We start from the raw sequence: 68,134 nt of genomic DNA on the forward strand, positions 1-68,134 counted from the left end.
TGGCTACAAAACGTGTACATGACTGTAGGCATGTCAGTTAGTAACACTGTCCCCATGAAGCCGACACCAGTTCCTAAACGGTAGGCGAGGATAGGTCAGAGCCAGGGACTACTCCCTGACCGTAGCTAGCCACCAGCCAAAGGACTAAATCCGAGGGGAGGAGGGAATTACCCCATCCGTTACCCTTGTGCCAGATCACAAGTTCCCAAAATAATTCCCTTTGGGTCGCAGCATGGGAAAATAGTTCAAAAATACACCCGGTTCAAAGCAGGACTTGCGTGTGTCATCCCTGGTCTTTACTTAGACAAACCCACTTCCATCTCATTATAAACGTGCACTCACACTGTTCAGAATAGAACTCATTAAAACTGCACCCACAGTGCCACACCCACAGTCCACCCACACATGGCACACCACCCTGATACCAGCAGCAGTAGCAAGCAACCCACCACTCACTGCACACACAACCCAGAAAAGCGAAGAGGTGTGACTTTCAAAAGTAGTAAAAAAAAGAGCTATATCAACCAGTAAGCTAGCCTTGAAGTACAAAAAGTCATAACAGCAGCACATCCTGCACGGAACAGAGCAGCTACATGGCATGCCGTGCATACACACCCACTTACTATACTGCAACGTTCATAAAAGAAGGCAAAATATATATAATGAGAGAGAGAGAGAGAAAAAGAGAGAGAGAGAGAGAGAGAGAGAGAGAGAGAGAGAGAGAGAGAGAGAGAGAGAGAGAGAGAGAGAGAGTGAGAGAGAGAAAGAGTGAGAGAGAGAAAGAGAGAGAGAGAGAGAGAGAGAGAGAGAGAGAGAGAGAGAGAGAGAGAGAGAGAGAGAGAGAGAGAGAGAGAGAGAGAGAGAGAGAGAGAGAGAGAGGAAAAATATGGTCAGAACGCACATGAAACTCCTAAATTCAAATGCTAAGATGTGAATAAAAAATGCAGAACAATATGCCATGCAGTGCCGCTAGAAATGCTGCTCCCTCGCTGTCATGGGACTATTATTAATTTTTTTTATCACTACATGATGTATGATGTATAAGTATTAGGTAGAGGTAAAAGAATAGAGGAAGAAACGAGGGAAATCCGAAGAGGAAAAAAAGCGAATAAATAGAAGATGTGGCGAAGGGGAGTCTGGTCGCTTACGGCAATAGAGTTACAAACGTTAAAGCTATAACTACGCAATCAGACTATGACATCATCAAAGAATAACATGCAGTCAAACGATGACATCATCATCAAAGAATAACTATGCAATCAAACAATGACATCATCAAAGGATAACTATATGCAATCAAACAATGACATCATCAAAATCACTGTCAAGAAAGAGGGTGGTCGGTACGAGGTCGGTCACAGGCCACAGCACACGAGCCTTAGTTAGATCTGCGCTTTACGTTACTCACTTGCACCATGACAGCATCATTCATCATCATCATTCATCATGTTTGCAAGGCCACCCAAAGATGCACGGTTCACTGGCTCAACGTATGAGACAAGTGCTGGATTGTCGACACAAGCGTCGGCTTGGAACAAGCGTGGAAACTATAGGAAGTGAATAGAGTAGAAATGTGGAGGGTAGGGTGTGGGGGGGCAAACTAGCGGTGGTGAATAAGTTAGTATAGGTCAAAGAGTCCAAGCAGATCAACAGCTGACAAGACGAGGGGGGGGGGGGGGGGAGGGGGAGGATAAGTAGAATAGGCACATCATTATATATGTGTGACAGTGTAACACCGGTGGTCTGATGCCTGCGAGGGCGACCAACCGGGGAGAGTAAAACACGCACACACACGCGCGCGCACACACACGCACACACACACACACGCGCACACACACGCACACACGACTAACACAAACACTTCCAATCCGGCCAACTGAAACAGACCGAGCCTATAGTAGACTATGTGTCGGCGAAAGACATGGCGAGCACTGTACGGGCATCGTTTATCAGCCGGTGCACACCCGCATGTTTCAAGGTGCGCGGAAACCAGGGCAAGACCAAACGGTACACATAACTTATGCGCAACGTGATCAGGGAGAGCGAACGATGGTGACAAGATCCAACAGTACTAATGAACAAGCACAGTTGCGTTTGGGAAAGAAGTTGGTGAAGCCCTTGAATTTGTACACGGCTGAAACAGATCTGAGGAACGATGGAGACAGACAGACAGGCACACAGACAGACAGTCAGTCAAGCAGACCGACAGACAGACGGACCAACAGACAGACATGCAGGCATCCAGTTAGGCACGGAAACATACAGACCCACAGAAAAAACGGACCGACAGAAGTTGTAGAAAAGAGAAAGGACCAAGGAACTACAAGTTACGCTATAATGTCCACTAACATCACGATTTACTAAACTATCCTTTCTCTGGAGAATGAAGTTGAGGACACCACTGCAGCTGTACTTATGGTTGAAAAATATGGTGGTAAAGACACACCCGGCAATATGGCGGTAAACACACGCCTGCCCACACACGCTTTCTAAGCTGCAAAGTAATTAGTTATCCTTTCTCTATTCTATAAATTTATCCTAGGCTCTCCATCCGAGTCCATTTGACAGAAGTTAGTTTGTGATTATGAAAGAGGGGATTTCCCCAGTGATGTTCTTACACAAGGAGATTGGAGAGTCGGCGCACTGCGGGCATGCCACTGGTGGTGGAGTTTGGCGGAAAGATGTCGCGCTGCTTGCCAAGCAATTGCAATGTCGTGTTCACAAACGACTCCATGCTGGTAACGAGATCACTGGCCTAGGGTAAGCACACAGCAAGTAAAGAAGACAACAACTGCACACGGTGAGAGATGATCACGTATCAGTCAGATGGACTACAAGTACTGGTGTATCCCTCCCTATTAATATACATGTAACCCCCCCCCCCCCCGCATAATATACATGTACCCCCCCCCCCCCCCCGCATAATATACATGTACCCCCCCCCCCCCCCCCGCATAATACATGTACCCCCCCCCCCCCCCCGCATAATATACATGTACCCCCCCCCCCCCCCGCATAATATACATGTGCCCCCCCCCCCCGCATAATATACATGTACCCCCCCCCCCCCCCCCCCGCATAATATACATGTACCCCCCCCCCCCCCCCCCCCCGCATAATTTACATGTACCCCCACCCACCCATACCCTCCCCCCTTCCAGCCACGCGCGCTCACGCACCCTATACCGTACCTTGCTCTCACTGAGGCGAATGTTTTTCGCCTCCGCTTCTGCGTATTCTGCCGAGAGTACATCGATGCACTCAATGAGTCGTGAAAACTTGACACCGTGACGCTGCTGTGCCTCTGCTAATACCTGCCATTCTCTAAACATCAAGAGAACACAGAACACAGAACACACAATGACATGACATTGGTATAAAAGGGGACAGTACAGAAAAAGGTTGGGTCGACATTGACATAATGTAGGAGACAGCAAAAGACAATGGGACGACATTGACATAGTGTAGGAGACAGCGAAAGACAATGGGACGACATTGATACAAGCAAGACAGTACAGAAAGACAAAGGGTCAACATTGACAGAAATGAGAGAGTACAGAGACACAATTGGACGAAATTGACATAAAGAAGACCCCACAGAAAGACAATGGGGACGACATTGACACAAGGAGACCGTGTAGAAAGACAGTGGCAACATCGGCACAAAGAAGATAGTTTCGTACACAATCCAGGTTGCCTACTTCGAGGGAGGTTATATTTCCGGACCATGACTTGAAGGATGTCATGCTGGCACAGAATGATCATACCACAGTATGCACAGAGAAGTAAAGACCCCCTCGCCAGCAAATAATGACACACACAATGAGAGAGGAGTTGTAAATAGTCCACAAGTACACTCGGTATGTATATGGCATGCACGCACGCACGCACGCACGCACACACACAGACACACACACACACACACAGACACACACACAAAGTGTTATTCACCTTGCCATAATTATGTTGAACAGTATTGATACCCACCTGTACTCGGAACAGTTCAAGAATATCCGTTGGAACACGCGGCAGTCTCCCTCTCCACCGGAACACATTATTCTATCAGAACAACACATCCAGTTCACAACATTACCGTAAGACCAGATATTTTAACGTCAAATAAAGTTAACGATCTCCGGAGTTTTGTGGGTTAGCGAGGTGAAATTCTAACGAATTTCGTCTCAAAACCGGCAAATGACTGTACATGTACATATTGTTGTGTACATAACGACTTCTCGTTAACATTACTGGTCTTACAGTGTCAGTATGTCAAAGTTACGTCATAGCTCTACGCAGTGACATCATTCACCTACAGATGATGTCATACTGCCTGGAGAGTGCTGAATGTCGGATAGTGCACACATCCCAGTCCACTGCCTTGTCTACTTATCATGTGTACCTGAAGTAGGCTGTATGTTCTCTCCCCCCCCATGTTCATGCTACCTGGTTTGGGCCACCAATTGCCTGATGATCACGAATAACGTGAAAACACGGTACAGTTGAACATCGATTATCCGACCACCTCTGGGCGCGCGCGCGCACACACACACATGCACCCACACATGAACACATGCATGCGTGCATGCACACAAACAATGAGTACGGGAGCAGAATTTCTCTGTTGTAGCTTCAGGACTACCAAGAGTCTGACCTCGTGGGTAAATTACTGAACAGCTGCACATTCCCTTCCCCATACATGCACTCTCACGCACGCGCACTGGCACACACGCGGGTGCGCACACTCGCACACAAGCGCACGCCCACACGTACACACACACACACACACAAACACACACACACACACAGGTTACCATTCTCATCCATGCTATCGAGGTCTTGACCAGCGACTACATTGACACGAACATGAAAGTCAGGTTTCTGCAGCAACAGACAGAATTACAAACAGACGCAAATACAGTGAAATGAGTGTTCAGCAACCAACTCAACGTAACGACCTCTTTACAACTCGGGGACAATGTTAACTTTTTCGCACGGAAACCTCTCACTGCCCTACCCGTGGGTGGTGGAATTTCGCGATACATCGGGGGCAGCAAAGATGGCCACCACTTTTTTGAGGGGCAAATTGTCCCATATTTGGAAGGTACAGCCAGTTGTAGTGCATTTGTGGGTGTGATCGTATACAGCTTATGGCCTTTCATGCAGGATTGGTATCACAGTGTGTACCGTTTTAGTGGACATGCCCCTCAAGATCAAATGCCGGACGAATTTTAGGCATAAACCCTATATAAACCCTATTAGAAGCTTGCTGTCTGCTTGTATTGCGAACATTGTGGTATTAGAGTCAATTTGCAAAAAAAAACTCGCAGATCAGCCAGGGCATATATTAAAAAAAGTTTCGAGGTTCACGTTATATTCAGTTAGACTGAGTATAAGGTTCTGTAGGAACGCCACCACCCTCAAGGATCAAAGACACAGATGCAGCAGGCATATATACAACTCGTAACCTATATCTGGAAAGGACAATTCCCTCTTTACAGCGTGCAAACCAATTCATTGCGTCATTTTTGGTGCAGTGCGATGAGTCACGCCGATGAATTCTTCTAAAATTTACAGTCAAACCAGGATGCTTCCCCAGGGTAAACTGCCTAAACTGCGATTCTAGTCTGAGTCTGAGCTTCAAGAAGCAAAAGTAAAACAAAGCACACGATCCTAAAGACAAAACTATTTATTTTTTCGATGCAATGGTGACTCTTCATCGCCTTCTTCTTTCACCAGTGCAGTCAGTCTCTTCAAGAACAATTTCTTCCCCAGGCCATCGGCATATTTCCGGTGCTTTCCTCGAAGATGATTTCAAATGGTTGAGGAACTTGAGAGAATGATGATACGTCGAAGGAGCATTTTTCGGCTGAGTTGCACAGCTATCAGAATGATTGTCCTCGACGGCAATGCAATATTTTTAACAGCGTCCTCACTTCTTCCTGTCGCGATGTCCATGGATTCTTGGAGAAAGAGTTTGTTTTTCGAGAAAGTACGACTTGGACGTAGATCTACATCCGAAACGTCTTCAAAAAAAGCTTCGAAAAGTCGAGGCTACAGACTTGAGTTAGGAGCGGATCAGGGTATAGTTTCCAGAAATCGCAAAAAACCCAAATTTACCTCGGATGACAAGCTGCGCATGACGTAACGTAGGAATTTCGCCGAGCGCTGGGTCTATGCCCGTTGCACACTCTTGGGGGTTATGAACTCTTGCTATTACTGAGAGTAGGGCTGAAACGATTATACCGATTACTCGTATATCACTCATAATGGATGAAATCGATAATCGTTATGATCGATAACGATTATGACTGTACAGTGCGAGAGCGGTCATGACGTCAGTACATGCAGATGATGCATGGCACCATGCATGCGCGTCATATCATGCACACAGGTACATGATGAACGTCGAAGTACACGTGCATGAAGCCGTAGGTCCGTACAATCATTGCGGGCTTTTTCATTCTGGGTACTCGTAGTCGTACATTCCGCGCTGAGCTGCCCACATCGTACTCCGCGCACGTTCACTGCACTAGTCAGCGTAGCCGGAAAGTGTAACAACCGGAAAGCTTCAAGTTGTAGCGAAACTGTGAATTTGTTCAGTTCTTGTCAAAAAGTGTTATTTTTCGTTGGCTGAGCGTAGCGAATGAAACGAAAAATGTATTTTTTTGCCAGCATTTTCACCATAGTTACGGCACCAGGATTGCGTGAGCTGGTTTTTTGTCAGTGTTCTCAAACTTTTCTCTTCATCGTGGTCTTTATCTTTTCGTTGTAGTTTCCCACCCGCCCTCCCCTTTATTCCCACTTCTGGATAGGTCCTGCAGGCAACGTTTTTTCATTTATCTGATGGGGATATTCTAACCGTTTTTTTCTCAGGGATGTGCCTCCGCTGGGGTCCTGGGTTTTTTTCCGCCAGCTTCGGGCTGGTTAATTATCCGGCGGCCCCATTCACCACAGTGGTTCACTTTGCATCATGTTGGTCTGGGCATCATGTTGGTCTGGTACATACGTGTACATGTATATGCGTGAGGTGGCATGCCCTTCTTCTTGCTCATGTATACACTACGCTAAGCTCTTCCATCTTCCACCGTGAGTGAACAAAGACCACACTACTACGACAACGCAAGAATGACCAGTTGAGCCAGGGCGATGTGGTCATGGTGAGCCGGCTGGAGCAGCAGGCTACTACACCATGTCCTGTGTCGGTCATAGAGGGTTTCTTGGCGAGAGCACGGCATGTGCCCACTCAACCTCTCTTTGGCAAGGTCTCCGCAGCAACCCACCAGTCATGTCTGCGGGGAAAGATGACATACGCCCGGGCGCACGAATTGATCCACACGGCTCTCGCACGCGTAGGTGAAGACCCCACAGGGTATGGCACGCACAGTCTCCGCTCGGGGGGAGCGACGGCAGCGGCCAATGCTGGCGTGCCAGAGCGCCTTCTTCAGCGGCAGGGGGGGGGGGGGGGGGGGGGGGGTTGGAAGTCATCCACATGTAAGAACATGTATGTGTAGGATTCCCTCAAGGACATGCTGTCGGTGTCTCGCGCTACACTGCACCAGTGACTATCGGGTCGGCTATCCTTTCCGTCGTGAGTGAACAAAGACCACACTACTACGGTGATCTGTATCTTTCTGTTGTGTGTGGGTGTGTCTGCGGCGTACGCAGAGGCCAGCTAGCTGGCAAAAACTTACAGTTAGTTTTGATTTGTTGGCGAGGAGAGCAGTGACACTGCTGCCGCCTGTAAAAGCGAAAGTTAGTCGAACCAAGAGATCGCCAGTTTGGGCATGCTTCGGGGAAGCTGGTAGCGAAGCGAGATGCAATCTGTGCAGCCGTGAGTTCGTCCGTCAAAGCGGCACAACCAACTTGTTCCAGCACCTGATTTCTGCTCATAAAGACCAGTACACCGCTGTGGTAGGGAAAGGACCAGCAACCCAGTCGACAGCAACGACGACTACCAGCAATGTTGAGCGCAGTGACAATGGTACGACCAGTGCTGGAACGAAGCCCGTCACGTCGTTCTTCGGCACAGGTAACTTGCGAACGTGCGACAGCAGGCGCTCAGGCATGTTGACGGAGTCGATCATCGACTGGATTGTCGATTCAAGTCGACCCTTCTCCATTGTAGAAGACAGAGGACTGATTGTTGATGCCTAATGGCAGAGGAACACTGCTCATATCACGTTGCAAATTTCATTTTGGTCTTTTTTGGGCCTGTGTACATGTGTGGATCTTTCACCCGTACGTATCTATTATCACTCTTCTATATCGACCTCCACTAATTCTCGTGATCCTTGACTGGTCCTATATTACCCATATCGCCGCAATATCGACCGCTTGTATCGACCACTTATAGTCTGTTTCAAAAAGATTTACAATCAGGTTTGGGTCTTAAAAAGTATGAAGATAAGGGAAATTTGGACAACAAAGTACATAGAATGGCTTGTTAGGACACGGCAAATTGTTCTGTGAAGGTTTCGGAACAATTGGACCAACCGTTAAGGAGTTAGAATTTCGGCCAGGTTTCCGGCCTTTTCCCATGGTTTACAATTTGCCCAGGAAGCCAGTATCGATTTTTTTATCAAAACCCACGATTTATCCTTTCCTTTTTGGCCTTGTGGTTATGAATGCTGTCTGCTGACCATGAAGTTATGAGTTCAAATCCCAACCTATCCTCAAGTCAAACTTTTTTTTCATTGTTTTGGTGATCAAGCTGGTACAAGACAAAGAAGATGGCTGCACCAAACGACTTGTTGTTGGAGGTCGCGCTTCCTGCCGAACTGACTGACACTTGACTGGCTCACGCCATGTGAACACACCCACAACACTGCAATGGTGTGAGTGAATATGCTGTCGCTTTTTGAGATTTATTTTTAGTATTTCAAGATCGCCAATTTATTTGAATTTAGCAGTCAACGCCGTCTTCTATCAGCGTTCACAAGCGTCTGTTTTGCTCAAAATGTCGTCGAAGTCACACGGATAGCTTTGCCAAGTCATGGCCTTGGGAATGAGTCCGTGTCGATGTCGTTTTCGTCACACGGTGAGTAAATTGCATCGCAGCTCAAAGAAACTATTTTGGTCACAAAACGGATTGGGACACATGCCGCTCGTCAACATTTACAACACTTTCGTTTCGACATGTCCTCTCGATCTCTCTTATCGATACGAGGAAGAACTCGTTTGTTGTAAACCAGACGTACGTCCATGACTGTGTCAACGTGAGTGAGTTGTCATTTTTCCTGCTTTCGCGCGGAATATTTCTTCGAGTTCACAGTGAGTTTTTCCAGGCAGCGCTCGAGTGCTCATACGGTAAGACGCCAAACTCCGCGGGCGATCGCCAGGGTTGTAAATCTTTTTGAAACGGACTGTAGGCATCGTAATCTTTCGACTTTGGAGGGACTTAGAATTTTTCTCTCCACTTCAAAAAGAAAAATTGAAAGAATGAAGACAAAGGAATAGAACAAGCAGGATTTGAACTCACAACAGTATGAATCTCAAGCAACCCCTTATACCACCCAGCCACTGTGCTGCAGATGCTGAACCCTGTTGTTCTTACAGTCTTGTACCCAAAATAGGCAACATCCTATGTACACTATAGTACAAATGCTATACTAAAAATGTTAAAATAGCTCCTAAAGGTTCAAATTGTGGGGTTATGGCAAAGGAATCGTGATAAATAGGATATTGATCTCGACTTCGGTCTATATGGGAAATATAGGCCTCGTAAAAGACCTCGGCGGACCTTGGTCTTTTACTCGGCCTATATTTCCCATATAGACCTCGTCTTGGTCAATATCCTCACGGCTGTCCATATGATCACGTCAGCGGACATCTAAGATGGCGTCGGCTTTGAGCATGAGTCATTTGAAAATTCTGCTCGAGATACGCATTTTACCTAAACTTATCGTAGCAAACGATGATATCTTCGGCTTCCTCCGAGCCTGTTGACCAGTAACTCGCGATTTTCCAGAAGAGAAAGGAAAGACGAATCGTTTGATACCTCGCTCGACGACGAGCGTCGTTTTGGTCCCGATCGTCGAAGAGAATTGGGCCATTTTTTGTTCGTCGTAACTATTGTTGTATGTTATTGTGTAGCCGTATTTCCTGCTCCCAGAGAAGCGTTGCTGGAGTTTTCCCGTGCTTTCAGGAAGTTTTCCTGGTTGGCCCAAGGCTTCGGCCATCCGACAAACATAAATTCGTGAGCGGAAGCTGGTACATTTTTTTGGAAGCTGGTGGAGATGTTCTTGCACTTTGTGTGATTTTTAGGGCTCGATGGCATATGGATGGTCTTCTGCATGTCCTGGCATCTGTATGCTGGATCGGTGGCCAGAAATTCGCTGATTAGCCTTGCAGTACTACGTACTTTGCATCTGAGCATGAAAAATGGCCTCAAGGGCATGGGAGTTGATATTTCGGAGGACTTACTTGAACAACATCATGCTGCTGCGATCATGATAATTGTGCACAATAGTGTTACATGACAGTCGCACTACTAAGCAGTGATAGCTGTGCCTTGTGTTGAATTGAGTACAAACATTATACATCATGACTAGAAACTACCACGCGATCAAAGGTATGCACAGCACGAGTACGCAGCAGCCGAGTCCTGGAAGACGCTCGCACCGTGATTTGGTGGTAGCGGCATAGCACAGTAGAATGCATGCAGCATACTCCTGTGTCAAGCCACAACTGACAAACGTTACGTGCCTACAAGTCATCTACAACAATGTACATGCCATCAATTATATATTCACAGCGTAACGGCATAACTTCCGAAGGCAGATGTCACAATTGGAAGAGAACATATTTACCAGGCAGACAAACTGGGTGTAACTCCAGTCAGACTGCACAGGCATAAGTCACAGCAAAAGCACACTCATAGTCATGGCTACACACAACACACGCACGATCGCATACGTGCGCGCGCACACGCACCCACCCAGACGCACACACAACATGAATACCGATGTGCGGCACTGAAAAATTTACACTGCAATAAGAACAGGAAAATGAGCACATACGTCAGTGGTGTATGACTACCACTCAATAATGGAAAAAGACACTAGATTTAAAGTTCAGCTGAGGACGGTGTTATGTCCTGGGTCAGACTCTTCGTGGAAACAACCATGCACGGAGATAACAATAACTATGGACTGTCGGGATTAAGTGGAGTGCAGCCATGCTTACACACTGCCACTGTCCAAAGAGGATGATGGATTCATCGCCTGCTGACGTGTCAGATGAGGGCAAACAGTCACACACCTTGCGGACACTCAAGGCTGATCATAGCGCTTTCGTTGCTGCTGGTTCCCAGATGTCGCTCACAACGATGTGTAGTAGCGTTGTTATCCGGTCCCGAATTCTGCTGGTCGAGATCAGCCATACCGTTGTGCCAGTTTTGCATCTTGACCTGGGGATCCATCCCTGGATCTACGCTGCATCAATGCTGGCAGAGGTCGGCCAGCTCGATAAGCACAACGCCAGCCGCATCCAACGGCAACAGCAACGAGCAGTACACAGCATTGGTCACACTACATGCCAAGCTGCAGCAATGCATAGCCGACGCGGAAGCAGCCTAGCAGAAAGCCCCACGCATTTAAGGCTGGCCCAGCTACTTAGCTCTGCAAGGCCATTAGCAGTGTGCCACCGGCAGCATTTTGGAGGTTGTGCCGGCAACTAAATCCAGCAGGAGTCGCAGGCAGCATTGCATGATCAGACTGACAATTTCAGGCGACAGTTTGTTGCTGAATCTCCTGCTCACTCCCATCATATCACTACAAGGTAGCTCATCCATACTGCCAATACTGTGCGGTGCTCTTATGTCGTTGCCGCGGAATGATATTACAGTAATACCAACTGTAAGAAGCCGTGTTGGATCCGTTTTACACTGGTTGCTGTATTCCGAGCTCCAATAGATATTCCTGGGACAAAACCACGGACTAGAAATTCAGTCTTGCACTGTTTCTTCACTTCCATTGTCTTCTGCAGGTTAATGATGATGGCTTAGCACTGAGCAACATCGAACATTTCATGAGCTCGTTCAAGACGAGATCGTGAAGAGAAACAAATGCCATGTTACCCCTAATCTGCACCTTTTAGAGATGCGCGCCGTGCCAGCTGTAACCCGACTCCATGTGGCCTTGGCTTGCTAGTTGAGCAAGGCTCAGAGAGCATCCATGCGGAATTCAACTCATTTCCACTCTTATTAGAGTGAAGCGTTCCTGCGCCAATGAAACGGCTCGAAGGAATCGCACTTGAACGCCTATCAGGAACGCTGCCCATGTCCAGGCCACTCCGTGGCCGTAGCTAAGGCATGGAGGAAAACGGCATCCACTATAATCCTTCTCTTTCGGCTAGCTTACTCCATAGTGACTAAGTCCTGCTCTTCTTCGTCCTCCTCACTGACCTCAGTTCTGTTACAATTTTTATTTTGTTGCTTTGATCTTCGCGTTTGGTCAGGTCTAACAAACCCAATTTACATAGGGTTACCTAGTTGATTCTGCTTGATTCGAAAAGGATCCACCTGAAAACACACCAAGTTCATAAATCGAACGTGCAATGTGGAAATTTGCGATTTTCCAGTGAAATCGACGCCATTTTGATAGATGGCCGCAGATGAACAGCCGTGATCCTATACTTATTGCACGATTAAAGAGGTCAATATATGAAATATAGAACGAGTAAAAGACCGAGGTCCCCCGAGGTCTTTTACGAGGTCTATATTTCATATATTGACCGAATATGAGGGCAATAATAGATTTATCACGACATAGCATACCTAAAACTGTTTTTGCTTTGCTATAGGAAGAAAGGAATACTATTGAAATAGTATAATAGTATGTACATATGCCGTTTACATTGGACATTACTTCTGTGTAAACCAAAGTTTTCAGTTGTCTCGTGTAGTATGTTCCCCAAGTTCTTTGACTGAGAATCTGACAGTTTAGGTTCAAATCCCAGCATTTGGCTTCAGATTTTTCTTCTTTCGGTTCTGATTTTTTTCAAAGTTGAGGAAAACGTTCTAAGTCCTCGGGCTAAGTGGTCAATAAGGCCATCATTTTTTATTTCTTTGTTTCTGCAATGATCGATTGGTCGAATCCGGATCCAGATCCTTCGGATTTGGATCCGAGCAACCCTGCCCCGCCCGGGAGCAGGGTTGACTGGATCCATCAGATCCAAATGTGACCTTTGTGCGTATATGGTGGGTAAAAATCATTTTTATACTCATTGTCGTACGTCTAGTGGACTTTTGTTGACTTTTCGTACGACGCGGGCGATCAGTACGACTTGTGCCTTTTTTGGGTGACCTGTCAGCGCCATTTTTTACTTCGTCAACATGGCAACAGCCAAGGTCCGCAAAAAAGTGTTCGGTTGATTCTGAAGGATCCGACGGATCTGAGATTTGGATCTGGATCTGGATCCGACCAAACGATCATAGCCTAAGTGGTCAATAATAAGTGGTCAATATAAGCGGTCAATACTGTATAACACCTTTATTTCGGTGTAATTTAACCCTTTCCGTGCTGACCCCTTTTACTCCAGCAAACTGCCATTCCAGGGCACTGACTCTCCTGGTGTCGTTTTCGCGCACAGGTCCGAACGAATTTTCTCTCAATTCAGTTCACCTTGATGGATTTTCGTCATCCTGGGCTTGTTGGAAAGATCAGGACCAAGCGAATCCATCCTGGTAGCTCTCCTCTCAACATGCACAGAGGTGCAACTTCTATGTCCTCTTGAAACTACTTCACGATGCCTCGGAAAGGCGCAGCAACTCGATCTCACATTCTTTTTCGATTTCTTCTTCCAGTTCAGCCGATTTTCACGATTCAAACTGCGCTGCAAAGCTGAGATCCACATGCTCCCGCTGGTGTCCGTTACGCATGCGCTGCGCCAAAGGGAAATCCCCTGGCACGCAACAGAAAACTGCGAATGCATGAACAAAAAAAATCACGATCGCTCAGTGCCGTGAATTCTGTGTTCACACCGTCGCCGCTCCGTCAATCTTTCTCCTATCGCGAAGAACTTTATATTACTAGAAAGCTGAGCTCAATACCTTTCCAACGGTGTATCGATTGTCGCGATAGACTTATTTTTGACGGAGTTACGAAAGTTTGTACACTCATCTACGTGCTGTGATGTACTGCGCAAATCTCATGACGTCCATAGACGTCATTAGTCGTTTGGCGTACAGCGCGCATGACGTCTATAGACGTCATTAGCACGGAAAGGGTTAAATTTCGGTAACTTCGGTACTGGTCCTGGATCACCTAATTTAACATTACACCTAAATTTTCCGAAATCCAAAAATATGTAAAAATCATGAAAATCACTGTCAAATTAAAAAAATCAACTTGTATACATATTATTACAGGGTGCGACAGAGCTCTCAGCCATTGAAGAAAGTGTTGAGTCACCTGCACCATTTCACTTGTATACAATCATGTACACGGCTGTTCGCGCACGGACATCTAACAATATGGAGTCGTTCGGTGCGATTTACGTAACGCGGTACAAACCTCATGAATACGATGGGAGTTTGCGTTTTGGGATGAAACTCATGTCACTCTCCGTGTGGTTCCACGATTTCGCAAGTCAAACCAGGATTTATTATTTGAAAGCGCTCGAGCGAGATACTCAATATCCAGACAATTTGAGAGAGAAGGAAGGTAAAAGGAACTCCTGCCATGGTCAACCAGCATCCTGACCTTTTCGAACCTCTCCAAGCTGTCCCTGGTAGTCTGGATATTGACGAACGCACTGATTTTCAGCTTCTCCTCGCCGGGATCACGGGTGCAACTTTCAAATTTGCCGATATGCACTCGAACAAACGCACAATTGGATCTACATCACAATTTTGGGGCTATCTGTGTGCTTGCTGCCTTTTTCAGCAATACCCCACATGTCTACTGGGCAGTTTCCACCAGGCCTCGGCCTCCTGGACTCAACAGCGACTCCAGCGCCATGCCATCTGTCCCCTAAATCGCATGAAAAGGTAGCTCAGCATCGAACGCACGGGACCTGAAGTTTGTGCACGGGACGTGATAAAACTTGGTGAAGATAGCCAGAAGATAGTCCTCTACCTGGGAAAACTGAAAGCTAGACTGGGAAAACTCCTGAAAGGGCTTCTTGACGCAGGCATGTCAACGATGAATCAAGGAACGAGCGAGAAAGAAGGCTTGACTTGTGCAACGCGGAACAAACTGTTCCTGAGACGAAGTTGGCCATGTGAGGTACCAGCGGAAAGCTAGTTTCAAGAGGAACACGGAATACCTGATTTCCGGGTAAACCTGGCCTGGTAGCTTTCTAAATCGAGCGAAAACCACAGCGAAATCGGCTGCTGAGAATTTGAAAATTCAAATTTCCTTGCCGATCCAGCCCAATCGAGACTTTTGGCTGCCATCTTGTTGAATGTCCAAATTTCGCGAAAAAAACCCAGCCGTGTGTACTGGTATAGTACAATCGTCATGTACATACCGATGATAAGTGGAGCCTAGCCGGAGATATTAGTGCAAGAGCCGTTTTTTTTTTTTTTTTTTTTTTTTTGGTGCCATGCATACCGAATTTATCCTTCCACCGAAAGGTCAGGGGTTGGCTTTTACCGAAATTTTACAACACCGAAAGGTCAGGGGTTGGCTTTTACCGAAATTTTACAACACCGAAAATAAGGTGATATACAGTATATGCTGATATTTGACCGCTTAGAGATCACAAGTTTCTGTGGGGGTCAATAATACGAGAGTGATAAGTACCTGTACATAGTTGAACAAATTTTAAATTGTTTTTGCCGTATACTAATTTCCAACATGACACGTACAAAACTTGTTCGGAAAATCGGTAAAACCAATAAATCGATCGTTAGTGTTATTGGTTAATCGTTAAGGCAAAATGGGCAATCGTTTCGGCCCTAGTTCTAGCCGTATGGCTAGACGAGAAGGCAGAAATGCCCGTGTACCTGGTGAAGTTAAAAGTAAAATGAAATAAAATAAATCAGCACACGAAGCACAGAAGCCATAATAGTTTCGACAAGGCCTTTCGTACCATTACATTTCAAGTCGAATACAATGGTGATATGGTACGAAAGGCCCAGTCGAAACTATAATGGCTTCTGTGCTTCGCCTGCTGATTTGCTTTCCTCCAACCAAGAATCTATTTGAACAAACAAAACAAACTAATTCACGACAAAACTCAACGTAGAAAGTAGTCAAAGCCAAGCGGAGAGAATAACTAACCTCTTCTGCTTGCTCTTTACCAAAACAGTTTCTGGTGTTTCTCAGTGCACCTCCCCCCCCCCCCCCCCCCCCACTCTTACAGTGCGCAAACCAATTCACGACAGAACTCAGCGTAGAAAGTAGTACACGCCAAGATTAGAGGAAAACTACCGTATGTTTCCGGTTGTAAGTCGACCTTTTACGGCTAAAAATAGAAGGAGAAAGGGTGGGGGTCGACTTACAACCGGGATTCGACATATAACCGAGAACTATCAGTGTCTTTTTTTTAAATGACCTGCACCGCATGCACGAGTGCACCATGTGTTCACATTTTGCCAGTTTAGTGGCCTTTTTCAAGGATTGGGACGCTATACCCTCTAATAAGGAATATTTACGTGATTTGTTAAAATGTGTTAGTACATGTAGCAGGGAGAGTTAGTAGTGCTTCGTTGGGTGATAACTTTAAAAACAGAATTGAGACCTCCGGATATGGGGGTCGACCTATAACCGGGGTCGACTTACAACCGGTAAAATACGGTACTAACCTCCGCTGCTTGCTCTTTGCCAAACAGTTCCTGGTGTTTGTCAGAGCCCACTCTGTACACATCTTGCAAGTGTGCGTACATGTCGGACGAGGCCACGGCGTTAGAAGTATCAGACGCACCTACACGGTTCACGATGACGCGAAGTGCCTCGCGGTACACCACTTCCAGCTGTGGATCAGAAGAACAGTGGACAGGCATGCATGAACACAACAAGAATATGTACATGCACGGACAGACAGACAGACAGACAGACAGACAGACAGACAGACAGAAACACGCACACACACACACACACATGCGCGCACATGCACACTTGCTAGATCTGTGATTTTTCGGCACACAACACAGATACGGTGGAAATTACAAAGCCCAACAGTTACATGGAAACACAGCTAAAAGTGCTTACAAAGAAATCACTAAAGAAATCACTATAATAATAGTATGCTGATTATACGGCACATCCCGTTACAGCGAGTGGAGTCCTCTGTTCCGATAGAGCGATCAGCCGATCACTGCTCACAGCAGCTGATACACACTGTATACATAGGGTAGTGTATAGTGTTTGCCGCAGCATTGTCTCTCTCCGTACTGTCTCTCTCCGTACTGTCTCTCTACGTACTGTCTCTCTACGCATTGTCTCTCTACGTACTGTCTCTGTCTCTCTACGTACTGTCTCTCTCCGTATTGTCTCTCTATGTACTGTCTCTCTCCGTACTGACTCTCTCCGTACTGTCTCTCTCCGTACTGTCTCTCTCCGTATTGTCTCTCTCCGTATTGTCTCTCTCCGTACTGTCTCTCTCCGTATTGTCTCTCTCTCCGTACTGTCTCTCTCATCTGTATAATCATGCGCATGCTATAGTCTGTTTCAAAAAGATTTACAATCAAGTTTGGGTCTTAAAAAGTATGAAGATAAAGGAAAATTGGACAACAAAGTACATAGAATTGCTTGTTAGGACACGGCAAATTGTTCTGTGAAGGTTTCGGAACAATTGGACCAACCGTTAAGGAGTTAGAATTTCGGCCAGGTTTCCGGCCTTTTCCCATGGTTTACAATTTGCCCAGGAAGCCAGTATCGATTTTTTATCAAAACCCACGATTTATCCTTTCCTTTTTGGCCTTGCGGTTATGAATGCTGTTTGCTGACCATGAAGTTGTGAGTTCAAATCCCAACCTATCCTCAAGTCAAACTTTTTTTTCATTGTTTTGGTGATCAAGCTGGGACAAGACAAAGAAGATGGCCGCACCAAACGACTTGTTGTTGGAGCTCGCGCTTCCTGCCGAACTGACTGCCACTTGACTGGCTCGCGCCATGTGAACACACCCACAACACTACAATAGGGCTTGAAAGTGCTACGTCACAGCATAGCAACAATTTCAAAAATTCAAAAACTGGATCCACTTGGATCCAGTTTTTGTATGGATCCAAGCACATTTCAAGCGGTCTTACCCACAGCATGGTGATGTAGCGAGTGAAACTGACTGATTTGGCTACTGGGGGCGGGGTTACGACTGGTGGCGAAATAGAAGTCACACCTGCATGCGACATGAGTGGGTTGCTATGCACCCACATACTTAGGCAATAGCAAAGTCACACCTTAGTGGATCCAAAAATAGAAATCTGATGTCAACTTACTACTCCCTGGCCGTTTTGACGTCATCACTTTCAAGCCCTATGGTGTGAGTGAATTATATTGGTAGTCATCGCGCTGTAGCTTTTTGAGATTTATTTTAGTATTTCAAGATCGCCAATTTATTTGAATTTAGCAGTCAACGCAGTCTTCTATCAGCGTTCACAAGCGTCTGCTTTTCTCAAAATGTCATCGAAGCCACACGGATAGCTTTGCCAAGTCATGGCCTTGGGAATGAGTCCGTGTCGATGTCGTTTTCGTTACACGGTGAGTAAATTGCATCGCAGCTAAAAGGAACTATTTTGGTCACAAAACGAATTGGGACCCATGCCGCTCGTCAACATTTACAACACTTTCGTTTCGACATGTCCTCTCTGACTCCATTATCGATACGAGGAAGAACTCGTTTGTTGTAAAACAGACATACATGACTGTACGTGTACGTGTATCAACGTGAGTGAGTTGTCATTTTTCCTGCTTTCGCGCGGAATATTTCTTCGAGTTCACAGTGAGTTTTTCCAGGCAGCGCTCGAGTGCTCATACGGTAAGACGCCAAACTCCGCGGGCGATCGCCAGGATTGCAAATCTTTTTGAAACGGACTGTAGATGCAAATCGGGGAGTCGTAAATACCGCACGGTATTTTACGACTCCCTGATGCAAATAAGTCAGTGCTTGTCTGTTGATGCAATGGACTCCTGCGTGGCTTGCAGACCTATTATTACACAATAGAATAACAATAATATTCGCGGGATCCGCGTTAGCAATAGCATCACTTGAATGTTCAGAAACACACAAGCTATAGCCTTCGCTTCCGCAGGCCACTACTATACCACCACTATTAGTGAGGTTCCGGGGTACGATTTTCCGTGCCAAAATCCGTGTGGGCGCTACGGATTTTTTCCAGGCGTGCTCCATACGATTTTTCGGCACGGAGAATCCGTGTGGACTGGCTTTCACACAAACCATGTTTCGTATGGAGATTTTGCGTCATCGGGTGCAGAAAGATTTTTCGCGTACAAATTTGGTACGAGAAACATGAATTTTCCGCGGGAAGTTTTGATTTCGGTACAAATTTTCAAAATAAAAAGGCATAGCGCGGGAATGTGACGTGTTTGGGATCGTAACCTAGGCAATGACGGCAAACACATAAGTTCCGTACTCCGGAACATTTCACTGCTCGAAAGCGACGTATAAAAAATCCGTAGCGCCTCTACGGATTTTGGCACGAAAAATCGTACTCCGGAACCTCCCTATTACTACACAAAGCACCCCAAATAAGCATTTCTGCTGACTCAGTACCATGACATCATCAATGCCATTATCATCATAACCACTACAGAACATAGTGGGTACTGTACAACTGCTTACGGCATGGCCGGAAACAGACGGTTCGTCTCTGGGATTCCTGGACAGGTCGCTGTCTGGTACATCTTCCTCACCGTCGTCCTCCTCCTCATCCTCTGCATCTACACCAGCGGTGGTGCCCTCAGACTTCTCCGCCTTGGCATTGGCACGGGCGTACGCACGGCGTAGGTTGAGTAGCGGTGCAGCCGCCTGTACGCTCTCCGATCTTTCTTGCTGCAAAAGTATAGACACAACGGCATACAAGGAGATTACGTCACGTCACTACAGCCGTCCGTGCTGGCAACTTCAATCAAACACATAATTTATATGCACATGCAGATGCGCACACACAAACACGTGCGGGCATGTGCACACGCGTGCACCATTGACCATTAGACGCCCATCGCCAGAGGCGATGATAGCGATGCTACAGCAGAAGCCATAACGACGTGTGCTGGACTTGGACTATTCAACAGCTCGCAAGGCTGAAGCATTGACCGCCACTATTCAGCCTGGTCTCCACCACACACACACACACAGGCACAAACACACACGCACCTTTCGCCGTTTCGTCTGCAGCTCCTCCTCCTGAATCTTGCTAGCAAGGTCCTCGAAATATGGTCCAATCTCAGATCCATTGCCAACCCTGCAATCAACACACAAAACAAAACAGTTCTTTCTTTCAGCACATAGAGCTCTAGAACGAAGGAGGAGGGTCTGTGTGTGTGTGTGTGGGGGGGGGGGGGGCATGCGTGTGTTTGTGTGTGTGTGTGGGCGCACGTGTGTGCTTGTGCGTGCATGTGTGTATGTGCCTGTCCAATAGCAAGGGTTTGACCGACTCGTGACCAAACAAGGCTAGGCAGACGGTAAACCGAACGCAAGGTCCGTGGCAAGTCCAATTGTCACGCTCATACCATCGCCAACCAACAGTGGATTGAAACGGGTAAGAGAATATTATAGATACTAGACTAGTAGAGGGGTTAAGATGCACGTTATTTTCCGACGCGACACGCAGTTTCACGTCAAATTTGGCGTAAAAGTCCAAATTTCGACGCGAGGTGCAGTCACACGCGTTCATTTTCAATGCGCGATCCAAATATTACGAGCTGAACTTTCGCATCACGTCGGAAATAACGTCCATCCTCTCTAGTATCTGGAATTTACTTTCTGCTACTCACAACTACAGAGCTGCTCAGTGAAATCCAGTCGCGTCAGCTTGCATCATTTCGCAGCCCAGTGGTTGCAGATCTAGGCGTCTGCAACGCCCGGCGAGTACTCGGGTGACGCGACTGGATTTCATAGAGCAGCACTGTGCATGCTTGCTATATGTATGTAGCATGCGTTGAGAGAGTGTAAACAGAAGTTAAAGATGACCGTTGCCAGAATCAGAATTATCACAAGTGGGGCAACAGAAACAAACATAATGGCAACTACATTCTTGTTCTTGCAGCACCCAGGGAAAACACAGGCCGCAGAAAGTGTTTGCATACATGTGGCGTGTGTGTGTGTGTGTGTGTGCGCGCGCGCGCGTGTGTGCATGTGTGTGTTTGTGTGTGTGTGTGTGTGTGTGTGTGTGTGTGTGTGTGCGTGTGAGTGTGTGTGTGTGTGCGCGCGTGCGTGTGTGTGTGTGTGTGTGTGTGCGTGTGTGTGTCTTCAGCCTTGCCAAGGTGTTGAATGGTGCAATCCCAGCACAAGTTGCTATGGATTCTGCTGTAGCATCGTTATCACCGCCTCTGGCGATGGGCGTCAAATGGTCAATGGTATGCGTGTGTGTGGGGGGGGGGGGGGGGGGGGGGGGAGGGGAGTGAGAGAGAACACACTTACTTTGGCTCCAAGACATTGTTTTTACTACAGCATGGTTGGAAATGGACAGAGGAAGAAGAAAAAAACAATACAACATTGGAGAAAGTGACAAAGCATGCAAAACGTTCAACAGCTCTGGTACCCTATGACTATGAGTATACAATGATCGTAACACTAAGAAAGAACAGTTACAATTACATAGACACACACAGACACACGGAACCCATGACGTCACATCCTATTTCCAAATAATTAATTCCAACATTATGGATTCGCCCATTCAAGATGCTGGACCACCCATTCAACAATCCCGAACAATTTAATCCGAGGGCAGAGAGCAGAGGAAATGTCCGGAGTATATCACTGTGTTTATCCAAACCAGGAAAAGTCGTACGTACTCTGTTCCCTCCATCTGGCCACAGCTGTACAATGGGGTCTCTTAGGTAATAGAGGGACTGGAAATCATGAAACGAATCTGTTTCAAGCTTCTGGGGAAGTGGCCACTCGAGCCGAAAACTGCGAAAGGCTGGAAACCCGCTGCGCACTGTCATTAGAAATGAACGGATCCACTTGCACAAATAGCCATCCACGCTGTTCAATCAATCAATAATTGACCAGTCACGACATGAAAACGCAAACAACAAAGCCACATTCGATCGCCTCTATCATTCGAAATCGAAAGGGCACAAAAATTTCAATGTCCTCGAAAAAAGCGAAAGTTTTTTTTTTGAATGACATGACCACCACGTGGGTCAGAATGGCTGGACGTGACCCAGGCCAGTGATACGACTTCAGCGACTAGTTCTTGCTCAAACACACCTCACAGCGCATGACAAAATAAACGTCCTTGCAAAGGAAGCAGGTGCGTACTCACAGACGGCACGTCTCCATTCCTTCCAGGAAGGACCGTCTGCCCGGCGTTTTCCTGGCCCTGCTCCGGGTCGAAGCCAGTCGACGGCGGGTGGGCTCGGCCAGGGAAGGGGAGGACGCTTCGGCCATAACTACGCCGCTTGCTCATGCCCAGCCGTCAATGGCTTGGCACAAGGTTCGATACCAGCACGCCAGACCAAACCAAACTACCAACGCGGGAGGGGGACTAGTAAAAACATAGAAAGCAGCATTATTACTTGTGCAGAACTGCTCCAGTGAATGATAGAAACGGTTCTGAAAATTGCGGAAAAGCCTGTCAACAGGTCGGTACTGCCACTGGACGATAAATTAAATTTTATTGTTTTCTCCAGAGCCTAGTGAACAACTACAGCAGTATAGTAGTGTCGCTGCTGACACGAGCTGGCGTCAACGTCTCTGCTGTGGGACCCTGACCATTCGAGTGAAGCTACTACCGTGACGGCAGGAGCAAGGAGCGAAGAATAGTGCTTGCAATAAAAAAATTCCGCGCAGTGACAAATCCAGCACTCCAAACGTAAACAAGATTAGATTGCTATACCATTGACACCACACAACCTTCAGCCTTGACTCCAGCAAATCTTACCTTTCCACCAGGGCTGATTGGAGCAGGAGCGTACTGTCCTGGCCCTTTTGGCGCTGGCGATACTTCTCGAACGTAGCCATCACGACCAGCAGCCGTGCCGAACCTCCAACACCACCACTAGCCAGCACTACTCCACTACTATACTGTACTAGTCAACTCCAAGGACCAAGGAGAAAAAATTCTGCCACTGACAACACACGTTATATTTACAACGTTACGTACACTGGTGTACAAATACCGCGGTACGCGTTCAGCTGGACCTACAGACCTTCTCTGTTCTGTTCTGTACTTCGGCGGATGTGACAATTATTATTTCCTAGCAAGCAGCTTCGCACCATGCGTAACACCTGAGTCCTGAGCCAGCGCTGCATTCAGCTAGCACCGGTGAACCGACCGTCCCCTGGACTGTGTAGCTGTGTAGCTGTGTTGATGCCACAATCGACTCGTCCGTCGGACGCTTGCTTGGATGAAAGAGGACTTCCGCTACACGCTCAGTGAGACGGAGAGTGAGGGCTAGGGACAACCGTTGAAAAAGACGTTTCCAGCAACTACACTTGTAAACAGAACGCCAGGAGATAAGAGTCTCAGAGAGGCTGCAAAGCCTGCGATCCCTGTACGTACAGCTGTGGATGCCGATGAGGTCGAACGCAAAGGCGCAAAGGGCGAGCTAGCGCTGACATTATTATAATATTAGTGGCAGTGCACTGTCAGTGACAGTGCACTGCTACTAATAATAATATTAGTACTACATGTAGTGAGATCGAGAGAGAGAGCTGTCAGTACCCCGTGCTACATTTTGTTGTGGTGACAGATCTACAGTTTGTGGCGTAACTCGAACTAAAAAAGCACATGCGCCGATGAACAATGTCAATGATGAATGACTAAAAAGTCTAACAAAAGTCACTTGGCCTTTGGAAGCTGATTGTTTGGGGCGCACGTGAGTTTGATTTCCGTAGGGGGCCGGGCCCTGGGGGAGTCGGGGAACGCTCAACGACTCATGTCATGATCATGCCTCATGCCATGGTCCCGGCGCGGTGGCAGTTCATGAGTCCTCGGCCTCACTCAGGAGTCAGGACGGGTAGGGTGGATGCCGTGAGGACTGATGGAACCAGGCATCAACCCAATGATGGTGATGGTGACATGGTGTGAGAGAACCATACAAACCAGCAGGCATTATCAACAAGTAATTAGTTACGTCCAGTCATGTACAATAACATATCAACGAACGCGTGTTACTTTTTCTGCTGCCAATGCCAATGGCATTATGATAGTGTGGGTCGGCCACAATGGAATCATAAATAATTAATGATTGTGTTATTGTCTTATTGAATGTCTTTTTATGATTAAATTTAATTGAATGATTGATGTACATGTACATGTACATGTACATGTACATGTACATGTACATGTACATGTACATGTACATGACATTGTATTGTAGACCCGGAACTAGCTGGACGGGTCAGAATACTGAACTGAATAGCCTGGATGGCATGAACATGGCACTGTGTGAGCTCAGTAGGTCTAGGACTTGAAGTTAGTTGAAGGCATATCGAAGACGTCATGAGTCGCGTCACTACAGAAGTCACGGACGTGACATAACATTGACAAGTAACGCATGTTGACTATTGACTATTGTGTGAAGGAACTGTTGAAAGGTCGCAAGAAGCAAGACTAACCAAGACAAAGAGCGCGTTCGAATTGTCACTCTTTGGCTTTTCGAGGAGTTTCGTGTTTCTGAAGAGGTGGCTTATTGGCCTCTTCAGAAAGCAAAAGTCTCCTCGAAATTCCATAACCTCATCCGATGGGAGGGGTGGATTAGTTCCAAAGAGTTTGGAATATTCCCGCGGAGCTGGTCGATCGGATTGGACGTCATTATCACAATGATTCCACTGAAAACTCCAAAATGATAGAAACTGTTCCACAGGGACACTTCAACTAATCTCTTTGAAGAATGTGTTCGAAAAGTTGATGAAGACAATTCGAACGTACATGTACCCTAAGGGTGACATGCACAAAGACACAGACAAGGCCAGGGGTCACGGAATACAATCATGTACATGTACATATACATTAATTGTGTACATCATTTATTATTATTATATTAGAAAGGAAAAGGACATAATGGAAACGAGTTAAGAGTAACTCTCCACCACTGTAACTAGATACTATATACAGTCAGAAAGTGCAACAACTAGGCACAAAACTGACGGAGTACTGAGACATTCCAGTGACAATCGACATTCTTTGTTCCGTTGGGACTGTAGCTTGTGCTCGTTTTCGTTGCGCTTGCCTTCCCCTCTTTGGTCTTTCCATAACCTTGAACCTTCCAAGTTGGAAGGCTGTCGGTTAGCGCTACGGAGATGACTGTGTTGAAGCTAGGTGTCAGGACGTCGAATGTCTCAGTACTCCGTCAGTTTTGTGCCTAGTTGTTGCACTTTCTGACTGTAAATAAATATTCTTTTATTCCACGATGGCGTGACGCCAATAAGGATGATTAATAAGTGCGATAGAACTGGTACTAGCCAGAAACAGCTAGATGGAAATTAACCGGGAGGCAAGAAGCAATGGATCATGAAAAACAAGCGGGGGCAATAATGTTAGCAGGGGTGATCGATATTATAGTTAAGTACACGTTCGAGATATCAGAAACCAGGGGGATGCGTGGAGCAGGAGCAGGTACTGCTCAAAAGAAGACTGGCTGCATTGTTTCGGAAAGAATTTCTACGAGGTTGGGTTGTGATGTCGATAGGGAGTGAGTTGTAGAGGGTGAGGGCACTGTTGATGGGGGAGTCTCGGTGCCTGTTCGTGTGTGCGTGTCCGATGGAGTAGGTCCTTGTCTGTCGAAGGGTGTATGGTTGGTGTTGACGTTGTGGTGCAAGATGTGGTTGTTGCAGGTGTGGTGGGGAGGTTTGGTGGTGGATGTCCCATGCTAGTAGGGCTTGTTTAACAAGGAGTCGTGAGCTAAGGGTGGGGAGCTTTGCGTGATGGAGGAGGGAGCTGTGGTGAACTGGTGCAAAGAGGGGAATCCGAAGGCAGATGCGTATAGCACGGCGTTGAATTCTCTCCAGTGTGTCCCGCTGTTGCTGTGTGGTGTTCGAGAGGGCAAGGCTGCCATATTCGAGAACGGGTCGGATGTAGGTTGTGTATATTAACAATAGGCTGGAAGCGTTCATTGTGCCACGTGTCTTGTGGAGTTGGTGTAGTAGTTTTTTGGCTTTGTTGGTGGTTTCTATGATGTGTTGGGTCCATCGCAAATCGTCTTGGAGTGTAACACCAAGGTGCCTATGTTGGTGGACCTGCTGCAGCCGAGTCGAGTGGAGCGTGATGTGGATGGTGTGTTGGGGTTGGAAGGAAAGGACGACGGTTTTCGTGGTGTTGACGAGGAGATGCCAATCCTTCAACCATCGTCCTGCTGCGTCCACGGCACGTTGGAGGAATGCAGCTGACAAATCCCTCGTGTAATGCCGTGTCATCGGCGAACTGGCTGCATTTAGTGTGAGAGTTTGTACATGCTGGGGGGAGGTCGATCGTGTACACCAGGAAAAGAAGAGGCCCCAGGACAGAGCCCTGGGGTACTCCAGCTGGAATGGATTTCCATGATGACAAAGCGGAGCCAACCTTGACGCGTTGTCGGCGGCGAGTCAGGTAGCTTGTGAGCCAGGTAAGGGCAATGCCACGGACACCAAGGTGCTCGAGTTTGGCCAGGAGGCCAGCATGCCAGACTCGGTCAAAAGCCTTTGATAAGTCAAAGAAGCATGCTGACACTGCCTGACCGGAATCTCGGCTGGCGGAAATCTCATGCACTAGGCGGGAGAGCTGTAGTTCAGTACTATCCTTAGATCGAAATCCAGATTGGTCGGCCGGTGGGTGGGGCTCAATGTGGGTGTAGAGGCGTTGGTGAACAATCCTCTCCTGAACCTTGCTGACAACGCTTAGGAGCGAGATTGGTCTATAATTGGTGACCTCTGCACGAGAGGCTTTCTTGTGTAGAGGACTGATAGTGGCGTCGCGCCAGTCCTGTGGCTGCTCGCCTCGCGAGAAAGACTCGTTGAAAAGTGTTGCGAGGGAGCACGATATTTCGTCTGCAGTGATCTTGAGCAATTTCGTCGGGATGCCATCGTACCCAGCCGACTTCCGGAAATCAAGAGCGGAAAGGAGTTTTCTGACCTCCTCCTGGGTGGTGATGATTTCCTTCAGTTCGCTTCCGATGATGCGCGACACGCCAATCTCTGGCACGGCTTCAGTTGGTCCGGAGACGGACTTCTGGCTTTCCGAAATGAAAAAATTGTTAAACGCTTCCGCCTTTTCTCCATCTGATCTAGCCACTGTTTCGTTCGCTGAAATAGGTGGAAGCTCCTTTTTCGGGGACGACCGCAGTGATTTCATTAACTTGTACAGGTTTCGCTGTGGGACACCAGTTACGTCGCCTTGCGCGGTAGTGGATACGAAGGCGGATTTAGCTTCTCTCTGTAGTGTTGTGGTCCTATTGCGTTGAGTAACGAATGTGAGCCAGTTCTCCGCGCTGCGAGTTCTGAGATACTGACGGTAGAGCTGATGCTTGAGTTTAATGCTGCAAAGAAGCTGTTGAGTCATCCATGGTCGCCGACCTGGGCATGTCTGGTGTGTACGTCGTGGTGCGAAGTTAGTACAGTACAAGTGTGCTGTGTTGATAAGCGAGTCATGCCAATGCGACCAGAGGTCTGTCATTGATAACTGCGGGATTTCCTCAGCTGGTGGCAAAAGCTGCATTGAGCTCAGGGCTTCTTTCAGTGCGACGACGCGATCAGGGTCCCAGTTCCAGCGCCAAGCTTCGACGTTTTGCTGGGGTGTTGGTGCTTGTGGTGGGCATGCAAGGGACACATGTCCTCCGACGAGTACATGATCTGACGCTCCGACAGGGGGATACGATGTGACAGATAGGTCTTCTTCTGGTACGTTGGAGATGACAACGTCGAGGCAGGACTTCAAGTTGCCTCTGGAAATACAGGTCGGAAAAGACACGTGCTGGTTTAATCCTGCAGTGTCTAGTAGGTAGCTCAGCAGGTCGCCAGCTCTATCAGTGATATCAGTGGCAGGGGCGTACGCCGCTCGCCTCCAGGAGTGGTTCCCATGCCACCTGATGAACCAAAATTCCACACAAATTCAATTGAAGTGCTATTTTTCGTATCCCACGGCCGGAGTTTCTGCATCTTCTCCTCAGACTGGGTGAAATTAACATCCACAAGCTGCTGGACGATGTCATTGCTACGCACTTTTGATTTTACGTTTTATGGATGTTTTGTTCAGCATGACGATTGCATGCAGTTTTGAAAGCTGCCTACAGGTTTCGAATCATCTGGAGCAAACATCACACTGGGCAAGCAGAAGCCACCATTGCACGCCGGTCAAAAGACTACCCAGGGTAACTCCTCTAATAGCAAGGATAGTTGAAAGTGGCGCTGTTTCCCATCCGTCTGGACACGCACAGGAAATGAAATCCTTCGCCTTCGGTGGCGCACAATGATTATCGATGACGGAGATCTTTTCCGTGTCCGGCAAATTTCGGGGGACTGGATTCCACTGTGGACGTCGACGTTCAGAATATCCCTTCCAACACACTCCCATGTCACTAAAGTAAGTTTTGGATGATCCAGCAGCTTCCAACAGCGGTCGCTCTACAGCTTCGCCGACAATTTCTTCCGCAGCGCTGCTCGTTGCATGCAGACTTCGCTTGCAAGTCCGGTGCGTCTGCATTCTCATCTATCGCGTGACCTTCGCCACTAGCACTGGCTACATGCTTTCGGCCTGCTGCTCAAAATAGCTCTGAATAGAGCTCCGGCCCTCTGGATGTCGACGCTTCATTTTTCTTTTCCACAAAGCGAAAGCATCGTCCGAAACACGACCAACTTTGTCAAAACAAACTGCAAAGGAAAATTTGACTCTGACTGAGATCGAGGAATCCGGCGATGTACCTAGTTGAACCCAGTTCAGTACGCTGTTACGACTTTCACACCTGGGCTACAGTCACCGTCCTCGGACCGTCAGGCGGACTCGCACTGCATGCACTTGCGCTGCTATAGTATAGCGCTAGTGCACTTGCACTGCGAGCGCTGGGCCTGGATCAAAAATTTCTCTGTACCCATAATGGGCCATATCGAAGTTTTTTTACTGGTTCCCGGGCATCCCGGGAACCGCCCTATGTACGCCCCTGAGTGGGAAGCCATGAGGTGTGCTTTGCGTTCATATCTCCTACCAATAGAAACGGAGAGTTCATGTTGCAGAGACCTAGACAGGGCTCCAGTTGTTGGCAGAATGTGTACGGATCTGTGTTTGGAGGACGGTAGAAGCATCCGACTGTAAGTGATACATTCGGTAGGTCAAGTTCGAGCCAGAGTGATTCGAAGTTGCTCATCGTGATGTTTGTTTTGTGTTTGTGTGGGATGGATGAGTGAACATACACGGCGACTCCTCCGCCTCTACAGTGCTGCCGATCATGCCTATAAAGGGAGTAGTCGGGGAGTTCGTAAAGAGAGTCTGGCTCTAGGGGGTTTGCCCAAGTTTCACATATGGCGATAAGACTGGGTCTCTTTTCTATGGCTACCTGCGCAATCTCGTCCATTTTGTTGAACAAGCTGCGAGCGTTGAAGGTCAGGAAATTGAACTTGCTTGTCCCGCAGAAAGAGCGATCGTATGAAATATGATCTGATTGCGTAGCATTGCGGGGGAGAAAAGATTGTGCGTGAGGATTAAGCATGAGTATTGCAAGAAATGAAAGGACTAGCAAAGTAGTATAGTGACTTACTACTGGCATTGCGAGTCGATTCCTGTTGGCTTGTTCTTTTTCTTCGATTCGATAGAGAGGCCGCTAGCACCGTGATGCACTTCCTGGGGGCTGCTTTCTCTTCTTGCGATTCCGTGATCTCATGCCATTATCCTCAGGTCTGTCGGGGGTGACACTCGGGCGCAAGTGTATATAGTATCTAGTTACAGTGGTGGAGAGTTACTCTTAACTCGTTTCCATATGTCCTTTTCCTTTCTACTTTTATTATTGGCTCAATACCCGAGTTTCAAATTATTATTATTATTATTTATTTTATTCATTCCTCGCCTAATGGCTCTGTTTCGTGTCTGGACTTGGTGATCACCAACCGACCACGCCTCGTGCGCTCAATTGATCAAGCACCTCCCTTGGGTATGTCTGACCATATACAGATTGTTTGCACTTTATGTTACGCCCCTATTTCGAACTACTTCCCCAACTCTTCCACTGGTCCTCCATCTTCACTGTATCGCTTCAAACAAGTACCTTCGCACCTTTGGCAATTAATCAATGCTGATTTAGCTGGCTACAACTGGTCCTCTCTGAACTCGTACACTCGCACTTCATCACTTTGATTGTGAGCTCCAGTCCGCCTTCCGTCGTCACCTCACCTCATTCGGAGCCACCCACACTGTGACATCTCCACGACCCCGCATGCAATCTCCACCATGGGTTACTGCAGAGCTCAGGTCTGCTGTAAAACGCAAGCGTGATCTATATAGTGTGTACAAAAAATATCCGACAGCAGTAAATCATGCAGCTTAAAACCGACAAAGGAATGCTGTAAAGCACCTGTCTCGGCAAGCACATCGTCAATATATACGCTCCATCCAAGCATCACTAACGTCACCGAATCGACCTACACTCTTTCAGTTTGTGCGAGCACAGCGGCACACTTCCGGCCGTGTCATGCCCCAAACGATGATAGCATCTGACGGTACGGTCGCCACGTCCCCCAAGAGCATAGCTGATGTTCTGAACACTCAGTTCACCTCATTTGGGCTACCTGATGATCCTTCGTGGCGCATTCCCCCTTTGTCCCAGTCGCCTTTCATATCTGTTCCGTTCCGTACAATCACTGTCACTACGTTTCAAGTTCGGAAATATCTGAAGCGCCTGAAATGTGGAAAGTCTCCCGGCTCAGATGGGATCCCGAATGAAGTGCTGCAGTCTCTTGCACCATCAATAGCCTATCCTCTCGCCATTATTTTTAATATGTCATTTCGAACTGGTACATTCCCACAGGATTGGAAATCCGCCATCGTGACACCGCTTTACAAGAATAAAGGCTCCCGTGCTTGCCCGGCAAACTACCGCCCCATCTCTCTGCTGCGCACAGTTTCCAAACTTTGTGAGCGTATTGTATTCGATTCCCTCTACCTGCACATCGCTCCGGCTCTCTCACCAGCTCAGTCGGGATTCTGCCGTGGTGACTCAACTCAATACCAGGTGACTCGACTTGTCCAAGACATAGCGACAAAGAGGAACTGTGGGGAGCATGTGGGAATGGTGTTTTTCGACTTGGCTAAGGCATTCGACACCGTTTGGCATCGTGGCTTACTTGTCAAGTTGGAGGTCACCTTCCGGGTGGAGGATGCTGCCTTGCGTTGGATATCCTCGTATCTGTCTGCTCGTTCTCAGGCTGTTCGCTTGTCTTATTTCTTGTCTGATCCCCTCCCTGTAACGTCTGGAGTGCCCCAAGGTTCCATTCTGGGTCCTTTGTTATTCTTGCTTTACGTTAATGACCTACCTTCAGTTGTCCCCGATGTTAGTTTGTATGCGGATGACACTGGCCTTATCTGTTCTGATTCCTCCCCTGCACAATTACTCCTTACCATGCAGCATCGCATCAACAGCACTGTCATGTGGATGCAAACGTGGAAACTCCAGCCCAATTTAGACAAGACAGAAGCCATGTATATTTCTTCATCCCCTCCTGATCAACCATTATACTTCCCTGACTCGACTATGCCTATCCGTGTTGTTACTCAGCACAAACATCTAGGTGTGATGTTTGACTGCAAACTCTCTTGGGCTGCACATGTCAACTGTGTATGCAAGCGAACCAGTTCAGCATTAGGGGTACTACAACCACATTGCACTCATTTGCCCATCCAGTGTAAACTATTATTTTATCAGTGCTATATTCTCCCTATATTCGACTATTGCGATACCGCTTGGTGTGGCCTTTCTGACACAACTCTGAACCAATTAGAAGTCCACCATAGATTTATACTTAAAATTCTTTACAACAAGGATCGATGTTTTCCTTCGGATGCCCTTTATCGACTTGCACACACTTCTCCTCTCTCCGTTCGTCATAAGCACCATCTCTGTACACTGGTTCATAAAATATTTCTTCATAAAACCCCTTCACACATGATGAAGTACAATTGGTTTTCGACAAGCTCAACCCGTAACGCGCTCATCCTGCCTCTTGTTAAGTCAGCCCAGTATCTAAAGTCCCCTTTGTTTTCCGGCTACTCTCATTGGTTATCATTACCATACGGTATGAAAACTTGTTCTTCTATTGGTCAGTTTAAAGATCTACTATCACAACTGAACTAGACGCAATAATTATCATCGAAGAACATTCTCGAATACCTGGGTGATGCACGAATTTTGATAGTGCTCACTTCCGTTAATCGTTTTTCTTTGTAATTTTCCATTCATTTTCTGCTCTAATTCATATTTGCTTTGTTTTCCTAGCTTACTATTGCCGTGGCTGGCTCAACGCCCTTGTCTCAGGGGATTCTGTCCCTGCATTAGCTATTATATATATGCTTGTCACATGCTATGAGATTGTGTCTAATAAAAATAAATAAATTCGACGGGTTCGCGTACCGGGCAGGTCAAGAACAAGGAGTCGTACAACTCCCTGGTCAAGAACCACCTTTCCGCTTCCGTGGGACGCCACCACCCCATGATCAGGCGTCAGATGCGGCTCCTAAACGGTGGGGGAGGATAGATCAGATCCACCAACCATAGGCCAAAGGCCTAAATCCCATTTGCCACATCCATGGTGTCTAATAATAATAATAATAATAATAATAATTGTAAAACTCGGATGTTGAGCCATAAATAAATGTAGAAAGGAAAGAGACATTATGGATACGAGTTAAGAGTAACTCTCCATCACTGTAACATGATACTTTATACAGTCAGAAAGTGCAATAACTAGGCACAAAACTGACAGAGTACTGAGACATTCATGAGCCGTCACGAACCATACGGCGAAACGTACGTCGTGTGAAACAACTTGTTTTGTAGTCAACTAGTCCATCACAATGTCATGCATGAGGAGTACTGTAGGAGTTTGGCTTTCGGCTTGTACAATTCGTTTTCGCAAAGCTTCCCATTTATTTACTTATCTTTGATATTTATGACCCACCCAAGTTGGGTGGTGTGCTGCTTTGCTGCTTCGAATTGTAGTTAGACCGCTTTGTCAGATATCGTACTGGTCTCGTCATCCGGTCCAGTAACAATCGACATTCTTTGTTCCGTTGGGACTGTAGCTTTTGCTCGTTTTCGTTGCGCTTGCCTTCCCCTCTTTGGTCTTTTCCATAACCTTGAACCTTCCAAGTTGGAAGGCTGTCGGTTAGCGCTACGGAGATGTGTTGAAGCTAGGTGTCAGGACGTCGAATGTCTCAGTACTCTGTCAGTTTTGTGCCTAGTTATTGCACTTTCTGACTGTATAAAGTATCATGTTACAGTGATGGAGAGTTACTCTTAACTCGTATCCATAATGTCTCTTTCCTTTCTACATTTATTTATGGCTCAACATCCGAGTTTTACAATTGCACACCTGATGAGCCGTCACGAACCATACGGCGAAACGTACGTCGTGTGAAACAACTTGTTTTGTAGTCAACTAGTCCATCACAATGTCATGCATGAGGAGTACTGTAGGAGTTTGGCTTTCGGCTTGTACAATTCGTTTTCGCAAAGCTTCCCATTTATTTACTTATCTTTGATATTTATGACCCACCCAAGTTGGGTGGTGTGCTGCTTTGCTGCTTCGAATTGTAGTTAGACCGCTTTGTCAGATATCGTACTGGTCTCGTCATCCGGTCCAGTAACAATCGACATTCTTTGTTCCGTTGGGACTGTAGCTTTTGCTCGTTTTCGTTGCGCTTGCCTTCCCCTCTTTGGTCTTTTCCATAACCTTGAACCTTCCAAGTTGGAAGGCTGTCGGTTAGCGCTACGGAGATGTGTTGAAGCTAGGTGTCAGGACGTCGAATGTCTCAGTACTCTGTCAGTTTTGTGCCTAGTTATTGCACTTTCTGACTGTATAAAGTATCATGTTACAGTGATGGAGAGTTACTCTTAACTCGTATCCATAATGTCTCTTTCCTTTCTACAATAATAATAATAATAATAATAATAATAGTTATTACAGCATCTCATAGCACAGTGAGAACACCGGCCAATACAAAGAGAGAGGGTGTTAGCCAACCAATCATGCAACAAGTGTTGTTGATTGGGCAGCATGAAACAAGGTGGAGGACACCGTGTTTTTTCATGCTCTCAAACCAACAACATTAATTTTAATAATATCATGCAACATGTACATGTACATTTTAATAATAATATTATTATTGTAGAAAGGAAAAGGACATAAGGATACGAGTTAAGAGTACATGTAACTCTCCATCACTGTAACTGGATACTATAATATTATACAGTCAGAAAGTGCAATAACTCGGCACACAACTGACAAGAGTACTGAAAGAGTTGTGTGCCGAGTTATTGCACTTTATGACTGTATATAGTATCCAGTTACAGTGATGGAGAGTTACATGTACTCTTAACTCGTATCCTTATGTCCTTTTCCTTTCTACATTTATTTATGGCTCAACATCCGAGTTTCAAATATTATTATTATTATTTAGCAATGAAAAATATCAATTGTGCACTCATAATCATGTATAAACAATTAAAATGAAACAATTCCAGAACGTTTTCGTGTGACCATCATCAGTGGAACATCGTCACATAGTAAGAATCACTAAAACAACCAGTTATATAGCTAGAGTAACATGAAAAGAAGCGTGAGAATGCAGCACAGCTAGCGGTTATGCATAACGCGTGTAGTGTGAACCTTTGCAGTGTATCTGAGAATGGTAGCAGTAGATGAATGTGGCAGCTGTGAGTGCGTGTGAACAAAAACTGGTGAGTGCGTATTATTTAAAAAGTGTGAGTGCTACAACATTTTCTTTTTGCTTGCATAGAACAGGGTCACGTGTGCGAATATATACAGCTTCCAACACCTGCAACTGCTTAAAGAAACGCGCGCGACAAATAACACTAAACCAGGAATCGTCAAACAACTTACGACAATCCGGACTGGACACCAAATGCTTTTTAAATAATACGCACTCACCAGTTTTTGTTCACACGCACTCACAGCTGCCACATTCATCTACTGCTACCATTCTCAGATACACTGCAAAGGTTCACACTACACGCGTTATGCATAACCGCTAGCTGTGCTGCATTCTCACGCTTCTTTTCATGTTACTCTAGCTATATAACTGGTTGTTTTAGTGATTCTTACTATGTGACGATGTTCCACTGATGATGGTCACACGAAAACGTTCTGGAATTGTTTCATTTTAATTGTTTATACATGATTATGAGTGCACAATTGATATTTTTCATTGCTATTTTACGACTGTTGTCTCCTCGTCGGTTATTATTATTATTATTATTATTATTATTATATACAATGTACATGTATGCGGCAGCATAATATGTACATGTACATGTACTAGTACAGCACCTTTGCCAGAGGTACAGGCACATGACACATGTACATGACATTGCATTACAGTGGTCCCTTTATAATCCGGCACCATTTGTGCTACGGAAATCCTGCTGGATTAGGGAGGGTGCTGCTTGGATTAGGAAATCTGACCAGTTACTGCTGAAGTGTGCATGAAAAGGACCTTTTGGTTCCTGAAAATAATTAATTATGCTGGTTTATAGAGGGTGCTGGTTTACAGAGGGTGATGGTTTATAGAGGGTGCTGGTTTACAGAGGGTGATGGTTTATAGAGGGTGCTGGTTTACAGAGGGTGATGGTTTATAGAGGGTGCTGGTTTACAGAGGGTGATGGTTTATAGAATGTGATGGTTTACAGAGGGTGATGGTTCATAGAGGGTGCTGGTTTATAGAGGGTGATGGTTTATAGAGGGTGCTGGTTTACAGAGGGTGATGGTTTATAGAATGTGATGATTTATAGAGGGTGCTGCCTACATGTACATTGTATAGAGGGTGCTGGTGTACATGTACATGTACATGTACAGAGTGCCGGTTTACATGTACATGTATAAAGTGCTAGATAAGAGAGGAACGACTGTAGTACATTGTATGACCACAGTGTACAGTGTACAATGTAGACCAGAGGCTCAGGTCTTTTTCTTCTTTTCTTTTTAAATGGCTGTAAATACAGCCTAATGTCATAAAATGGCTGTAAATACAGTCAGGGTCCGGCGGATTCTGCCGGCAGAAAAATTGGCAGAATTCGGTACTTTTTCTGGTAAGTTTCATGCATGTTTGGTACATGTATGTGGATAAAAAATGGAGCAGATTTCGAGGAATTGCCCGCCATAAGGTTTGTATGGTTCTGCCAATTTCACTGCTTTTCGAGCAGAATCTGCCACCTTTTCGAGCAGAATCCGCCGGTCCCTAAATACAGTCTATAATGTCATAAAATGGCTGTAAATACAGTCTAATATACATGTCCATTGTACATGTAGAGGCTCAGGTCTACATGTACATGCATGACTGTACATTGTACATGTACATGCACAATGTACAATGTACATGCCAGGCGATGGACATGATGGAGCGGACTTGAGATCGGAGACTGGGAGTGGGAGGGAGTATTCGTTTAGAAGAAACTGATGGACAACTAGTTGTTAAACCTGATTGTTAAAAAATATTTTCCTTAGACCAAGAGTGGTACACAGTAACAAAGTCAACGCGTTACAATACTTTCCTAGACGTTTTGTTGTTTTAAACAACCGTGATGATCGTCATTGGATAAGGAATGGAGGGCTCTGGGTGGTGGCCAATAAATGTAGGGAGAACTTGATGGTGATGAGAATTTAGATAAGGTTGTTGTTGAATTTTATTTAAAGTCGCAACACAAACAGGCGATGGCGCCTCCTTTTATACATGTGAGCGACATGACAAATTTAATAATATACATGTAGTAATGGGGAGGGTCGGTTGGTGGGTTGGTGGGTCGGTCAAAGACCATGATTGAGATACGAGAGGTACCTGGTTCAAGTCCTGCCTGGGAGCGGTTTTTCCAGCCGTGCTGCTACCCACAGTCAACTGGGAACTTGTGGCCAGGCACAAGGCGTACATGGATGCAGCTAATGGGGTCGTTCTAGGCACTTGTGCCAGTGGTTGTGACACTTATCCACTTACCCCCACCGTTAGGCGCTGCATCTGCCGCTAGGGTTTACCGGGTGTTAGCGGCCGTCGTGAGTTCCCTTTGGGAACGGACACGATAATTTACTTACTTTTAATGGGGAGGGTGAGCATGTGCTAGCCCCTCGCGGATAATGCTGAAAAAAATGGCAGTTTCTGCATGTAAAGCCGTGCAATTGGCAGAACCATACAGACCATATGGCAGTCACTTCCTCGACTTCTTCTCCCCTTCTTTATCCACATACCAAACATATATTATGCAACATTCCAGAAAATTTTCCAAATTCTGCCAATTCTTGCTCCGCATTGTTGATGATCAAAACAGCCAGGACACCCTCCGGATACAAATTGCGATCACAGTGGATGCGGGGAAGCTTTTTTGTGGAGAAGACATAATTATGCAGCAACACGGGGCAGGTAACGCCAGAGAAGAGCAGCATCTCATGACAGAGGCCAAGAGATGTATCCGTCCCGCCATCCAGCATTTCAGGCAACGTTTCAACCACCGTGATGGCGCCCTTTTCAAAGTGGTCGGACCCTTCAAAGGTCTAAGGATTGTCTGCCCTGTTCAGGCAAGACAGATGCATGTAGGCCTGGAACAAGTCAATGCGCTGCGTGCATTGTCATGCCTGGACAACGATGATCTCATTGCAACGCTGAACGAGGAGCTCCCGGCTTACCTTGTTGCTGCTAATGTCATGATGCTGTGATTGATGACGAGGCTACAGGGCTGGCATGGTGGAAGGGCCAAGCTAAGCTCCCTAAGTGGCAGCATGTGGCGAAGACTGTATTCTCTTTGCTCCCATCATCTGCTCCTGCTGAGCGAGTCTTCTCACTGCTCCAGGAATCCATTGGTCATCTCCAAGGTACTACTAGTACTACAGGGGCGTACGCAGGATCTTGTTGTGGTTGTTGTGCGCCAGAGTGCTCCAGATTTGTCAAGCGCCTGTGTGGCCTCATTTGGAGTGGGAATACGAAGTTGTATGCCGAGACAATGACATACATGTATGTCCGGTGTCGACTGGCATTTGCATTGTTGCGGTCGGCGATCATGTGCATCCGCAGTGCCCGATCGTCATATCACCGTCCTGTGAATGCATTGCGAGAGTTGGCAATCTCGGAGGGCCGGCTGTGAGGTTTTGGAGACGATGGTGGGCAGGACAGTGCCCTTGTATTTTCCTGGTTTTTTTGTTGTTTTAGTTTTTTTTCTCGTTTTTTTGCGTTTTTTTCACACATACAATAATTATTGTTTTCATTTTTTGGTGTTGTGTTCTAATCATTCGCCATGCCACTGTCAATTGTATTCTGTTTGCCCGTAAAAGAGGCCTGTACTATTCGGGTAATTCCCAGTCCACATCATGACAATGGTCTGAGGGGCCGTTTACATGAGAAAAATAAGCCCGGGCTTATTCAACCCTAGGCTTACGATAAGCCCGCCTTGATCAGTCACCCAGTCATTTTAGAGCGCGCGTTTACATGGTCAGGCGGGCTTATTCAGCTCGCCCCGAGCTGAACTAGCCCTACCCTTGACCCCCGAGCTTATCCAACCCCCAGGGCTTATTTTGTCATGTAAACGGTCAAGAAGGGCTTATAAGCGAGTTTTTCCGTATTTTTCGATTTTGCCTCGTGAACCTGAGAGAATGTGGCCGTGGACAGTGCGTCTCTTTTATTTATTTCTTGGTATGTTTTCTTCTGGTTTTTGTCCAGTGGAAGGTCCTAGCCCATCCTCCACCTTCTCGAAAAATAAGTGACAATTGGAAAGGCAGTAGAAACCTGAGCCGGCATTTCTTGATCCAAATTTCATCAAACACGAACATTTACCACTGCGTTCATGTGCGATTTGAAAAATATAATGCGCGCAGAACTCGCAGTCACTCACCTGAACTCAGCCCCGTACAACCGTCATGTAAACGGTTGAAAAATAAGCCCGAGGCGAATAAGCCCGGGCTTATTTTCCTCATGTAAACGGCCCCTGAGTCCTTTTTTCATGACGATTATCTGTTCTTTTGGTCTTTTGGGTGAAGCATATAAATTATAAAAGCATAACTGGCTGTTTTCTTCAGTATCCTGCGAGCATCCGCTAGAGCATAATCTGGTCATTTTCCGAGCATAATCCGCTTACCCCTACCGACAAGCTTTTTTACCGTTCACGCTAAATCCAACGGTACTTCTACCCAACACCCAAAATACAGTCGGTTTGGTATCGTTTCGACGATAGAACTAGAAAGCTCTGTTTAGCGGGAAAACGACACGGTAAGATTCCAACTAGGACTACGCCAAGAGTCGAGCGTTGTGTCAGAAACTTTTAAAATGCTCATCGTGTCTTGAAAAATTCACGGTTCGCGTGAGTTTTCCGCATCAGCAGGAACGCCACCACCCTATACTACTTACTAGGATCAAGGCGCAGATGAAGCTTAATTAAGCGGTGGGAGGTGAGTAGATCAGAGTCAGGCCCACCACAAAGAGGTCAAAGACCGAAAATCCCATTCATTGCATCCATGTCTTGAAAACACACAAAAAAACGGTAGACTCAGCTACTATACAGCATACTACACGCCGACGGTCGAAGAAACGTTAGCGTGCGTGAACGGTAACATGCTGGTAACACGGTAACATGCTGACCATGATTGTCTCCTATCCAGCATCTGTTATACAGTGAAGCCTGTCTAAGACGACCGCTCAAGGGACCTTCAAAACGTGGTCTCTGTTACCAGGTGGTCTCCTTAGCCAGGGTCATTTGACCGGAAACAGCATCCCTTGGTCCTGGTTTCAGTGGTCTCTTTGGACAGGTGGTCGCCTTATCCGAGTGGTCGCCTAGACAGGTTTTACTGTACATGTACTAAAAAATGTTTGTTCTCCGGTGCCGCGTTGTTGTTCGGCAACCGACACTTCTTAATGACGGGCCACAATGTACCCGGTTAAAACAGCTCCTTTTTGAAAATGTTTTCGATGAGTGATGTGTCGCTTTGTTTTGCTCTAATTGGTGCTTTTCTCCAATGTCATGCAGTCGTATTTATTCAGCTTTTATTTCTTGTGTACTTGCATACTGGTATTAGTTTAGTCCCAAAATCTGCGATAAAATGATCCGCTGTCACTGCGCTGTAGCACCTACTCCACCTTTATGTTTATGTATCTACATGTATGTCATTCGGATCTTCCCAAGTTGTACAATGTACTGTTGAGATACCGAATTCAAATAAATCAATACCAATACCAATACACTCGGCGACAGACAGCAGCTACATGTACTATCCTATTCAAAATTTAAATAATAATAATAATAATAATGACGACTACACCATAGCTCAGTGGTTAGAGCATCGCTGGCTACAAGCGAGGGTCCCTGGTTCGAGTCCTGGTGGTGACAGTCAATTTTTTCTTCAGACTTTTCCCGTTTGTCTCTTTCCCTCAAACCAGTCAATAATAATAATAATAATAATAAAGTGTATTTAGAACACATGTGCAAGGTTGATTGCTATCCCTTGCACGTATCAGGGCCTGTGCCCTTTCCTGTTTTATTTCATCTCACATAATAGTACATAATAAACCAGTTTGAAGATCAAAAAAAATAAAAAAAATAAAAAAAATAATAAAGAAGTAGACACTCCTTGGATATCTGAAAGTGCGTTAGACGGTTGTTGTTGCTGGTCACAACTGGTGTTGAGTTTTCGTTCGACAATGTCATGTACAAACAAGTCGATGGTGTTGCGATGGGTTCGCCCCTTGGTCCGGTATTGGCAAACGTGTTTGTCGGTTACTGTGAGTCGAAAGTTGATGATTCATTGTGGCCTGACCTTTATGTACGTTTCGTGGACGACTCATTCACATATTTTGATAATGAGGAGCGTAGTAACGAGTTTCTTGACGTGTTGAATAGTATTCACCCTGCCCTTCGTTTTACATGTGAGCATGAACAGTCCAACAAATTGTCATTTCTAGATGTGCTTGTGGAAAAAACGAGTAGTGACGTGCTGACCACCGTTTATCGAAAGCCGACGTTTACTGGTCAGTACATTGTATATGACTCTTATTGTTCGTCTCAATATAAAGTAAACTTAGTGCGTAACCTTGTAGATCGTGCGAAGCGTATTTGTTCGTCCTGCAAGCTGCAGGAAGAGCTTGATTTTCTCCGGTCAGTTTTTGTCAAGAACGGGTACCCTGAGTTTTTGTTGCAGAAGTTGTTGAAAGTCGAACAAACTACGAAGGCTCCTATGATTGGTCCGGCTCGTTGTCCCGTTTATTTATGTTTGCCGTGGAAAGGGCAGGAGTCGACTAAAGTTTGTAGTGCAGTCAAGTCTGTTGTTCGTCGAACATACTACGCAGTACACTTTGTGCCAGTCTTTACGACGATGCGTGCGTTTACGGTGCGGAAGGCTGTCCTACCAGCCCATCACCTAAGTCATCTTATTTACAACTTTGAATGCCGACAATGCGCTAGTCGGTATGTTGGTAGGACTGTTCAGCACCTGAACGCACGCATCAAACAACACACACCACGTCACATACTTCCACCTTGCGCACAACAACAAAGACCGAAGCGAGGGCGACCTAAAAAACAACCATTAGCCACACAGCCGTTGCCTACACAACCCGCGGATCCTGGCTCACAGACTGTGCTTGCTCCGCCGTCGTTGGTGGCGGTGGTGGAGGAGAATGGGCGTGGTGGCTCATCGGGTCGGCTTGTGTCGCCGCCTTTGCTCCGGCCGTCGGTGGTTCCCTCGTCAGTGCCCCCGGCGGCTTTGGCTGAGGCGGTGCCGCTTGCGGTCCCGGTCCCACTGCCTCCTCCTGATCCTCCGCCATCGGTTCTTGCGGCGGTGGAGCTTGCCAGTGGCAGACCGCGAGCAACACTGACAGCTGCATTAACACTACAAATGCCGACTCAAAAAGACCCACCTTGCATATCAGTAACTCCCACACCAACACCAACAACGCAATCTACAGCAACCACAACTAATCCACCATCCAAGCCCATAATTGAAAGACCAAGACGATCAACAGCCAACTACAACAGAAGCTACGCACTCAGCGGACGAGGGCGAAAGGAGGGACGTGATAGCAGGGGGACGGCCGAGTTGAGTTCAATGGACCCGGTCAGGCGGGATGGACGAGACAGAGAGAGCACAGAGGAAGCGGAGGATGGAACGGACGGCGGAGGGAGCAGTGAGTCGGAGAGCAGTGATGGGAGTGATGGTGAGAGTGCCGGTGAGAGTGTTAGTGTTGTGCGTAGGTTTCGTGGTAGCAAGTCTTCAGTGTACAATCATCCGCTGGCTAGTCCTGATTGTTGCGGTGCGTATTCCGACTCTTCGTTCACTGTATTGTGCCGTGGTCGTCATGGTTATGGACTACAGTTAAAAGTGTTGGAAGCTATCTATCAGCGTCTGTACAAGCCTAATTTGTGTGTACAGAAAGATAGTATAATTGGGTTGAAATTGTTCAAGTAACGTGTCGTGTTTAGTGCGGCCAAGCTTGGCCGTTAATGTTCTAGGTGTACTGTACTGCTGTTATGTGTTATCACGTTGTCTTTCCTTCCCTCCTTTGTTCAGTTCTCGCTTTGATTGTTAAAATTCACACTTGTAAATTTCACTGTTGTTGCTCTTAGTGTTATTTCTCTAACTTAGATTTTCTATAATAGTTCAATTTTTGTTTCAGTGTCCTTTAGTACAACGACGATTCCTGATGAGTGTTGTACGAAAACTTGTTTGAATCCATATTTTTTCCCTACACCATTTCTTCATATTTTCATCGTTTTATTGCACATATCGTCTCCACCGTTCTTTACATTGCATGAATAAAGTACACAAATGTCGGTTCAGCTAGTTTTATTGATTGCGGTTATCAAATTGTTGTCTCCTCGCCGTGTGTTTAAATAAAGAAGTACGTACTTGTAGTAGATCTACTGACAGCTGAGTCTGCACACGACAATGCTGCACGCATGCCATTCGCCTGAGGGTTTTTTTCACCCGCTCGGCGACTCCGCAGCTCCAACGAGTGTCACACAGAGTAGACGGTAAGACCTCCCTCTCTCTACGAAAACACAATCATAGCCTATGACTACCGGTACATGTACCACAGAGATCTACAATCACGCACAGAGCTACAGAGTACAGTAGTCAGTAGTACAGAGAATGAACTGAAAAATAATAGTGTCTTTTTCGCTACCGACGCGAACTACTCAGTACATGTACGTATCTAATATTGACTGAGTACGAGTTCAATATAGGAAATAAAAGCCGAGTATTATTATTATTCTTATTATTATCAAATTTTGATAGGGCAATCCCCACAGGCCTAAGGCCTTCTTACAGGGTACCCTAGAAATGAAAGTACATGTACTGAATTACGGAATAGGTGCAGTGAAGAGCATAAGCGGACTGCAGCGGGGAGTGCATTCCAACGGTCGGAACCGATGAAAGAAACTGAAAAGAGACCGAAACGAGTTTTAGCTTTTGGTAGAGTGACAGACGAAGATACCTGAGAGCGAGTGCAGGAATTGGTACGAGTAGAAGTAGAACGAAGGCAAAAGCAATCAGTAAGGAGAGTAGTACTGTAGTTAACTGATTCAGGACACGAAACACTAAGATATAGAGTTTGAACTGATAGCGCACAGACAAAGGGAGAATGTGATGGCGTGCATTAACAAGGGATACGTCAGAAAAGCGAGGCATACTGAACACAATGCGTAGAGCTCTATTACTAAGACGGACTAGACGGTCATGAAGAGTTACTGACAAGCAATGAGCAAATGAGTTACCCCCATACTCGAGTACTGTCTGAATGGAACAAATGTAAAATGCACGCTTCGCAGTTACCGTCATGTGATCTCGGACCTTTCTGAACATGGCTAACTTACTTCCAACTTTCCGCTCTAGTTGGCTAACGTGCTCTCCGAAGGAGAGATGTTCGTCGAGTACAACCCCAAGGTATCGAATGTGTGCACTAGGGTTGATTGTGACCTCACCCAGCTGTAGAGCGACGCTATTGTACATTCTTTATTTCCACGATGGCCCATGGCCAATAAGGAAGATAATAGGGAGGTTTAGTCCCACGTAATCCGTGGGTACTTTACGTGTGTGTACCACGTGATACTCAGTGACCCACGTACAGACGTTTTCTGATTCACGACATGCCGTGTATGGAGGCTCACCCACGTTTCGCCAGAACGTGGGTGAAAATCAGATTGGAGCGCATTGTGCGAGCTGTGAGGGTGCTCAGCTGAAGAAGTTTCCGAAGCACGAAATCAAAATATTGGATGAGCTTCTTAGGCCCGGGTAGCTTCGTCTTTGACCAGGTTTGGGCCTTTTGCATCATGCTTTTGTTTGTTTCGTGTGACTAAACACAACATTGCAACGTGGGTGCCCTTCATCCACTTTACGTGGATCACCCACGTACGCGTTTCCGTTACGTGGGAACTAAACCTCCCTAATATGATTCAAATCAGTCCAGAATCATTATAAAATCAGTCTAGCAAGTAAGCCTCGGAAACCAACGCTAGGGTCAAGGGGCTTGCACTTTGACCTGAACACGACAAACTGCGTCTTGGAAGGATTCACTTACTGGCAGTAAGCCTCTGGCCGCCAAGAACTCTTTCACTTTGACAATGTCTTCCGTCAGCTCCTTGCACAACTGCTCAACGTTCTTGCCAGCTTTGTAAAGGGAGACATCGTCCGCGTACTGTCGAGCCTTGCAGTGCTGGGGTACAGAGGGGAGCTTTCTAACTGACAGATTGAAGAGAGAGGGCCCCAAGACGGAGCCTTGCGGAATCTCCCTGTTGCTGCTATATTCTAGGCCGTGTTGTGTCTTGGTGACCACACGTTGCTTCCTGTGGGTAAGGTAGCTACAGAACCACTGCAAGGCAGTACCACCGACACCGATCTCCAGAAGTTCACTCAGTAGAACTGCATGACTAACTGTGTCGAATGCCTTAGACATGTCTAGAAAGGCAGCTACGACATAATCACCTTTGTCCAAGGAGAGCATCCAGTCGTTGATCACGGGAGTGAGCAAGTCCTCGCAGGAGTGGCCTCTGCGGTAGGCAAATTGCTCAGCAGGTAGGGGTACCAGTGGTGGTGGTGGTGCATTATAGATATAGTACATTAGTTGGTCGTGTACAATATGTTCCAGTAGCTTAGACATGTGGGACAGGAGTGATATTGGTCTTTATCACTCCCTTAGTATTGACTCGCATAGATTTTTGCCATACCTAAGCAGTCAAATATTCCTGCATATTTCACTCCTTAGGGCTATATTGACTGCTTATATTTGACTGCTTAGGGGTTGCGCAGTTGAACGGTGCCTAGTGCAGCATTGTCACTGCATGAGTAGGTGGTGGTGCAGCGGTTGTGCAATCATAAAACCGGGATTCATGAGGTTATCGTTCTGGAATTTGAAATACGGACTGTTTGTCGTGATGAATCTAATATTGACTTCGTACTTGGTCAGTATAGGAAATAAAAACCTCGTAAAAGACCTCGGCTTCGCCTCGGTCTTTTACTCGGCTTTTATTTCCTATATTGACCTCGTACTCAGTCAATATTAGATACATAGTTAGATGGGACTGACTTATCTCCACGCTTGTAGATAGACCGCACATTTGCTAGTTTGTAAGTCGATGGAAAATCGCCAGATGTAAGAGACATGGTAAATAGTTTGGCCAAAGATGGGGCGATCTCATCATTGATGAGCTTGTAAGCCTGGGCGGGGATGTTATCAGGTCCTGTGGCTTTACGACTGTTCATTCTCTGGATATGGAGTTGGACTTGTGGAACAGTGACTGGTGTGAACTGTGTCAGTGAGTATTCCGATAAAGGGCCCCGAGTAAAAGACCGAGGCGAAGCCGAGGTCTTTTACGAGGTTTATATTTCCTATACTGACCAAGTACGAAGTCAATATTAGATTTATCCCGACAAACAGTCCGTATTTCAAATTCCAAAACGATAACCTCATGAATCCCGGTTTTATGATGTCACAACCGTTGCACCACCACCTACTCATGCAGTGACTGCACTAGGCACCGTTCAACTGCCCAACCCCTAATAGGCGATTCACACGACAGGCAAATCCACGTTTACAGGAAAGTCACCATGGAGATATTCCTGCGGGTGACCAAAATTTGCCCGCGGGAATCAAAAGTGTCCATGGCCTTTTTGCCCGCGGATGCACTCATCTGCGGGCACTTTTACAGTTATGAGGCTGTGAGGTCGTACTTTGGTACGGTAGTCTTGAACCCTGGTTGTTTGGCCTTTGTTTTTGGGTACTCATTCCAAATCACCACAGTAACGCCGTATACTCACCGGATACTCGCGGGAGCTCTGGCCGCCACCCGCGGCCGTGTGAACTGCGGCCTCACGTTTCACTTCCTGCGGGCACTTGACAAACGTAGATTTGCCTGTCGTGTGAATCGCCTATAAGCAGTCAAATATAAGCAGTAAATATAGCCCTAAGGAGAGTGAAATATGCAGGAATATTTGACTGCTTAGGTATGGAAAAAATCTATGTGAGTCAATACTTAAGGGAGTGATAAATACCATTATAGGCGATTCACACGACAGGCAAATCCACGTTTACAGGAAAGTCACCATGGAGATATTCCTGCGGGTGACCAAAATTTGCCCGCGGGAATCAAAAGTGTCCATGGCCTTTTTGCCCGCGGATGCACTCATCTGCGGGCACTTTTAGGGTGCGTTTGGTTGGTACGATCTAGAACAGGATCGAACAGCTGGTGCACATGGAGCAGCCTCATGCCAACCAAACGCTACTCCAGAAACAGAGCACATTTTTGTGGAAAAATGTGCCAAACTTGGTGCATTCTTCAAAATGTGTATGGGTCACCATGGTCACTTTGTACGGTACGACGAGTCCAACCCAAAAGCGTATGCACGTGATCATTTGGGACCAAAATCGATGTTCCCGCCAGGTTTCACTGTGAAAAAGTGAAACTGCTCGGTCTGCTCCGGCCTCGAGGCCGGAGCAAGCAGAACATGTTCTGGCCGACCCTGAACAGGTGCAGTCCCAACCAAATGCGCTGTTCTGGTGAATCCTGTTCTACATGTAGTTCGTACCAACCAAACGCGCCCTGAGGCTGTGTTTACATGAGAAATTTCAACCCGGGTCGAGTTCAGCCCGGGTTGAAAGTCTGTACGATAGACAAAAGAGGTGAGCGTTTACATGAAGACAGCTGACCCGGGTCAAATACTGATATGCCGCCAAAAGTCCACTTCTACAGTTCCGTATAGTCACGTGAATCCTTTCGCGCGAAATTTGCATCTGCAGCGCTGTTCAAACCTGGCGCGAGATACGCACAGAAGTACGTTTGTACGATTTTCTTGACCCGGGTTGATTTCAACCCTCCCCTTGGGGGGAGGGTTGAAATCAACCCGGGGCGAAATTTCAACCCGGGTCAAGCGCAATGCGTCATGTAAACGCGCCATTCACTTTGTGCACATGGCGGGTTGAAATCTGACCCGGGTCGAACTCAACCCGGGTTGAAACGCTTCATGTAAACACAGCCTTACAGTTATGAGGCTGTGAGGTCGTACTATGGTACGGTAGTCTTGAACCCTGGTTGTTTGGCCTTTGTTTTTGGGTACTCATTCCAAATCACCACAGTAATGCCGTATACTCACCGGATACTCGCGGGAGCTCTGGCCGCCACCCGGTACCCGCGGCCGTGTGAACTGCGGCCTCACGTTTCACTTCCTGCGGGCACTTGGCAAACGTGGATTTGCCTGTCGTGTGAATCGCCTATAAGGCGGTGTTTACATGAGGCGTTTCAACCCGGGTTGAGTTCGACCCGGGTCAAATTTCAACCCGCCATGTGCATAAAATGAATGGCGCGTTTACATGACGCATTGCGCTTGACCCGGGTTGAAATTTCGCCCCGGGTTGATTTCAACCCTCCCCCCAAGGGGAGGGTTGAGCCGGCCAATCTGTTCGTGAGCGGTGAGTGTATCAAGTCCAGCGAAGGTACCACCCAAGGCGACCCGGTCACTATGGCGATGTACGCTCTCGGTGTTCTCCCCCTCATCGAAGAAGCAGCAACAGACGGTGCCACGCAGTCTTGGTTTGCGGATGATTCTGCCGCAGGAGGCAAGTTGCAAGCAGTACGAATCTGGTGGGATCGCCTCAACGAGAGTGGTCCATCATACGGCTATTTCCTCAACCCGACCAAGTCTGTCCTCCTTGTCAAGCCACAGTTTCTGGATGAGGCCACCAGCATATTTGCTGGAACTGGAATTGACATCCGCACAGATGGATGTCGACATCTGGGAGCCGCGCTTGGCTCAGCAGAATTCTCCCGCTGCTTTATGGAGCGCAAGGTTCAATCCTGGGTAGAGGAGGTGATGTCGCTCAGCACTATTGCTTCGTCACAGCCCCAAGCTGCATATGCAGCGTTTGTTCACGGCCTGCGAAGCAAATGGTCCTTCCTGTCTCGAGTCATGGCTTACCTACATTTGTACATGCAGCCGTTGGAGGATTCCATCAGAAACAAGTTCATCCCCGCTCTCTTAGGTGGCAGAACCGTCAACGATGATGAGCGACAGCTTCTGGCTCTGCCTTGTCGACATGGTGGTCTGGGGCTCATCACACCTGCCTCCCTCGGGGCCCAGTACGCCCACTCCAAGACCATCGTTGGCCCCCTGGTGCGGCGCATTCAGCAGCAGACTGCCACGCTTGGCGATGCCCTGCAGGAAGTGCGGAAGAACAAGCAGCTGTTGAGGGCGAAGGCAAAGACATCACTCCAAGCCGAGGCCGTCGCTCTGCATTCTGCCGCACCTCCATAGGTTCAACGTACCATCGACCTTGCTTCGGAGCGGGGGGCATCCAGCTGGCTCACCTGCCGGCCCCTAAAGGCCCACGGCTTCACCCTCACGAAGGCTGAGTTCCGCGATGCTGTGCACCTCCGGTATGGCTGGCACCCAGTACGACTGCCAACATCATGTTCCTGTGGACAGCAGTTCACCGTCAGCCATGCCCTCTCCTGCCCGTTAGGCGGTTTCCCAACCCTCCGCCACAACGAGGTACGCGATGTGACAGCTCGCCTTGCGAAGCGTGTTGGCCACCAGGTGGCTATTGAGCCACATTTGCAGCCACTCACTGGAGAGCAGCTCCGGTACCGTACTGCTGTGGGCGACGACCAAGCCCGCCTTGACGTGGTGGCTAGTGGTATTTGGGGAGGGCGGTTCGAGCGCACCTACATTGATGTCCGGGTGTTTAACCCTTTTGCGTCCTCGAATCGCCTCAACTCACTTGCTGCTAGCTACACCCGTCACGAAAAAGCCAAGCGCCGTGCCTATGAGCAGAGAATCCGAGAAGTGGAACACTCCAGCTTTGTTCCCGCCGTGTTCTCCACTACGGGAGGCATGGGGAAATCTGCCACCTCTCTGTACAAGAGGATAGCGTCCCTCATCGCCGACAAGACCAGAGAGGCCTACAGTGCCGTGATGGCTTCGATCCGGTGTCAAATCAGCTTTGCCTTGGTCCGATCCAGTGTGATGTGCCTGAGGGGTGCTAGGCGGCTCTATGCACCGGTCTTTGCCGCGGACTCAGCTGCTCTTGTTGTTGCCGAGGCGGCTATCCCCTGTTGAGGTTGATGGCCGTGCTCATTTATACCATGTTCTCATAATTTCTGCTTTTCGTGTCATTCTTGCTTCTTGTGTTTGTTTGTTCTCCTCTAGTTCTCTTATGTTCGCGGAGAAGGCGGAGAGCTGGAACACAGAACCTCTTATTTTTAATTTTTTTTTAATTACTTACTTTTTTTACCAGGCGTGGGCCATCCCCTGATCATAGGTGCCAAACAATTTTAGTATAATTACTCAATCAATAAATTTGTACAAGTTGTAAAAAAAAAAAAAAAAAATGAAATCAACCCGGGTCAAGAAAATCGTACAAACGTACTTTTGTGCGTATCTCGCGCCAGGTTTGAACGGCACTGCAGATGCAAATTTCGCGCGAACGGATTCACGTGACCATACAGGACTGTAGAAGTGGACTTTTGGCGGCATATCAGTATTTGACCCGGGTCAACTGTCTTCATGTAAACGCTCACCTCTTTTAAATTTTGTCTATCGTACAGACTTTCAACCAGGGCTGAACTCGACCAGGGTTGAAATTTCTCATGTAAACACAGCCTTAGAGAGGTTCCGATCCGGGGTAGACCTACGATTTTCCGTGCCAAAATCCGTGTGGGCGCTACGGATTTTTTCCAGGCGTGCTCCATACGATTTTTCGGCACGGAGAATCCGTGTGGACTGGCTTTCACACGAACCATGTTTCGTATGGAGATTTTGCGTCATCGGGTGCAGAAAGATTTTTCGCGTACAAATTTGGTACGAGAAACATCGATTTTCCGCGGGAAGTTTTGATTTCGGTACAATTTTTCAAAATGCAAAGGCATAGCGCGGGAATGTGACGTGTTTGCGATCGTAACCTAGGCAATGACGGCAAACACCTAAGTTCCGTACTCCGGAACATTTCACTGGTCGAAAACGACGTATAAAAAATCCGTAGCGCCTCTACGGATTTTGGCACGAAAAATCGTACTCCGGAACCTCCCTATTATCATTGCACTACTCCCTGGTTCTGTCGCTTCTGGATGCTGTGCAATCTGCTTCTGATAGAGCTGCTTGGCTCGAAATTGTCAACAGATGCGTTGACCTCATGCAATGAGTGATATGCGAACTGTCATTATTATTACTCCCTGGTTAGAACTTAGCCAGATTGCTGAAAGAAAAAGAGAGTCCTGGGTCATGACCTCCCAGGGGGCGGTATTTTACTCTAGCCAAAACACCTTGGAAACAACAGTTCTTGGACACGCAACTCCACTATCATGCACTTCTAACCAGGGAGTACAACTTTACATGCACTAGTCATTATTGTAAAAGAAAAAAAGGCCCAACCCTGCCCTGCCAGTTATGTGGACATGCACATAGTACACGTACTAAAAACAACCCACTCTGGCTTCTACCTTCCCGAAACCCAGCCTCAGATTCGACGACCAATTGAACTGGAGTATGTTTTAGTGTGTGTTCCGGTCCAATAGCATTGTAAAGGTAGTCCAGGAACGTAATAAATAAAGCATGGTGGTTCATCTGGGCGAGAAGGAATCAGGAAATTCCATTCTGTGAGGTAAAAAGGGGTGAACTAGACGTCAGACAATGGACTTGCAAGAACGGATATCAAAGAACTGATACAAGGGAAAAGAGAACTTCAATGTCAGTGGACAAAGGCTAGCTTCAAGGGAGAGCAAAGCTGAAGTTGAGTTGGGAACGGCGAGGCAAAGTCTCGCGTTCGGGAGAACCCAGTAGCAAAAAAGAGGCAGCTTTATACAATACAGATTATAGCGACAGATCAGTGTCTGTTTGGATGCATACTGTTCCATTTCGGCATGTGTGGAAGATCAGGGCACCAATGGTACACAATGCAGGCATAGGCAAGACGGGCTGGGACCCTGAACGGACACAATGATCACAGTGACGCGGCGCAGTCTGCAGCGCAATCCTCAGATGTCGGCGAGTAGACAGCACTTAGCCGCTGGTGACGCAATAATCACTGAGTGAGGTCTGCAGGGCAACACGCAGTTCCTCGAGGAGAAGACAGCCGGCATTCAGCAGGCCGTAGTTGAACGCCGCCATATCGTCATAATAGTGGGCTAGGTCAGTGTAGGTTGACTGGATGGACAACAAACAACAAAAGCAATTTTTTGGCCAGATAGGTCTTATAGGTCATTCACACGATGTGCAAACTCACTTTTATCGTTTCCAAGGATTTTACTCGCATATTATGATAAACTTGGTGGACACACGCGTGCAACTGATTTTTGAACTTGGTTGGGGGCCCGTGTGCTCACGATTATACCAAGACTACAATAATTCATGTACTCTTGATTTTACTTGCAAGGTGTCGGTTGTTGAAAGTGTGTACTGCAAATGCAGTGCTTATAGGCCATTCACCACGTGCAAACACTTGCACAAGTGTGACCAAGACAACACTGGCAAACCGTGATCCACTTCACACAGTGCTGGGCAAACTTTGCACGCGTCAATGTATCCATAATGACTTCCTGAAAGTGCGGGGAAATTTTAATTTTGAATTTTCCTTTGTTCAAGCACTGCATTTGCAGTACACACTTTCAATAACCGACACTTTTGCTGTTAAAGGTCTCCCTGACACACCCACCCAAACCACACCCATTGTCATACTGTGGAAAAAGAAGTTCTGCTGTGCATACCCAATCATGCCCAACTGCCACGCTACAAGCCAATCTTAGTTTGAAGAAGATCATGGAATTGACTAGAGTTCCAATTTGCTCCAGGTACAGTTTTTCTTGCAGTCACAAATGGCAGACATCCCCAGGTCCTGTGAGTGTGAGTCTCCAAACTTCTGGTGCATTACAATTTCAGCTTGTACTGCTGCTGCCTGTATACACTGTCACACTGAACCTTGCAAAACAAAATGTTAGCCTCAACAGATTCTAGGCCAAAAATAACCGAAAATCAATATGCGCCAAATATTTGTTGACTTCTTGTACATGTTTAGTTGCAATTCGCAAACTTCTACTGTCGGAAAGGTCTCACTTGCACTGTTTTATCACCTGTCTACTGTACATATTCCAATGTTCGTCTCCCTTTTCTTTTGCTTAACGAGAAGGCTTGAAAGTATACTCGTGAAAACCTTCAAGAAGACATTGGTCAAGAGCCTGAAGTGTGTTCTCCTCCTTAGTATTAAAGGTCTCCCTGACACAACACATACTGACCTTTGCCTTGGGGAAGGTGACTGGGTCGACGTTTATAGTGCAGTTGTAACAGAAACCGGTGACTTCGGCCAACTGAAAACAAAAGGTGGAACAGAAAAACGCCAGAATGACCTCAAGTTTTTTGAAAAGCATACACCTCCATGAACACTGCTCATTATTAGCTGGAATGTCTTCCTCCACACTTACTATGGAGCATTTGCACATCTATCATCATCACATGATGTCGGCCATGTTGGTTCAAGTGTCCACATGCCATGATCACTTTCTACACAAATGTAGTCACATGACCAGAATATGAAACTGTTCTACAGGTGGTAACATGTCCACACTTGTGCAAACGGGTGATGTTTGCGACAAGAAATGTTTGCGTTTTAGAAATTCGGACAGGTTAGCACTGTTGAATGTTTGAGATTGAACACATCACGACTGAATGCTTCACATTATGGTGTGCAGGGGTGATTGGGGGCTGCTGCCTGTATACACTGTCACACGAAAACCCGAAATTTCGCAAATCCACTACTGTAAAAAAAAATTCACGGTTCGCGTGAGACTCGGCCAAAGGCCCAGTTTTCCACATCCGCAGGAACGCCACCACCCTCTTGGATCAAGGCGCAGATGCAGCTCCTAAGCTACTACTGTAAGACATGTATATATAACGAGGAAGTAAATCTAACGTTTTAACGGATGACATTTCTTCGTTATAATAAGATCCGTTGAGGCCATACTGCTTCATATGTTGTGTGTGGATAAGCCGAAATACTGCAAGATCGTTAACATATCTTCTCGTGAACCTATGAATTTTGGACAATCGTTAAATTTGCGACTCGTTATAATAACATGTCTGACAGGACTGGAAACATGTACCAGCTATTCAGTTTTGGCTCCGAGCAACTGAAGCCCCCTCCCCTGCAGTGATTTCTGTATTTGCTCCTGGTGTGTTCATGGCGTGAATGCTTACCAGGGTGGCAACCTTGGTCTCCACGTTTGTCATGTTGTTGCCAAGCGACGCGAAGGGTGTAGTGTAGTGACGTGAGCCTTCGCCGTTCAGAATAACTTCGTAGCCGGCAGCCTTCTCGTAGTACTGTCGGTCAAGGGTGGTCTTCAAGGCGAACATGGACAGTTGGAAGTGATCGAACTTAGTTGGCTGCACGGGTTTGGGAAAAAACAAACACAAAAGAGACACAAGATTATTGAGTAGCAGTTCATGGACATCTGGAGGGGGATGACGTGAGGTGCCGCAACGTAATTTTGTTTAGCTAATGTCCGTAAGCACACAGGCATGGTAAATGTTGGTGACCATCAGCTCACAGGCAGAGGTATTTGCTAGAATTGATTGAGGACCATCAGCCATGAACGCCAAGCAGGACTGTACCAAGAAATCAATAAACAGCAAGCTTCAGAACACAAAAGCCGCGTTTAATACGAAATACAAGCCATCTCTTTCATTCCGAATACAATTTGCCCCGAGAGAGCCCAACTGCAGTTGACCGGGTCCGGGGCACCAGAATCTCAAAGCACATGCCACACGGTGTGTGCAAGTATTACATGAAGTCGTGGCAGCGACTTGGAATTGCTTTATCGACTGAAGTGAAGTGTAAAGTTAAGCCGGTGGAAAAAGGCACGGGCTTGAGTGCCGCAAACAACAAATCTTCTTGTATGCTTTCCTAAGTTCTAGAAGTTCCAATGAAAAGCAGAAGCAAAGTGCGGCACTTACTTTGAGCACTGGTGGCATAATGGAACCCGGCGGGAAAGTGACATCGAGATTGCCGCCAGCATCCTGAGAATCAGGAATTGAAAAGACCAGAACAAAGCAATATTTGGAAGTCCACAGCAACAGCACGTTTGTTCTTTTTTTCTCTGTATGGTGCCCCAAAAGAGTGCTTGTACAATCCCCCAGTGCTATGACGGCAGAGATCCACATCACATGACATCATACAAGAGAGTGGCGTTCACGTGACTACATTTGTGCAGAAAGCGATCATGGCATGTGCATATGTGGACATTGGAAGCCGGCATGGCCGATATCATGTGACCCATAGATGCAGGGGTTGAGTGAAGTTAAGTTGTCAGTTGGAAGCCAACATGGCTGCCCTGTATGGTCATGTGATAGATGTGAAACCACTCTGTTCCCAAGGCCCTATGTGGGTAAAAAAACCCAGTGCAAGTGATCAGCAGGGAGCTTTACCCAAACAAAGCAGGCTTGCTTACAACCCTGTACCCGACCCTGTACCCTTCAACTTTCAAGCACAGGGTGCACATCAGCTAGGGAGTCGTCAAATACAGGTCAAATACAGGTATTTGACGACCCCCTGAGTTGCACAGACATGTATATACACTTTAGAAATGCAGGTTCAAAGGTCAAGACCAGTGCATTGAAAAATAGAACCATGTAGCATGCTATTATCGATGTGAGAATACTCGTCATGCATGCAGTTCACACCTGAAACACGCCAGGTTCCATGGTACCATTATTAGATACTCGTCTGGTCACGTGATAGATTTGAAGCAGGGAGTAGTACAATACCGTTATAGTACTACTCCCTGCTTCAAATCTATCACGTGACCAGACGAGTACTCTCACATCGATAATAGCAACTCTATTCTCTATTTAGAAAAGCGATCCTGTCAGCTTTTCTATTATTGTGTTCACATGGCAAGAAAAACGACACCGCTATGCTACGTAAGTTTCTACGTAAGGTGCTCGGTATTTCACTTAGGCTACGTAAGTCTCTACGTAAGGTGCTCGGTATTAGATCTACCAACGGGTGGTAGCCGCGTGCTGTGCACGTGCACGGCAGACATTGTGTTGCAGTGCAGTCCGTGTTTGGATGTGCATGCGCGAGGAACTTTCTCCTTTGGAACTGCTTCTTGTATGAGCTGTTTCGGATATTTCGTCTCCTGTCCTGGCTTATTTCGTTTCGGCGCTGCTGAGACCTCCTTTCGCGGAATATTACTCAATGACAGGTGAGTTGACCAGTTCCCTTTGATTCATTTGCTTGTGTTGACTCTTTCATTTACGAAAAGTGTGCTAATTTTGGGCGGAATGCAATAAATAATGGAAAAGCTGACCGGATCTCCTTTCTAAATTTAGCTTTTCCGCTGCCGAGGCCTCCTTTTACGGAATACTCAATGACAGGTGATCTCTGAGTTGACCAGTTTCCTTCGATTCATTTGCTTATGCTCACCCTTTCATTTACGGAAACATGTGCTGATTATATTCGGATTTAGATCCATTTTATCTCTTTGCCCTTGCCTACAGTGTGCGAAGAACACGAGTTCACCTTCTTGACGGTAAGGCTTATGTTGCTGCTGAGGCTTAGATGTGTTGTCGAAATACTCATGTTCATTGTACATTGGTACGTTACAAGTAAGGCACTGGTCAGTGGCATACTATCGTTGGCAGTTCCCAATCTGGAGGGAAAGGTTCAAGGACCCATTGACCGAGTATGCTAAATAAATTCGCATATCGGGGAAAATCTCCATTATGGAGAGGTTCAGTGACTTGTTTGCTTTATACGAAACAAGCCAATGGGTGCAGTCTCGTCTCGTGAAAATCTCGTACTTGTATGACTGGATTTGTTTACTCGAGTCTGGGCTGTTTGATTTGTGAGTACCGCCGAGATTGCACTGCCCCAAATAAAGTTGCGTGCCGCCAAAGCAAAAATTACGATCTGCAATCTGTTTGTAGTACCTGCAAGAATGTGCTGTACATGTATCGTACTTTCTCTGTTGCTGTTTCAGTTGCCGTCGTGTTGCTAAAGAAAGGTTCAGTGACTCATTTGTTTCATACGAGACGAGTCTGTGTGGCTTAGAATCTTTTGCTGTAGAAAATTCTATTCGTATGTCTATTGGAGCAATGTATTCACTGGTTATAAAATAGGTTAAGACAAACTTACAGAATAAATACCATCGGTCGTTTGGTGTTCGTGCTAAAGAAGTTCGACTGGATATCATTCATACTCACGGCAAAAGATGTGTAACATTTTATTATTATGGAGTGCCTTGTTTATCTCTCAGTACCTCCAGGGTACCCTGTAAGAAGGCCTTAGGCCTGCGGGGATTGCCCTATCAAAAATTTGATAATTTGATAATAATGACCTCCAACCTCCAATGGCCTTGCCCCTTTTATCCTCAGGATCAGTGTAGTTGTTGGAACGAGGTGCCGGACTCAACAATGTATTTGTTTACATTTTAATACATGTTTATTGTTCCTCCTTTGCTGTGTTGTTTTAGACAATCGTGGACTTGTAACACATTGAAGTCATTGAACTACTTCCAAAAGTTGTATCGACATCAACAGGATTACGATTTCAGTACAATATGATGCCGGATGACCTTATCACGACAACCCATGACTACAATTATAAACACAGAATCAACAAAAACATCTGCAGCACGCACCTGGTTACAATTCTCAAGTAAATGTGATTTAGGGTGTGGACATCTGAATTTTCTGAAAGACAAGACTATTTTATGAAGAGTCATGAAATTCTGCAACAGCAACATCCACAGAATGACCTGCGTATAAAAAAACTATCACCGCCACTACCCATATGATTCCCCTGCAGAAGAACATGAATATGCAAGACTAGTGCCATTTTCTGCAAGAAAAGGCTTGCACATCAATGCGTATAATACGGTATTGAAATTGACATGATGCACATGTAGAGGCGCTACGTGTAGGCCATCATTTAGGGCATTCCATTGGTGGGACAATTTTGATTATAACGGTAATAATATCAAGAGTAGATAAACAAGAGTGTGCAACTGCCTGCACAACCTCTATGCTGTGCTGCGACGGCAGAACTTCACATCACGTGACATGGTTCAAAAGGTTATGCTGGCAAACAGTGCAAAGTGACCACAAGAGAGTTGTACCCAAAGCTGGGCTGCGTACAACCCAGTATCTATCATGCACTAGAGTGCACGGGTTCATCACGTGATGTGAAGTTCTGCCGTCGCAGACCCCATAGCTGGAGTTGCACACTCTTGTTTATCTACTCTTGATAATATCCTTAGCTAAAAAAACAAAAGAAATTATAGCAATAAAAACTGCTTTATGGCAGTTTTCTAAAAACAGTTATTGTGTTCTAGTCCATGGACCTCGTCTAAAAAGTAAGAAATTAACGAAATGTGATAGCCGAAAATTAAAATTTCACACAAAACCTCACAATAATCACAACACTTGAGGATAATAGCAATGAAAAGTATGAATGCCGCAGACATCACCACGCAACATGACAATTTGTTCAAGGTTTGGTTTTGTGTGTTTCCAAAATCGATTTTCACGTTCCGATCATCAGTGGAAATACGGAACTAAAGAGATCAAGGGAAAAACAAAGGTTAAAAATCCAAAGAAGTGTGACACATGACGGGTAACTTGTGGTAAGTTTTACAAAAAGTGAGAACTAAAATAAAGAGTAAGTGTGACAAACGGGCATGAACAGTGCAGAAACAACTCATGAACACGGGGTGCAAACTCACGAAAATAACCTAAGTGCTAAAACATGTTCTTTTTGCTTACACAAATCGGGCTTATGCGTACGAATACAAACAGCTTCAAGGACCTTCAACTGCTGGACATAACGGGCACGACACAGTACAGAGAAGTGGGAATCATCATACACACTCAAACAATCGGGACGAGATAACAAATGCAAATACACAGCTGACTTCTTACGAATTTCACCCTCATCAGCTCCATCACCTTCCCTGCCACCTGACTCCTCCTCGTCCGTTTTATCACCATCACCACCAGCCGTCTCACCGTCATCCGCCTCGTCTTCATCCGCCGCCTCGTCATCACCCGCCTCGTCGTCATCTGTATCCTCGCCGTCATCCGCCTCGTCGTCATCTGTATTCTCGTCATCCGCCGCATCATCACCCAACTCATATTCACCACCAGTCAGTCGTCTGATACCATCCATGTTCTCCTTCCTACGTCTGTCCCGTGTCACTGTCTTTACCTCATCTACGTCCCGAGATTGTGTTCCGTTTTTCCACTGATGATCGGAACGTGAAAATCGATTTTGGAAACACACAAAACCAAACCTTGAACAAATTGTCATGTTGCGTGGTGATGTCTGCGGCATTCATACTTTTCATTGCTATTATTAAACTTTTATCTCCACGTAGATTATTTGTACACTTGAGGATCTTAGTTTTAAAAAAAATACTGCTTTCAACACTTCTTTGGTCTGACACTTCACGGGTGACTTGTACGAACTCCGAGTACTGCGCCAACATGCATGAATAGGAAAGAGGACCACGAGGGGAAAAGGTCTTCTCGCTTTTCATCCTGTGTGTGATTATTGTGAGGTTTTGTGTGAAATTTTAATTTTCGGCTATCACATTTCGTTAATTTCTTACTTTTTAGACGAGGTCCATGGACTAGAACACAATAACTGTTTTTAGAAAACTGCCATAAAGCAGTTTTTATTGCTATAATACAGACTGCACGCACTTCGAAGTACATCGTACACAGTAGTTGCGCTCCCTGAAATCCGACCCATATTTGGAGCCCTCAACTTGCCGTGACGCCCTGGAAGTGGCACGAATGCGGCTGGACGTACACGTATACTCATGCACAAATACAGTGATGGAATCGGAAAAAGGTCCAGGGCGCCTGCTTTGCACTTTGGGCCGGATTTCACCGAGCGCAACTAACTACCCAGTTACAATACAGCTACATCAGGACATCACTCCTTCTCTGATAAAGACCGATATACATCATTCCCTCACTAGTGGGACCATTGTTATTAGGCTAGGGCCTGTTTTGGACTTCCCACTCTAAATAAAGAATACAAACAAACAACCGTAATCGTGATTGCAGTTCTCTACATGCACTGTGCCATGGGAACCGAGGACAATATTGTGCCGGACAAACGTCTTAGTGAAACTGCAATCGTACAAATTTACATGGTGAATCTGTGCATTACTATTTCCTTACAGCTTTGGTCAACGTTTGATCTGACAGCTTTGCCCGTTTTGGTATACGAATTAATTACGTGCATTGTGATCATACAGAAGAGAAGCGAACGCGCCCACTGCAACGAGCGCCCCCCGACAACACTGCCCGTACATGTACATACAGTAGCAAGCACAATCCCACATCAAGATCGACATACCTTCTTGAACTGGTCGACGGCACTGCAGGCCAGTGTCTTCACCTGCGATGTTGGCGTGTAGGCAAGGCCAGTCAGCTGGCACAGGTTGAGCTTCGCCGAAGATACCAAGCCGAACAGGCCCACAAGCACAACGGCCAAAGGCAGCAGCACGGATCTTGAAACGGCCATGACGGAAAATAATAGGGAAGTAATGTAAACGTCACTTCAGAGTTTCTGGTAAGGTCACAGTGGAGGATTTTCTACCACTGATTGAGAACCAACTGTGCTCAAGACCTTGCCTTTTACACTAGCACTAACAACGAAAGGGCGCAATTGGCTTGGCAAGACGTTGTCACAAGGTTACTGGTTAGGCCGAGCCCGCCTTCGAATACAGTCCTCAATGTGCATGCCATCAAGAGTACATAAATTATGTACTCTTGATGCCATGTAGCACTGCTATGTACGTCGCCTTTCGCGCAAAAGCTGTGCAGTTGGAGTCTGCTGAAGCCGTTGGACGCGCGCAATACGTTTGTGCCGCGCGCGGTAGCGAGAGTACATAAATTATGTACTCTTGATGCCATGTAGCACTGCTATGTACGTCGCCTTTCGCGCAAAAGCTGTGCAGTTGGAGTCTGCTGAAGCCGTTGGACGCGCGCAATACGTTTGTGCCGCGCGCGGTTGCGCGCACCGAATGATCATTCGAATATTCCCCGCTTCCGCGGACGCGGCACCGGCGGACTACATTTTTTTTGTAGACATACAGCGAATTCGCGAAAGCGGGGAAAGCAGGGAGTCGTAAAATACCGTATTTTACGACTCCCTGGGGGAAAGATCATTCGGTTTGCGCGACCGCGCGCGACACAAACGTCAAGACAAGCACGATCTTGTTCACAGTTTCCGCGTCGTACCGTAGAAGGTACACACCATTATATTAAAAATCACACCATTATACGAGACAGTACCGTGACAATGGAGTTGTACATGTAGACCGTAAAGCCGTTTATACAACTCTGTTCATGACCTGGCGACCCGCGCTGCTGATATCATTACCGGTATATCCGCGGAGTTGCAAGAAAAGTACCGGTAAAACGGGCAGGCGGGATCAGAGAGTCTTTGAAAAACAGAGACGCTGCTTCGACTTCACGAGCAGTAACAGGACGGACTCGATCCATGTGTCAAAGAAAGCTGTTTGTGCTCAGACTTCAAATATACTTCAACGTAAACAACAGCAACAACAGTTGCGGGATGGAATGCTGGCAAGGCAAGGCTTGCATAGGGCGGTTATTAGGATTGGAACTGACTGCCAGGAGAGGTCCTCTCCGACACCACTGACTGGAGAGCCTCAGAGGAGCAGTGGTTGTTGTTGTTTCAAATCTTTATTCTCGTGTTGTTGTTGCTGTTGTTGTTTTTTGTTTGTTTTTTGAATTCCTTATTCTCACCGTTGTTGTTGCTGTTGTTTTTGTTGTTGATTTTATTTTAATTCGCAGTGACCAAACGAGCAGAGGTGCCAAGAAGCTCGAGGGGATTTAAATTAAAAGCAGAAAATATTAGATAATGGGGAAGGGGTAGGTGGAATCTGGTCCGAGATGGACAATGAGCTCTGATACGGAAGGGCGAACGGTCCCACACACAACCTGTCACTGGCTCGATAGTGCATGCTGAGACGGTCATGTCCTGGCATTCTTGTGGTACCCACACACTTTGACACTCAGTCCTCATTTACAACAACGAATCTCTGTCCCCCGTGAATTGCGCGGACAAATTTGTCAAATTATGCGGCCTAAAACAGTCAATTATGCAAGGGTTATGCGGCAATACGCGGGGGAATACAATCATTATGCGGACCGTCAGCATCAAGATTTCCATTGAAAATGTTAAAATTAGTATGCCATTATTATCCATTCAAAAAATGAAATAGTTGTACTTTCTTTTTGCTGATTGACTAGTGTCCTGCGATTGTATGATGATTGAGAAGGCCAGGAATACCCCACAGCAAGGGAATGCAAGCATTCAAAACCAACGTTTATCGCCATCTGCGACCGACAAACTGGCTCTTGGCAGTCGACTCACTATGATAATAATAATAATATCTTTATTAGGATGACCCAGAGGCTTGTCGCCTATCAAGGGGTTCACCGCTTTGAAGGATGCTCTCGCGCGTCTATCCCTATCTATGCACCACAACTGGCTTGGACAATCGACTCGCCATGATCAGCCATGATGATGCTCCTCTCAGTCACAACCCTTGTAATGTGTTAATTAATAGTCTCACAGTTTCTCCCCCACACTCGCTGGTGTTAACCCTTCCTTTCTTTTCACTTTGCTGACTCGTACAGCTCTATCTTTTATTTTGGTGCGTGTTTTTGGCCGTGATGCCGAGACCTCAGGTCGGCAGAGCCATCAATGCCCCACCATCACTGCTGCGTCTCGGTGCAGCCCCTGCTCAATAGTTGTCACGTTCGTCCTAGTCTCAGTGCGTTCGTACCATTGTTTTCCTTTATTATTTTCAAGCTGGGAATGTGTACCCTGTAAGAAGGCCTTAGGCCTGTGGGGATTGCCCTATCAAAAATTTGATAATAATAATAATAATAACATGCGGCACTTCCTTCACACCTGAGCACTAGGCACCGGCGGATTATGCCGACATAATTATTTGCATAATTTGGTGGTTGAAAATTTGGAGCATAATTTGGCATCCTTTCGGAGGTAGGAGCATAACTTCATGATTGTACCACAGTTCTAGTATGTAGGCTACACGTGTACCATGCACCTGATCAGCGCTGGTGGTCTACATGGGAAAGGATTCGGAAGTCATGGAGATAGTGTTTTCAAAGGCAGTGTAGAAATCATGGCAATGAATTTTTATGCTCGAACTCGTCTTCTCAAAGTTCTTTCTCACACTAATACAGTACATGATGTAGCAGAAGATGCGAGTGAACCAGCCTTTATCATCCTGGGGCGGACGACATAGTGACGAGTAGTCCCCAAAACTCTCCGTGTACGTGTACATTATGCATGTTTCGAAGTCATGACGTCATGACCCAGTCTGGATTTTAGCAGCCATGACTGTGCAGGCTATGGATATTGCTCTAAAAATTTGAAGAATAAAAGAAGAGGTATAGTTGATGTTCGGCCAAGATGGAAGGAGAGGTGGAGGTACGGGAGAGATGAGCTGATTATTCGCAATGTGAGGGCGACATCGACTGGACTAGCATGACAGTTGAACACGATAATTTTCAAAGGTACCTTACTCAAACTAATTTAAAATGTGGCAATGAAAATATCTTTTACCAGAAGAAGTCAACCAATGCGGCATAGAAGAAATATTGTTTTCTTTTCCATATTGATCTCCACGACTCCAGCATGCATGGACACCTTGGCATGGGGATACTGATGTATTTTGTTGTACTTATGGCCACTTGCCAGTACGAAAAAGGCACAATTTTCCGAATTTTGAGGCTCCATAAGTACAACAATGTGAATATGTATCCCGCATGCCGAAGCATAGTATGAGGATTTTGCGTGCATAATGCGAGAATCTATGAAAGCATAATTCCATGATTTCGCGAGCATAATCCGCCGGAGCCTACTGAGCACGCTTTGTCCTGCCTCATTGGTGGCTGCCCCTCCATGCGTCACAATGACCTCCATGGTTTAACAGCATCCCTCCTGAAAGACATCGCCCATGACGTGAGCACCGAACCTTCGCTGCAACCAAAATCACCGGCCTGTGAGACCCGGCTGCGTCTTCGCACAGCCTGGACGAGGCAGCATCCGGCATATGGGGTGGGCGTTTCGAGAAGAAGTTCCTACACATCCGCGTCTTCAACCCTCATGCACGTTCAAATAGTCCGGGGGCCAAAGAAGGAAAAGTCACGTCAAAATGTTTTCGTTCCGAGTGAGAGGGCACCAAGTTTTTTCGATTTGAATGTCAAGTATCTTCAAAATGCTGCAAGATGGTATGCCATTCAATCAAAATTTCCATCGGGAAGGTCATACAATGAAGGTGGAAAGAATTGATGATGGTTGCCATGGCAACAAATCAGTTAATTCAAATTTACAGGAGAACTATGCAATATGTTGACAAAATTCCTGCTGGATATAAACATATCCAATACGTATGACTAGGTGGCCAAGTTTGACTGAAAACAAATAAACTTCAGGGCCTCAAAGGTGAATTATAAAATCGGATCTAATAATAAGATTAATAATATTCGCGGGATCCACGTCGGCATCGCTTGAATGTTCAGAAACACACAAACTAGCCTTCGCATCCGCAGGCCACCACTATGCCTATTAACCTTAGTGGCGAATGCAGACCTCACAAGTGAGTCAGGGGAGAGGAGGTTAGTCTCTAAACCAATCGGGCGTGTAACGGCCCATAACCCTGTAAACTGCATCCTTGTTATTCTCACTCCGAGCTGTGAGTACCCAGTTGCCCGTGGGTGTCGGCGCAGTTCAGCACGCGTAAAAAGTCTTTTTACACGCTCCCTGCTACCAGCGCGGGTCTTGAACTCGGGACCTCATGATTCGCAGGCAGGCCTGCAAACCAATCGGCCATATGCGTTGGTGATCTACTGCAACTATACATTACTGTACATACGTAACTAAATATGCATGCATACACCGACAACTGTACAAATATATTGGTGACCAGTGTACATGTACATGTGACATCTATCAAGCCTATTAGAAAAGACTTAGAAATGAATAGAGCAGTCTGTGACCAATGGTGATCTAATGGATGTATGTATGGCGAAGAGGAACATGTAGAGGGAAACAGAGCACGCCAAAGCAGTTCTCTAAGTACCTATCAGTTGGCAGCAACAAAGAGGAGCTTGTGGCATTCTTGCTGGTGCAGTGGCAGCTCCCGGACAACCTGAACAAGGTGCCCCCAGGCAAGGAACTGGTTGTCACTGCCGGCCAAGAGTGCATAATTGTCAAATCGGCTGGTGCAAGCAGGCGTCTACTGCTGTGGAGGAGTTGCTGTCAAACCAGGAAGAGGCTGACACCAGACTGCTCCTGGCATGCAAGGCATGCAGCTGTCAGTGGGTATTGGATTGGATTGGATTGGATTTTTATTTATAGTGGTGACTATAACAGACAACTGCCTAATAACAATAGACCCACTCGAGGGAAAGATGCAAAAAGATATGAATAATTAATATAATAGACTACCGGTATTGGATAGGTGATCATGTTCGCATTTTGCATAGCTGAAAGTCATAAGTACTAGCGTGAAAAAGCAAGGCATTGGGGTAACAGTTTCTTAAAACGGGCGGAGTTATCCACACAGCGAGCTAGAGGGTGCAAATCATTCCACAGCTTAGCACATTGGAAGGAAGCGCCATGACGGGCAAAGGCAGTTCTGAGCATGGGCAACTTAAGAGTGCGTGATAAAAGGCTGCGCGTTGCAAGACCATTGTAAACGCTCGAACATTTGACTTAATGTGACACTACAGCGGCCTTCCAAACAGCGCCACGTCAGATACAGTAATTTCTTGCAATACATGGATGCCAAACGATCTAGACCAAGTCTCGCAAATAAAGGGCTTGATGGGCTACAAAAACCAGTATCGTACACTGAACGCAAAGCTCGCTTTAGCATTCGTTCAAGCCTACCTAACTGGGTTAAGGAAAGGCCAGCAGAAAAACAATTTGATGCATATAGAAAATCTGGCAACACTAGGCACTTTACAAAGGTTTCTCGGCAAGTCAGCGGAATATTGTGTCGATTTCGGAACAGAATACCAATTTTACTGGCAAGTTTGGTGACCATAGAATCAACTTGAGTCCTCCAAGAAAGATCCTGGTCCAAATGTATTCCAAGGTACTTTGCACATGTCACTTGCTTGAGCTGCACTCCATGACAGTAGACTGCAAATTGGGGGTCAGTAATATGTGGCGTAGACAGGAAGAGCGCTTGTGTCTTCCGGGCATTTAGAATTAAATTGCGGTTTGACAGCCAGGTACTAATGGCTGAGACAGCTGCAGACAGGGAGTTGCTAAGCGCATTCTTCTGCGTACCGCAAACATACAATAGAATATCGTCAGCAAATTGAATAACTTTCACACAAAACTCGGAGACAATGGACTGGATCGAACGAACATAGAGTACAAAAAGCAGCGGACCAAGAACAGAGCCCTGGGGAACGCCACACATGCAGGGGAAAGGAGGGCTATAGTTCTCAGCAATGTGCACTATTTGGCGACGATTGGACAAATAGTCGGCAAACCAAACTAGTGCTGAACCAGATATGCCAAGCTCAAACAAATCATTAATGAGCACTTGGTGCCTGACCTTATCGAATGCTTTGGACATGTCCACGAGCACAGCACCAGTAATTTCTCCGGCATCGCGAGCGCGAACAAACGTGTCCGTGACGAAAACTAGAGCGTCTTCCGTTGAATGTTGACGTCTAAAGCCAAACTGACAGGGAGGGTACAAATTCTCCTTGTCCAGAAACAAGGATAGTTGTCTATGGACAATTCGTTCTAACAGCTTCGACACAATTGGCAGGAGAGACACAGGGCGATAATTTCCCGGATCTTGAGGATTTCCAGCCTTGAATACCGTCGTGACATGTGCCAACTTCATGCCGTCCGGCACAGAACCAACAGCAAGAGATGCATTAAATATCAATGTTAAGGAGGGAGCTAGCAAATCAGCGCAGGACTTCAGAAGAATTGCGGGTATTCCATCACTGCCTGTCGCTTTGCTGGCGTCCAAGGAACCCAATAGTTTACGCACACAACCTATTGACACCGAACTGAAGGATGTAAAACCCTTAGGTCCCACTGGGCCCTGTGGAAGACACAGTTCAGGTGCTCGTTGTTGATCACTGACAACATCAGCAAATACACACCCGATGTTGCTTGCAGAGCATTGTGGAACGGATTGAACACGTTGTCTTCCGGATAACTCGTTCAAAACCTTCCACGTTTTCCTGGGATTACCTTGAACACTGGTGAACTTAGACTGAAAAAAATTCGTCTTCAATTCACGGTTCATACGAGTCACGATACGCCTGGCTTCTTTAAACGCAGCGTAATCAGTCTGGCACTTAGATTGCAGCCATTTCCGATGAGCGTGGTTACGTCGTCGTATCAACAGGAACAAATGTTCATTGACCCATGGTGAATGCTGTCTTGGTCGGGAAGACGCGTGGCGCATTGGAGCATGAGCATCAAGAATGGGCACAACCTTAGTCAGCCACTGTTGTCACATGTCATCGCAGGACCCACGAAGTTCACAGAGGTTGGCGCAAGAAATATCCATACGAAGTGATGCCAAGTCCATTCTCTTGAAGTTTCTATAAAGTCGCTGAGAAGGCAATGCTGTCGGCACTGGTTTAACACAAATCTTGGTTGCAATAGCACAGTGGTCGCTGAACGGAACTGGACACACATCAGGCGGGGATATGACTTGAGCTGTACTATAGACATGATCTAATAGAGTGCAGCTCCCTTGCAGCGTTATGCGTGTTGGAGATTTTACAAGTTGATGCAGGCCTAAGCTGGTTGTGATGTCATGCAAGGAGGCATGCTGGGATATGGGAGATTGACTGACCAGATCAACATTAAAGTCACCACAAAGCAGAATATTCTTGGCTTCTCCCGATGCCTTGTGTAACATGGCCTCGAAAGTCTGCCAGTAAACTAGTGACTGACTCGGTGGGCGGTAAATGCACCCGACAAGAAGAGGTTGTGGGTGAGCTTTGATCTCTACCCAAATGCATTCAACGCCATCGGCTGTTAAGTCAGTAGGTGACTAAACAGTGAGTTATTAACATACAAACATACACCACCTCCGGGTTTGTCGCGCCTGTCAGGCCGAAATAAAGTATAGTTTGCGATTGACATCTCCATCGACGGAACGGAGTTGTTAAGCCACGTTTCACACACAGCAGCAATGTCAGTTTTTGTGTCCGATATCAATTGGGACAAGTCAGTAAGTTTATTACGTAGACTGCAAATATTCAGGGACAGTGTCCGTATACATCCAGGGTAGAACG

At 46.5% G+C, this 68,134-nt stretch overlaps 2 protein-coding genes across 5 annotated transcripts; both read right to left on the bottom strand.

The window, feature by feature from the left end:
• Window positions 1-2,619: 2,619 nt before the first annotated feature.
• LOC135824509 (uncharacterized) lies at window positions 2,620-23,676 on the bottom strand. 4 transcript variants are annotated; one of them, XM_065337247.1, is made up of 8 exons: window positions 23,019-23,676; window positions 21,548-21,571; window positions 20,282-20,369; window positions 19,748-19,957; window positions 16,751-16,918; window positions 4,812-4,878; window positions 3,988-4,059; window positions 2,620-2,755 (listed from the first exon to the last, which is right to left on the bottom strand). In XM_065337247.1, exons 1-7 carry the CDS (start codon window positions 23,096-23,098, stop codon window positions 4,055-4,057), a joined length of 642 nt encoding a protein of 213 aa, XP_065193319.1. In that variant the 5' UTR covers window positions 23,099-23,676; the 3' UTR covers window positions 2,620-2,755; window positions 3,988-4,054. The 4 variants fall into 4 exon arrangements, with proteins under 4 accessions (XP_065193319.1, XP_065193317.1, XP_065193320.1 ...); XM_065337245.1 differs by lacking the exon at window positions 23,019-23,676 and adding an exon at window positions 22,401-22,963; XM_065337248.1 differs by lacking the exon at window positions 23,019-23,676 and adding an exon at window positions 21,925-22,285.
• Window positions 23,677-51,259: 27,583 nt separating this feature from the next.
• On the bottom strand, window positions 51,260-54,814 carry LOC135825353 (uncharacterized). Its single transcript, XM_065338088.1, has 4 exons — window positions 54,728-54,814; window positions 53,972-54,157; window positions 53,014-53,085; window positions 51,260-51,928 (listed from the first exon to the last, which is right to left on the bottom strand). The coding sequence occupies exons 1-4, from the start codon at window positions 54,743-54,745 to the stop codon at window positions 51,785-51,787; spliced, it is 420 nt and encodes a 139-aa protein (XP_065194160.1). The 5' UTR covers window positions 54,746-54,814; the 3' UTR covers window positions 51,260-51,784.
• Between the last annotated feature and the right edge of the window lie 13,320 nt (window positions 54,815-68,134).

Source organism: Sycon ciliatum, chromosome 9 (assembly GCF_964019385.1).
Source record: "Sycon ciliatum chromosome 9, ocSycCili1.1, whole genome shotgun sequence".
In the NCBI taxonomy this organism is placed as follows: domain Eukaryota; kingdom Metazoa; phylum Porifera; class Calcarea; order Leucosolenida; family Sycettidae; genus Sycon; species Sycon ciliatum.

Excerpts from the sequence above, each read along its gene's own strand:
- LOC135824509 (XM_065337245.1), bottom strand. The coding sequence starts at position 22,525 with ATGGCCGAAGCGTCCTCCCCTTCCCTGGCCGAGCCCACCCGCCGTCGA. Across the intron at positions 20,370-21,547 it reads AACAATGTCTTGGAGCCAAA|GGTTGGCAATGGATCTGAGA; the intron begins GTAAGTGTGTTC and ends TGTTGATTGCAG. Across the intron at positions 19,958-20,281 it reads TGCAGACGAAACGGCGAAAG|CAAGAAAGATCGGAGAGCGT; the intron begins GTGCGTGTGTGT and ends ATACTTTTGCAG.
- LOC135825353 (XM_065338088.1), bottom strand. Across the intron at positions 53,086-53,971 it reads AGACCAAGGTTGCCACCCTG|TTGGCCGAAGTCACCGGTTT; the intron begins GTAAGCATTCAC and ends TTTTGTTTTCAG. Across the intron at positions 51,929-53,013 it reads TCACCTTCCCCAAGGCAAAG|TCAACCTACACTGACCTAGC; the intron begins GTCAGTATGTGT and ends TTGTCCATCCAG.